The sequence below is a fragment of the Amia ocellicauda genome, chromosome 18, assembly GCF_036373705.1.
Source record: "Amia ocellicauda isolate fAmiCal2 chromosome 18, fAmiCal2.hap1, whole genome shotgun sequence".
In the NCBI taxonomy this organism is placed as follows: Eukaryota; Metazoa; Chordata; class Actinopteri; order Amiiformes; family Amiidae; genus Amia; species Amia ocellicauda.
This window is the reverse complement of record NC_089867.1, coordinates 14,436,863-14,507,756: the sequence shown is the minus strand read 5'-3', so window position 1 is coordinate 14,507,756 and position 70,894 is coordinate 14,436,863. Positions and strand designations below refer to the sequence as shown.

The following is a 70,894-nucleotide window of genomic DNA, read 5'->3' as shown; positions in this document are numbered from 1 at the left end:
ACACTGTCCCCCTGGGGGTGAAGAGGAGAGGCTAGGGCACACAGGGTGAGGGGGGGAACTCTGAGGGGGCGGAGGGAGGCAGTCAACAGGAGATCGTCTGCAGCCATTCGCGCTGCTCCTCAGTTCAGAGGTGATGAGACCACTGGGAGACTGAGCCCTGGGTGTATTGTCAGATGAGCCTGGATATATGTAGCTGACAAGCCCACGAGCAGGAGGGCAGCGGCTCGGGGCAACTCGCTGTGTTCAGCATGGGATGAGCAGCTGCCAACTGGCCGCCTGCCTGCTTTCCTTTAACACCATTCACACAGGGGAGTGAGTGCAGGATGTGGCTTTGTCGAAAATGATGTCACCTGAGGTGCAGAAAAAGAGCCCTCAGTCTTCACAGAAAACAACAACAAGAACAACAAACATATAAATAGAACCCCAAATACAATGAGTGAATATTCAGGCTGGGACAATACTATTCATTTTGAATTAATCTCTCTTTCATTTCAAATGTGCAGTATCACTGGAATTAATGGGATACATGCCTGCAAATCCAGAGAAACAACTGGGGATGGGAAAGCTTCAGTTTAATGTCATCTCCAAGGCTGTGAAAATCCTGCTGTTGAAAAAAAAACATCAGGGAAGTGACCTTGGTATCTTCAGTAATATTGTGTAATAGGAACCTGAAGGGGTACGTTTGGCATAACAACACCTTTGCTTCAGCACCTTAGTTTCATTCAAAAGAGGAATCGTGTAGAAAAACAAAAGCAGCAAAGACAGTGCCTTACCACACCTACAGTTTTAGATCCCTGCACATTAATCATCAAGACCAGAATGCTATCTCTGTTATCTCTCTGCTCATTGGTTTTCAGGTTTTCAATAGCCTTGAGAAACCATTGGGTGGTTAATTGTATCTACTGCGTATGATCCAACGGTAAAACTTATTTGGGAAGATGTGTGGCCCCAAAAACCCACAGATTGGGGACAGGGCTCACATTGACGTGAAGCCCTGGCTGTCCTGACGTCTTTGGTTGACAAAAAGTAAGAAAGAAAAGAATGTGAAAACCAGATGGATATTTTTTGGGCCAACTTTACGAACAGTTGTCACTCTCTCTCTCTCTCGCACCAGTGGAGTTCTGTTGCTTCGCTTAAGAGTATCTTAAGTATCTGTATCTGCCCCATGGGACGCCTCTTTCAGTTTCACAGCTCTCTCTGGGGGGGTCCAAGCCAGAACGTGACTTTTATCAGCCCATCTGTGCTGTACTGCACTGTACAGGGGACGAAAGCCCAGTTCAGGGATCTTCTCTAGTTTTTAATTTTTTGTTGTGGAAAATAACTAAGGTGTTTTTCTCTGTTGTACAGAGCGGATCAACTTTAGCACAGTGGAGATCACATGATTTTCCCCATATGCTCTGTCACTTATGTCCTGCACTGGTTTCCCTGGTGGTAGTGGTGACAGAGCATGGCCCCCTGTCTCTGAGGGTCTCCCCATGAAACCTGTGGAGGAATGTCTTCCTGCCACACCAGCTCTGATGCTCTGTTCTGCCTCACAGGGCACGGCCGGCTCTGTGTGGACAAGAGAACATTTAACTGAGCGTTGCAAGATCTGAAGAATGATTCAAACAGGATCAAACATTCATGAGATCCCCAGTGTGGTCCCTCAGCCCCCCAGGCCAGGCAGGTGTGGCCGTGTATTTGTGGCCATGTTCTTTATGTGTTTCAGCAAAACATATCTTTAGTCCTTCAACCACAGTGTATTTCATATTTCTTTGTATAAATATGCTTATACAAATATATAAAATTGATTGCATCACCAGGCATAGTTTATCACAAATCACAAACAAGGATTTCTTTTTCAAAAAATGCTTCCTTGCAGCCAGGATTTCAATACCCTGGACAGCTCTCTCAGGCATGGGAAGAGCATTCTCTGGTTTTCCTAACTGAACCCTTGAATGAACCAATAGTTTGATTAAATTGACATTTTCTTTTAGGTTTTTTTCAGATCCATCAGAAACGTCGCAGATGTTTCGTTGCCTGTGATAATTGCAGAAGGAACAGGTTTCCTCCAGCTGCTTAGGAGATTAAACACACTTTTAAAAGGTCTTGTAGAGCAAAATATGAATTCAGCCAAGGGTTCGAACTGGCCAATGGTCCTCCACCTTAAAAGAAACAAAGATCTGTGACCAGTTGCATAAACTTAAGTACTGAATAACTGAAAAAATTAGCGTCACAGCTCAGTGCAGTGATTTATCTTGCACCAGATATATTTTTAATCACCTCGGGAGGCTGTTCATTCCAACCACATGCACACTACAATGCTTTTTCTTTCTTCTACTTGGCAAATTGGCTCCGTTTTCCACATGAAGATACTCCCGCAAATCCAGAGGGAAGTCGGGGAGATGATGACTGGGCAGCTCTAAAGCTAGAAGGGGCAGGAGCTTTCTGTATGGAGGCATTGGTTTTTAACAGCCTCAGCTCCAGTTTGTACAGATTGTTCAGTTTCACACGGCTCTGTAGAACCAGCTCCTATAGCCACAAGTCATACACACAACCACCCATACCTTCACACACACACACAAACTAACCTTAAATTATATGATTACGGTATAGATCGGTTTCAGTGCATATCTCTTCACCACGAGAAACTATAATTCAATCTAGTTTGAATTGGCATGTCAAATCACTTTAAATGAATCCCAATAATTTAGTTGTATGTGCTTTGCATGCTCACACAGCTGGGTTTACATTTTAAGCTGGTTTGATTTGCCACAGGCTGTTCGATGTGATTCAGGATGAATCTAAATGAATGGATTTTTAAATTGCTGTGTTCAAGCATTTCAAGCTTGTATGAAGTTAAAGACTGTGATTTTTCTGACAATCAATTGATATCGTTATCATGCTCTATTGAACGCAAAAAACACTCAGAATTGAGGAAGCATAGAGACAAACATGTATATCCAGAAAACAGACGTGCATTTTTTACATTTGGGAGCTTCTAAATACAAAATAGTTACAAGATACAAGTTGTTATATTTTCTACTTGGTCATATCTCCTCACTCATGAAGCTGAAAGTCAGTGCAAGCTGAAATATATATTTGGCATTGTGAACTGCACTTGCCCAGGCTAAGGGGGGAAATTACAGGAAGAAGGAAAAGCAACATGTCTATTAATACGTAATTAAATGTATGCAAAACAGATCATTTCCACTGTTTACACTTAACAAAAGCAGCTCAATAATAGATGAGGAAGATGCTCAGTGAATATAAAATCACATTATTCCCTCTCTCCACATCTCTGTGTTGTTATAAATCATTCACAGGGACACATTTCAATGATAAAAATGGCAAGTCTGCAGTTCTTTGCCCCCTGTGTATGTTTTATGCAGGATCCTTGTGATTCCTATGCCCTACAGGGCCCAGGTAGCTATAACTGTCAGTGACGTTAGGTCAGACTGTTTCAGCAAATCTGCTTTGTTTCTTACTGAGGATCTGTGTTATCCACAAACAAATAAACAAACATTCAAACGTACAAAAAGGAGTGCAGTGTTGGGTTATTATTGTGTTTCTGAATACTTCTTCTTGGCCTGAGAGGTGAAGGTCTTGTAAAGAACGTGACTGTCTGTCACACTGTGCCAGGAAGGACTTTACTGAATGACAGGATATGATATGCAACAGAGTACATTACAGCAGATATGAATACAGTAAAATGCAAGTCATGATGAAAGCTGGAGTTGGGAATTAAATAATCATTGTTTAAAACCTATGAGTAAAACATAGAAAATCCGACCCCTCTCTCCTGCTGGCTGCATTGATCCAGAATGCCATTGTCTTCTGACAGTCTATTCTGGATTCAATAAAAGCCTGAAATTGGAGGAGCTGTAAAGTCCTGACAGTCACTGGAGTAACAAGTCTAGGTTTCTCCTTTCTTGTGAGAATATTAATGAAGAAAATCTATCGCATTCAACCTTTATCATATCAGCACACCTTGTTCTGGGCCCCGAGTTTCTATAGGGTAGGTATTTTAATTGGGCTGTGTGTTAATGTGACCCAGGCGCTGCCAGTCCACCTGCTGTAATGAGACCGTCTGAATGGAGGGGAAATGCTTTCATTACAGCATCGCTAGCCATGGTAGCCTCCCAGCCTTGCTGGACTCTGAAAAGACATCTGAAAGGAGATGGATTTTTCGATATCCAGACAAAATCGATGACTGAGATCTAACGTATATGCTTCCAATAAAAATAAAAACATCAATAATACACTTATAATACAGCTTATATGTATGATTGGCTGGATGTGGAGCAGACTGCAGTTTGGTTTGATACAAAACACTATTGATATTTTTGGTCTTGCGTTTTCTGTGGAGGCGCACTGGACTTTACTTACTTAGTTCACCCTCTACGAACCCAGCATTGCATCAGACCTCCACCACATCTCAGCAGCACACTTCTGTCCTGGACGTTTTCTCAGCGATGCCTTGCGTCTGTGTAAAAAAAAAAGGTAATTCCCAGCCTGGATTGGCAGGGGGGTTACACGCAATTAAAACTGTCAGGAGTATTGGAGAGAGAGCAAAGACAATAGTGTTCTGCGTTCTGAGCACCGCTGCAAAGATTGTTGGAGTTAAATCCTTTTTAATCAGATGAAGCCCCTAAGCCAGTTAACTGGAGAGGTCTTGATTGGTCTTGACTGACAATCCTTTGGGGCAAACATTTCAATAAACTGCAATCTGGAACCTAAACCCTGTAAGGATTCCTCAACTGGAAAAAGTTTATGATGATGATGATCTTATTTCCATAAATCATGTGCACCATTTTCTTGTAATTGTTTATTTAGTTATTTAGTTTAAGTATGCATTTGTTTCTGTTTCCCCATCGAGAGAAGTAAGTGAGGAAAAAAGACACTGCCTAGAGCCTACATTTCTTTTCATTTCCATGGCTGTCGTTGGTCATCTCGTTAACAGCCAGAGCCCCTGAGTGTGCCGGCCAATCAATGATGAGACTGTTCCATGTCAGTAAGTAGAATAACAAGGCTAAAGCTTTATTTCATTTGGCATCTCATATGTTCGCATTGGTCCCGCAGGGGCAGGGGGTGGGGGGGTTAGGGGGCAGGGAAGGCTGTGGGGTTGCTGTCACTGTTTCTCTGTTGTGGACCCCTTGGGATGCTTCTGCCCATTAGGACTCAGCACTGCAGGACAGCCAGCCATCAGCACACTGAGGAAATCAGATCATCACACACAGAGCACAGTGCACAGGAGATAATTAAGGCGAGAGAGAGAGAGAGCGGGGGAGGGGGGGCAGAGAGGAGGAGACCTAGAGGGAGAGAAGAATTGATTGAAAAACAATAAAGGAATAAAGGTGAGAGGGATAGAGGGAGAGGTGAGAAAGAGAGAGCAAGGCAAAGTTGCATTATCTGCTGAAAAAAGTTTATGTTGTTTATGGGATAGGAATATATGGTCTCCAAATTCCTAACTAAAATAAACATTAGGTTACAATGTAAAGATAGAGCTGTTTGTTTGTGTAACAAAACAGTCAACAGCTGGCAGAGGGAAAAAGGAGAAGGAAGGAGAATGAGAGTGAGAGAGTAAGGCAGGAGAAGGAGACAGAGAGAGGGAGGTAAGGAGACAGTGAGCTGTGTCTCAGGGAACCCCCCTGCCTGGGCAGAAAGGCACATTGACGTCAGAGAGGTGGAAAAGAAAACGGAGGAGGGTGACACCTCAGCCCCTGTCCTGCGCCGGCTCTGCGCTGCATAAGAGGGTGGCCCCCGAGAACACAGTGTCATTGTTCCTGCGCTGGTCCTCTTCACAACAAACCTACCAGGGTGGAAAGTACAGTAAATCCGCGGGTATCAGTCATCAGTCTGAGATAATACATCACACACACACACACACACACACACACACGATGAACTCACTTCTGCTTGGTCACTGGCTGGCATGGTCTGCTCCTGGTAGATGAAAGAAAGAAAGAAATAGACCAAAAAGAAAGGGAATAGACAATAAAAAAAGAAAGAAAGAAAGAAAACGTTTCAGAATGAATTGCCTGGAATTATTTTGAGTCAGGGATGGCAGATTCAAAGAAAATACTTTTCCTCTGAAGAGATAAGAAGTAAATGAATGAATGTGTATGTATGAGTGAATGCCTTCTGTGTGAAGATGCTCAGACCGAAAACGTGTCTTTGTACATTTCATCTGTGGCCCCCTTCCATGTGGCCCTTCTTCCATCCAGATTTTGTAATACTGGCGGTACGCAGTCCTGGTCCTGAAGGGTGACATCATGTGGTGTGTTCTGGTTTCCCGCTCTCAATTATGTATTTAAACCATTGATATACTAAATTGAACCAATTAAGAGTTGTCTCCAGGTTGGAAGCAGACAGGGCTTTAAACAGAGCTGGATCAGGAAAGCCCACCACAGCTGTACAATCCAGACAAGTCAGCATTGCTGGGACCTCCTGACTCGGTTCCAGATGGAGCATTATGTAACGGCAGACGACTATTTTGAGAGGGTGCGGCAGGCCGGCGTTGTGCCATTCCTCTCCTGTACGCTGTGTGATACTGTGCGAGGCTGTCTCTGGGCAGTCGTGCCAAGGACTATGGATGCACATGCTTCACACTCCTGACAGCGGCTGCTTCACAAGGAGTGGAAAAAAAAAACAGCCTCTAAAAATACCCCCGGTCACCTCAGCCATGTTCCCTGTGTGGGTTAAATGTGTGTGGGTGTGTGATTTCATATTAGAGAGCACAAGACTGAGAGCTGCTTGGACTCTTGGCTGGTGTTGCCCCCCCGCCCCTCCCTGCCATTTTTAGAGTGTTTGCAGCATCAAGCCAACTGTCCTGTTCTAATTCTCACAACCACATGGCCGCTTGAACAGTTTCCAAAGTGGCAGCAGGCCCCACGTCACCACACACTGTACACGCTGTCTCGGGGGCTGTGAGGGGGCCCGTGTGTGCTGACACGCTGCCATACACACTCGTGCCTCATGTGATCCCCCCTGTCCAAAATACACACAGTTGCTGCTCTGGACAGTCCCGAGGTGTGTGCCCAGCCCAGAGTTGTACAGTCTTTTTTTTCTTTCAGCTCTGATAAGAGCTCAGTGCTGGAGAAAACCAAACCATAAATAGCCCAGGCTGCCAGCAAAGAGAAGTTGAATAATTTGTTTTGTGTTGGTTCATCTCGTACTGTTAAGAACTAGCAGCTCGGAATTCAAACCTCATTTCAGTCACGCTTTTAAATGTATCCTTTCATCGTTTCAGAGCTTTCCTTATGACTTGAGGGAAATTTTGCTCATCGCCAGAGAAAATAAATACCCCTTAAACCATTATCCCCGACCACACTCTTATCCTGGCTGTAAGCCATGTCAAAATCCTGTCCTCAAACACAAACACTCATTTTCACAGAAAATCTAGTGCCTGATGCCAACCCTAACCCCAGGCCTAAACCTGACCCTAATTCTACTCTAGCCCCAACCTGAACCCTAACTTATAACCTCCATCACAAGCTCTGACACTAACAAACTCAGCCCTAACTCTAGTGATCACCCGAATTCACCCTAACCCTTAACCTTAAGAAATATGATATAAATCCCTGGCTTCCAACTGCTCTATGGACATCCATCGGCTCCATGCATTAAGAACAGCTCTAGCTCTGAATTAACCAGAAGGCCTAGACTGGATTAATCTTCATATGTTTTCTTCCCAACTTCTTCAATCCGTCGTTGCTCTCCTGTATCCCTCTGTGTGTGTGGGCCCGTGCAGCCACAGAGTTCTGGGTGAAAGACCAGAGTTAAATAGCCGGCCCCCTGAGCCGGTTCACAGAGTGTCCTTGTGTAAAAGCGCAGATGATTTCATTTGCTCCGGTTCCTGTTCGCACCCTCACGGGCAGGCAGCGAGCCTCCGTCAGGGTCGAAGCGTTTCACTGGACGGAGGCAAAATGATCTTTCCCGTCTGCCCGAGTTAGTGCGGCACGTTCATGTGTGGAGCAAGAAGACAGAGAGCATGCGGGAGAGAGAGGCTCTCAAATGCACATCAGACAGAAAAAAAAAATCTAGATGGGAAATAATTAACAGAGATAACTGGATGGATGCATAAAACGAAACAATTAACAAAGCGGCCCCCCACCCCTGAATTAACTCTTCTAAATGGAGTCATTATGGGTCTCCTTCAGGATATGTATTACTGTGCTTGTAAAGCGCAACATGACTTTCGGATTGTGAAAATAACCCATCTGTACAAATAGAGAGCCCTGGGAGAAAGGGACTGGAGGCTGCAGCCTTGGTATGTTTTAATGTTTAAAGCAACTAATGTGTTTGCCGGTCAAGTGACTCAAACACGATTTGAAAAACATATTTCAGGCTTAATTGCAGAATAACAAGAAAAAATTAAAGTTAAAAAATAAAAATTCCAAACAGCTTCAAAGCTCCAAACAGTTGTGCAAAGCCTGTGCAAGTAATGCATACTGCAGAAAACCCTATATATATTTATATATTTTTTTTTTCTCTAGGTGAATATTATATTACACCTTTATCTGTATCTACCTGCATTTAGCAGAGTTAACAAACGTCTAGGCAGTTTGGTTGCCACAGGAGCATCAGAGGCCTCAAAGTGGGGTTCCTAGGTTGGGAATGGTATCTGATGACATCACAGGCCTTGTGAGCTGACAGCTGAGGGTGGTGAAACCTTATAGGCTAGAGGCTCCTATCCTGCTTTCCCCTCATGCCAAGGCAGGTCTATAGAGGCAGTGGACCCACATCTGTAGGAATCTACTGAGCGTGCCGTACCTCTTCTACTCTGCAGATGTGTGTGCTCCACAATCAATGACAAATCAACAGCCTTAAAAAACATATTTTCATAACTCTCCTTGGATGGTGTTGATGGGGGAGGAATGTAAGACAGTGAGCTCAAGTGTCATTAAAACCAAAATGACGTAATGACACAATCACAGATGATGAAACCAGATCAGAGGATAACTCGGCAGTATAGACCTCATGTGAAGAATGCACTCAGCTCTACAGAGCACCGCTCACAGATGTGATATAGAACTGAGGAGTTCCCCACGAGCGACAGAGAAAGCAACGCTTCCTCTCTGGGCTGTGACACTGGCTGGCTGACTCAGGGCCTCGCTGACAGATGGGCTCTGGGACTCTGGCCAAGGTTTCCCAGGCTGATCCCGGAGCGCCACCCAGCTGCACAGGCGAAGCCTAGGCATTGAATCAGGCACTGAATACATTTTGCATTTTCCATCTGTTTCGGGACTTGTGATGTGATATTTTTTGTTTGTTTGTACTGTCCATTTTCTGCATTATATATGCCCTGCTGTTGGTTCAGCTTGTAGAGCCAATTGTTCGAGCCAGGAAATAGCTTCAGAAATGACTTCTCTAGGTGAGAGGGTAATAGGCACTAAGGAACTGTCCTGAGGATTAATAAAATCTAGTCATATTTCTGTAAATTCATTATTTTTCTGATAAATAATAATCATCCAGACCTGATCCTATTTGCTAAGAGATCATAGATCTATTCAGTGCAAGTAATTTGTTAACTAATCCTTCATTATTTTAATTAGGGTCAGTTTTGCACATTGTCTGCAACTCTACTGTACTCCCACCCCAGTTTACCTAGTCTACCTAGGCCTTTTGTTAACCATATACTTACACTAAAATGTACCCTAGGTTAAATAAGAAATTGAAGTAATGGTTGGACAGCTATGGCATGGACTTGGAGCAGCCAGGGCTGAGCCACTCTTGATTCTAGGAGTTCACCGACAGCAAAGTGCACTGTTAGGCTGGGTCAGGACGTCCGCTCTGTCCGCGCCTCAGTCTTTCCTGTGGCAGCTCTGTGACCTCAGCAGAGACAGACCAGCCTGCTGTCCCGCAGGACCAGGGAGCCACAGTGGCTGAGCGCAGGATCAATAGCACACGCCTCTCCATCCCGTGCTCTGCCAGCCGTGAGATCAGAGGAATCGCACTCTTCTGCCTGATGCCCCTGACATCATTGGTCTTCAACTCCCCGTCGCTGGATCGGCTGTGGATGAAGATAAAATACAAAGAAAGAAAGATAGATGTATAGATAGGTTGGCAGGGAGTACATTTTTACCACTTTTAATTATTTTACTGTAACTACTCCTGCACGTTTGCCTGCTCTATCCTTGGCACGCACCAGGGATAGAACTCTATTATGCATTTGCTTTCGCTAATTTGTACTAGAAAGTATGCTTATTGTACCCTGCACTTATTGGATTTACTGTACTATGTATGGCTTTGGAAAATGCTCAGGAGACTGTACAGAAATTCTGAGCAGAGTCAAAATCCATTCATTGACGTCCAATTCCCAAGCCTGCTGTTTTGCCAGGAGACAGTAAAGTCTTTCTCTGCCTTGGCCTGGACATGCTAAGACACTCCCCAGGCATGCGAGACTGGTTCACATGTCTCCTCTACACACACCTCCAGACAGACTGGCAGTTTAAGTGTAGCTGCTGCTTCACTGCACTGCACCCATTCTTCAGGGTATTGTCAATACCGTAAAGTACATTTTTTTTCCATTCAATGAATGGATGTGTTGATGGAGGTGGCGTGCTGCATCTGAACGGTGAAGTGTATGTGCCGTGCATGTGCTGTGAAAGCGCCTCCGATCCACATACCTGGAGCTGGGGTTGCGTCAGCCTGCCTGAACGCACAATGGCCCCTGCCTCTTGAGTCACCTGTGAGGGGCGGTCGGGTGCTTTCATGCTCGCGCTCGCCTTGTTAGTAGACTGGTTTGTCCAGCCCGCTGAACAGAGGAGCAGACGAAGGAGTGGGCTGCAGTGTTATCAGGGGCAATCAGGGTGTGGGAGACACCTTTCGACAGGTCTTTGTGGGCGGTCAAGACTTTAATTAATGCAAAGGTTATTAATGCAATGCATGTAAAACAGCTGGTTGCAGCATTTGAAAGGATGAATTAGGGATTTACTGGTTTACCTCTTCCAACAGCTTGACCCTGGAGTCACAGTCCAAAAACCTGGAATCATCATCTCAACGCGTTGCATTCTGACCGCACTATTGTGGGACACAGTTAAAGACTCGTTATCACTTACATCATTTTCCAGTTGATGCTTCTTCTAGGCTGTGTGTCAGCATGGACACAAATGTGAATCAGGTCTACAGAGGCCAAAAATCTAAGTGCAGAGAACAGGCACCCTCTGCTAGGTGTTATTAATCTGCATACTCACAGCTGAAAGAAGAAACCACCGGAGAAGGATTGCAAGGGACAAAAACAAGCCCATTTTTTATATTTTATTGTGCTGTAGTGAACTAATTTTCTTGTTCTGCATGGGATTTCTGGGAGCTTAACCGTAGTGTATGGTTTGGATCAGCACTGTGAGGAAGATTGAAAGAGAAAACACCGCACCTCCTTGCTGTAAACCGTGCGGCTCTTCTCCCCTGCAAACCTGAGCACAGTGCTGCCTTTCCGAGCCCCAGGGGAGCCGAGCACTGTGTGTCTGTATGCAGTGTGCTCAGAGCAACAGCCAGCTCGAGTATTGTGAATGTAACACAGCATGGAGTGGGGGGGGTGCATTCTTAGCACTCAGGCACAGAGTGCCTTCACGATGGCACTAGATGACAACAGGCATCTGGGTGTTTAAGATCAGAGCAATCGATTCCCAGGCATCTGGAAAGTGCAATGCTCTTGCTCTGAGTACCTCTGAGAATCCAGCGACTCCTCAGGTGACTGAGCAAAGCTGGTTCAACGCCCGGACCTCACCCCCTGCGTCAGTCAACGAGAGGACATTGAAACACTGCTTCATAATGCTGGGTTCATCTTATTGAATGACACTGAGCCAACAGACATTTAGCATTGCTCCAGATAACGACAGGTGTTTCCTGCAGCATTTCTCAAGTCCAGTCCTCGAGGGCCCACAGGGGTCCTCTTGTTTTAATTTAATGCATGCTCCTAATTAATTAATTGAAGACATTTTCACTTAATTGTGCCCATGTACAGGGTTTCCCAGGCCCAAAGCTGGAGTAAAGGTAGACCAAAAGGTCTGGAATTTTATTTCAATTTTGCATTGACTGATTTGTTTCTCAGTGTCTTTTAACCACACAGTCACTTTGTAAGTTATGGTTTGGAAACTAAAGACGTCCCCAGCCACGGTGCTGTAGGTGCAGTGCAGACGAGATGTCGTGCGGCGCAGTGCAGCCTGGCTCCTCCTCTCCTCCGGCCCGCCTGCATCGTGCGCGTTTTTCCACTGCTCTCAGAGGACACAGGCCTGCACGCCACCCCTCCTCTTCCTGCGCCACGTAAAACAGAAGCCGTTAACTCCAGTGGAAAGTGTTTCCAGTGGAAGGAGCCAGGTAGGTGAGCAGAGGCCCTGGACTGGGGTGGGCGGCAGGTTAGTGGGCCAGTGGTTTAGCTGTGCCAAGGACACTGCACAGCAACCACAGCTCTCTCCCACTGGCCACATCCTTCCCCTGCCAGCCTGGGGTTTCCACGACAGGCTCATAGACATCCGACGTCTTCATCCCCTCCACAGCACGCACACCCAGCCCCCGCCCCCACTGACACTGCAGGACCCGGCGCTGTGCAGCCTCTTTCCACTGTGACTCAATCTCCCTGAAGCCCTCTCTCTCTCTCTCTCTCTCTCTCTCTCTCTCACACACACACACACACACACACAAAACATTCTCTCACAACACAGGAATACACAAACACAGACTCACTCAGGCACACGTACCCCTTCAGACTCTCACAAACCCAGAGGTACAAACCCCTCTCTCTCTCTCACACATGTACACACACACACACTGACTAACACTGCTAAAGCCCAGTCTGAGTCCTGTACCTGATTCTAATTTAAAATACAATGCTCTACAGAGAGTGCATGGTATAACACTTTACTATATGTGCCTGATCATACTGATTCATGATGGACAAGGCAAGAAGCAGGACTTGTGAATGTGAAGCATATTATAAAGACCTCTTTACCTCATATGCATTCAACTTGAACTTAAAGGGCATTCCCTAGTTCACGGGTGATGTCATTTGAATGATGCATGCTTATTATTAAGTGTTACTTTTATATAACTGAGACTTTAAATACAAGTCCTGCCCCACGTGTAATCTTAACATGCAATAAAATATGAAATTTTAACTTATTCAAATATGACAAGTTCTTATCACAGTACAAAATGGCTTTACTCGGATGTCACGTACTTTCTGAAGATGTAGGATGCCACGGCGTATTCTTCCAGCACAAGAAATAACCCCTATGATTCAGAGTATTAAAAACCACCAAGATTATAATAATTAAAAATGTATTCTCAGTTTTTGTTTGCTGCCATTACTTATGAGCTTCCCAAGGTAAAAGACGGATGAGGACAAATATTCAGGTTGGTTAACAATAGGGGGTAAAATGCTGAGAACCCATACTATGTCAGTACCTTAAAATACATTACATTGATTTTTCTGGAAAGCCCTAATATTACACTAGTATCTAATTTTAATCGACCAGACACATATCTAAATTGTCGGTCTTTGCTCACTGGTAAAGGTGTTTTCCTGTCATGAGTCTTTATCTATGTGATTGTGTCCACGTAACGTCTTGCGGTATGCTGATGCTCTATAGGACGCACACTGCTTTGAATCAAGGTGCAGCTTCGCAAATGTTAGAGCTTCATTTACAGCAGGTTGCAGGCCTGTTCTGAAAGGGTGCGGCTGTGCGTCGGCACCCTAATTATACAGTTTCCCATGTTAGGCCCATACTTACAATTCAGACTTTCCATTCCGTCTCAGAGTCAGGCTTTACTGCACCGTGCTGCGCTTTTACTGTGGTATACCACTACATTGTGTGTGAACTAAAAAACCCTGAACTTCAGAAAGCCACGGGGGGTGCACAGTCTCATATCTAAGAACACGGAGCTCATGTCACTCGGAATGAGCCGGAATCCCGAGAACAGAAGAAAAAACAAAAAACACAAAACGTTCACAATACTAATGTTAACTGTCGCAGTCTTGATCAGTGCTTGCCTGTGTTTTAAGTGGGGGTGTCTGGCTTTTAACAAATGAGAGGAGGTCTACTTTATATACTCTATCTACAAACATTTTCAAAGGCTTTTTGAAAATGTGAAAAAGACATGCATGCAATCTGAGAAGCATGTTTAGCTCTGAGTGTCAAATGAGTTTACCTGTTTAGGTCTGCTTTCAAAATACCAAGAGGAAAGGGTTCTGGATAAGCCAATACTGTATACTGTGAGGAAGAATCAAATTTATAGCACATTTATAAAGTGATAAAATTTATTTGAAGATTAACTAAAGCATATATTAGACTATTGTGTTTTTAAGAGCCTTCATGCTTTATTTTATCTTTCAAATAACAAATGAATAAAGGAATCAAAGATGTCATCCCTGACAGGATGTTTTTAATTTCTTTATCTGTATTCACTGGGTTAAAAAAGTTAGATTTTTAACATAATTTTTGTCCCAACCAATTTGCCATATACTTCACATTAGATTATTGTTATTATTTTAAATATACAAGAATATAAAGATATTGTATTACAATTAAATCATACCAATATATCCAATATATTACAAATGTATGAAAGACATATTTCCAAAAACATAGTACAATAAAAATATTCTCAATTGCATTTGTACTTTTGTTACTCCTCAGTAGTCTTTTTTATTTAAATACATTCTGAAACATACATGAAACACTCAGTAATAATAGATCTGGCACCTAAGAAATAGGCATGACCCAGTATTGCGATGTTTGGCTTCAGCAGTGGAGGAAAATAGTTGCTGCTGGTCCCATCAAAACATTACCTGCAAAGGATGACATTCCTACATTCAGGGAAGCAACCACCAAAGAAAGGTAATAAAACCAAGTCACATCTCAATACAACTGGAAGCTGCTGGAGATATGAAAATACAGGCGGATGTTGGTAAACGGCTTATATTTCCACCACTAATCTTCGACCAGACATTGCCATGTGTTCTGAATCAGCACGCCTCGTTCACCCGGTAGACTTGGAGCCATGGAGGGATGCTGTTGCTGAGGCCTACGAGGGGAAGAGACTTCGGTTTGCTCAACTAGCTGCTGAAGTGGATCAACAAGTATGGACAGTCCGGGTTTACCCAGTGGAAGTGGTCTCCCTGAGATGTTGGATTCAGCGGTCCAGCATTTTGCCGCACAGTAGCAGAGGAGAGAGGGGCAGCAACCGGCTGTGGTATAAAGAACGTAAAACTGATATACAGGTAAGTAGGGCTGAGCTGATTGGGGGATGGAAAGGGTTCTGGGGTGCCAGAATCACTGCTGAGCCCTTGAGGTGTCGTGGGCTAGTTGACAAAACATCAAGGATGGAAGATGGCCACTTGAAGACCCCAGAGATGTACATACGTAGCTCAGTCCAGATGGTTGTTTGGTGATGCCCTGGGGAGAGCACACTATGGTTGATCCCTGGAGCCAGCATCGCATTATACCACAGACTGGAGATCCCATTGTGTTACAGTACATCATTAGCCCACCTGCCCAAATTTAAGGCCAAAGAACAGCCTGAACCGCAGCCCTATCCAAAAGCAAATATTCAAATTAGGCCCATGAAAATCGATTTCCAATTCAGTTCACTCAGTAGATAAGCAATCTTAATGAAAGCCTCTAACCCTAACCTCGACCAAAAAGTTAACCTAATTTGATTGCTAATTTAATGTATGCACATCATTTCAGTATATTACTCAAATGAATGCTCTCAAAAGAACTTCAAAGTAACTGTTAGACCACTTCCACCCTCTTCTGTATCTGTAAATAAAACTGAGCTTGACCAGATTTTTTGAAATATTACATTTTCCATGTTTTCTTATTTTGACATCCAAATCTCCAAGGGTCTTCCCAGAGGCCCAGGACAGTGCAGAGTGCTAGTTAGGGAGACTGGCGATGAGGTAATATACGTAGTAATCTGTAATCTAATGAACATGATTGATTTATTTTTTAAGTATTCAAGGACTTTAAAGTGAGTTCCTTGATAGTGTTTTGTTGACAAGAACCAGAGAAAAAAAAAAGTAACAGATCTGGAATCAAAAGCAACACTGTGGTATTTGACCTATTTAAAACACCGACTTCAAACACTCTCCTCACCTTGTGCCTCTGTGTGTGGGTGTGGGTGTGTGTGTGTGTGTGTGTGTGTGTGACATAAATTTGTCTGTGTTTGAGAGTATGTGTGTGACCATATGTCCATGTGCGAGTGTGAGTGTGCATGTGTATGTGCGCATGAGTGTATAGTGTCAATTCACAGGCCCCCGCTCCCTGGGGCTGTCCCCTCTCACTCACAGCGGTTTCAGCACAGGAAATGGTTACAGAAAAAAGAAAATAATAGAAAAGAGTTGCTGCATAGTGCTACATCGAGCAGCCAGAGAGCTGGTTCTGCCTAAAGTAATATTTCCAGGTACAAATTTCACCTGAACACTTTAAGAAGACACCGGCTCCACCCCATTGTAGTTTTCCCAAGCTTACACTACATTTGCGTTGTTGTTTGAGTTGTCAGTAGATATACTGTATTGCACATGCACCAGTACACAATGCAACGAGAAGAACTGCTTTGATGCTTTGGTTCAGTAACTTTCTGCGCACAAGTGTTGGATACAGCCTATGCACAAAAGATCCCGACCTGCCCTTGTAAGCCGTGCGACCTGCCTTTTCACAAATATGTACTCTAATGCACAAAGACTCACAGCCCTCCTGCCCTCTGGAGCTTTCAGATGCCTCCGTGTGTGGGTGGTGAATTCCAGTGCCCAGCCCAGCTCACAGTGAGTGTCACAGCGCTGTATTGTGACAAGGACATTGTTACCTGGCATCCTGACAGGGACGTTCAGCTCCCTTTGCTTTGTATGACTTCCTGACAACCAGCACGGCCACTCTTATCACACTAGCACCCCCGTATGGCCGCTGACATCACGTCATATAGCGGTGTCGCTCGCCCTGGCCAAAAATAGACAGCAGCCGCCCTCGGTATAAAAGAAACGTACACAAAATTAAAAAAAACAACACACAAAATGTTCTCAGTGTGCCGACAGTAGAACCGAGCAGGAAATATCCACTTCCGGGTGACATCCTCCTGCAGCTAATGACTCACAGCACGTCACCTGGATGAAGGGGAAATTTTAAGACGAAAATTACCCCTTATTACTACCCTGACTCTGTAACACTTTGTTGCATACCGCCCCCACTTCTGCCTTTTTTGCTTCCAATGCACAGCACAGCCATAGCCTTTCGAGACACACACACACACACACACACATAAACGTCAAAGGACATGTATAGTAACATGCTGTTAACCTGTGCTTCCCACCATGCAATGACTAATCTTTAATCAGGGATTCTCCAGAACTGTATTTGTCTTTAAATGGGAAGTTATGGCTCATCAGATGACGTTGCTGTAGAGTACAAGAGGGTTTGACACGCCCTGGTCCAGCTCTGTCCAGTCCCGGCATTCAGCTGAATATTAAATGCGCCTGTTCTATAAAAACCTTCAGATGTCTTCTTTCTGTGTCAATAAACACCTCTTTAATCTACTCACTCTTGTGGCCCCTGCTCGGGCCCTTTGTGGGGCATCAAGGCTAAAATAGAGAGAGCAGGAAAGTCAGTGATCAGAATTCACCTTCTTAATGTTCTGTGTTTGTTTTGTCCGTTAGTTTTATGTGCTTTCACAAAGACTGACGCAAACACAACATGCACCAGGCATGTGAAAGAATTTAAAGGGATCATAAGAAAAAAATCAACAACCACTCGCCTAGTTACCCCACCAGGTCTGAGGGCAACAGCTGGAATGAAAGATCACTGATTTTGCATAAACTCCTCCTAGTGCTGCTCAGACTCCACCAAGAGAAATCAGATCATGTCTGGGGCAGATGAAAAGTCACACAGAGGAGTGGTTTGAGTAACAGTTTCCCAGCACCCCGTGTTTCACTTGTGCTGAAGGAGTGTCAGTCACCTGGAGGGACCATGTCATTATACACTCACCTAAAGGATTATTAGGAACACCATACTAATACTGTGTTTGACCCCCTTTCGCCTTCAGAACTGCCTTAATTCTACGTGGCATTGATTCAACAAGGTGCTGAAAGCATTCTTTAGAAATGTTGGCCCATATTGATAGGATAGCATCTTGCAGTTGATGGAGATTTGTGGGATGCACATCCAGGGCACGAAGCTCCCGTTCCACCACATCCCAAAGATGCTCTATTGGGTTGAGATCTGGTGACTGTGGGGGCCAGTTTAGTACAGTGAACTCATTGTCATGTTCAAGAAACCAATTTGAAATGATTCGACCTTTGTGACATGGTGCATTATCCTGCTGGAAGTAGCCATCAGAGGATGGGTACATGGTGGTCATAAAGGTATGGACATGGTCAGAAACAATGCTCAGCTAGGCCGTGGCATTTAAACGATGCCCAATTGGCACTAAGGGGCCTAAAGTGTGCCAAGAAAACATCCCCCACACCATTACACCACCACCACCAGCCTGCACAGTGGTAACAAGGCATGATGGATCCATGTTCTCATTCTGTTTACGCCAAATTCTGACTCTACCATCTGAATGTCTCAACAGAAATCGAGACTCATCAGACCAGGCAACATTTTTCCAGTCTTCAACTGTCCAATTTTGGTGAGCTTGTGCAAATTGTAGCCTCTTTTTCCTATTTGTAGTGGAGATGAGTGGTACCCGGTGGGGTCTTCTGCTGTTGTAGCCCATCCGCCTCAAGGTTGTACGTGTTGTGGCTTCACAAATGCTTTGCTGCATACCTCGGTTGTAACGAGTGGTTATTTCAGTCAAAGTTGCTCTTCTATCAGCTTGAATCAGTCGGCCCATTCTCCTCTGACCTCTGGCATCAACAAGGCATTTTCGCCCACAGGACTGCCGCATACTGGATGTTTTTCCCTTTTCACACCATTCTTTGTAAACCCTAGAAATGGTTGTGCGTGAAAATCCCAGTAACTGAGCAGATTGTGAAATACTCAGACCGGCCCGTCTGGCACCAACAACCATGCCACGCTCAAAATTGCTTAAATCACCTTCCTTTCCCATTCGGACATTCAGTTTGGAGTTCAGGAGATTGTCTTGACCAGGACCACACCCCTAAATGCATTGAAGCAACTGCCATGTGATTGGTTGGTTAGATAATTACATTAATGAGAAATTGAACAGGTGTTCCTAATAATCCTTTAGGTGAGTGTAGTCCGCAACTGATCATGAAAGCGAAGTGAGTTTTGACGTCTGTTCCTCGGGCATAATTTCAAACACAATCATCTCACAACAAAAGTAGAAAATCTACCGCATCCTGCCAAAAGAGTGCTCAATTACATTACCCAATACATAAATAAATAAATAAATAAACCATGTATGTACATCAATTGAAAAAATATTGAAAGCCCATGTTTTTTTCAGTGCTTGATAAAATATGAATAGATTTAGATGTAAAAAACAAACTCTCAAGTGCTTTATTTGCAATGACGGCCTAAAATTAAACAATATAAACAATTCAGCCTTTTCCAGCAGATGAACAAGCACGATACATTTTTAATTGTGGCCGCTGAATTATTCTGCTATGGAGAATCTCAGTGGCTGAAGAGTGCCGTACCTGGCCCAGGCCCTTACAGCATGAATAATACACCGCAGCAACACAGCAAATAAACAACCTGGGTCACCCCGGGGGGGCATTGTGTGTACCTGCTGGCCCCAGATACATTGTCTGAGGCTGGGGATCATTTTGAGGGACCCCATAAAACATAATTTAAAAAAAAAAGAATAAGTAAATAAGCATGTCTGCTGTGCTGAAACAGTTCTTTACATGCATGAGCGCTGTGTGAGGCAGATTTGAAAAAAAGCAGTCTGGAGCACCTCCTATAGGACATATAAAGAAAAGCCAACTTATATTATTATTTTATTCATTGCTTTTGCCCAGGCATGAATTATTAATATCCTCCCGTGTATAAAGGATGTTTGGAGTCCAGTGCATGTGTACACAGTTTGCTTTTTAGATCACATTTTTTTAAGCACAACAACACAATAAAAACATTTCTAGAGAAACTGCGGTCGTCCGAGGGAGCGATGCTGTAAAATCACTGAGCGGCTCCGTCTTCACTGCCATTGACTCAAGTCAGATGGGTAATGCACGACGTAAAAGACTCTGAGGCTCCGAATGGAAGCTTGAACTTTCCCAGCTAACAATGGGGAGTTCCCCCTTTTGGGAAATTTCACACGCAAAGGGACGTGGCCTGCCTGTGGTTTTCATCAGTGAAATATTTCTGTACACCTACACCCAACCACCAGACACATCTCCTCTGAGAAAGACAGAGGAAGAGAGAGATAGAGATAGAGATAGAGAGAGAGAGAGAGTGTGTGCATGTCAGACTTCAGGCTTAAAGGAAATTCTTGATCAAGACTAAAATGAAAAGGATGAATGGAACCTTCACATAATTAAAAAAAATACAGTGAGCATATTTTTCACAATGTTTTTCTGTTTTGTTGATTGATTTTATTAATGTATTTATTTAATCTCATTTTATAAGGAAGTTTCTATTCTCATATAAAATGAACTAATGAAGGGAGAATTCAAAGGACAAAAACTGCATTATCAAAGATGAATTCATTATAATTAATTGTATTTCTGCCATTCCTGAGACATAGTGACATTTTGACCATAAGCTCACTATGCCTTTGTTCTTGATGTCTACAAGAACCCCGTATTGATCGCAACTGACATTTACTCATTGAACTGGACTATGTAGCACCATTTATGTTACTTTTTTTTTTTTTTTTTTTTTTACGAAATAGTTTTAATTTTCTGAAGTAGTGTAAATAATTAGCCAAAGGTTGGGTGTTAACATTAAACTACCTCACCACACTGACTAACTGTATTCCTTAAAACAATGACTTGAGTAGGTCTCTGGATCAATAGCACGCCTACAATCAAACAAACAAGAAGGGTTGCCTGGGTCTTGCCTCAATGTGTGTGTGAGCCAGTAATGGCTACACCACTCCCTTAAGCTTTGAAGAGTGCTAATACACGTTGTCTGGGCCCGGCCTGCTGGCATTGTGGCTTTGCCTCTTGTTTTGCTTTCGTCTGAGGTCTCAGGTGATCAGATGGTGGCTTAAATCCGACTGTGTCAGATACACATGCCCACTCGGTTAGACTGCCCATGTTTGTCATTGTTCTAAGTTCCTGCAGCGTCATTCTGAACATAATAAGTCTAGATATGTGGGCCGAGCATGTGCAGAACAATCTAATGGGTGGTTGTGTTTCCTTCATTCAAAAAGCTCCCTGGGAAAGACACTCATACAGTCTGGACCGCTGCCGCAGTGGGGCTCCTGTGAAAGATGGTGTTTGGACTCACGGTATAAAGAGTTAAACACATCCAGCTGAGTGTTGACTGATTGGTAGATTCATGGAGAAGCTGCAGGGGAGGGAGCTTGATTTCAGGCAGTGCAAAGGTCAGTAAGATACCTAGCAATGTCATCTCCTGTGACTCTTTCTCTAGTACGCAGGGTAGTCATTCAAATACATTGTTCACCTATTTAATTGAATTCTAAGTGATCTATTTGAATAATGAAGTATTTGGCACCAGCATGGTGTTGCTGTGCTCTAACATGTGTCTCAGTGCCCAATAGAGCAGTGAGGTGGAACACTGGGCTCTCTGAGAAACACACACCAACACAATGTTTACCTGGGGTGTGTGCTTTATAGTGTCTGACTGAGCAATAACAGGTAGGTCTGGCTCCATAGCTCAGGGGTTAGAGCACTGGTCTTGTAAACCAGGGGTCGTGAGTTCAAATCTCACTGGGGCCTAATTGTTTTTCTTTCCTTTATTACGGCAGAGAGACCTGCAGTGCCTTTCAGGTTACCAGAGCTGCTCCAATAGATTGACGATACCATGCCAAGAGAAGCTCAATTTAGAAAGGTACACAAGAAAGGATGTACTGTAGTTCTGGAGTTATCGAGGGGTTCATATTGTATAACTCGACTGTAAATAGTTCCAGTACCCTAGAACTAACAAAGTTCCCGAACCAAATTTCCCGAATTTGGGTTTCTGGACTGTGGAGGGAAGAGTATATTGGGCACGTGGGCCTTTGCTGAATAATGCTGGGAATCCCTGGACTATACAACACTGAACTACACATCTAATGGGAAAGTTTGCACAATTCTTTTGGTGGACAAGGACGTACTGTATGGTGAGCACGACAGTCTACATGATTTTGCCTAACAAAATAAACTTTAAAATGAGTACCTTAATAATAAGCTGCATAACCTCCAAACAATAGCCACATATGCCGAGCTGCAGCACTAGCAGTTTGGTAGTGCATACGTTGAATCACCCTTCAAAGTAAAAGGTTCATGAGGGGATGGAGAGAGCTGCCTGCACTGGGTTTTCCCGATTGGATCATCACCCTAAATAAAGAGAAAGACTGTAGGGCGATGGACAGAAAAAGCAAACCTAACTGTAGAAGCACGGAATCGTGAATGGTAACCTTAAGTAAAAGGAACGTCAGACAGCAGTGTCCGCGTGTTGGAACACACATGTCCATGACAATTCCTGAATACCGCAGATACAAATGTCTTAACCTCCATCTTCTTCTTCGTTGAAGATGGTGATTGAAATGTCTGATAGCCACGAGTTGATTTCCGTCCGTTCACTGACTCTGACATGCAGAGAAGACAAAAGACATTTTGGCCCACATGAAGTTCCGAGTAATGCAGAAGATCTCAAGGCACTTCAAATATCCCATGTCTCAAGAGTCACCAATAAGTTAATTGTGATACAACTGAATAATAAAGTATCTGGTACCAACAGTGCTGCAGTGGACAGGACAGGTAAGGCAGCCAGTCTGAAGCCTGCGCTGCGACACTTGACTGTATCTCAGTGCCATTGAGAGCAGTGATGTGGAGCACTAAGCTCCCTGGGAGGCACACCCTCACCTGGGGAGAGTGTTCTTTATATACAGACAAAAAGACAGTACTTGTACAACAGGCTCCATAGCTCAGTGGTTAGAGCACTGGTCTTGTAAACCAGGGGTCGTGAGTTCAAGTCTCACTGGGGCCTAATTATTTGTATTTTTAATGGCTGTGTGAGGTAGGAATATCTTGATATAGTCCTCTACATCCAGCCACATCTGAGGAACAAATGCAGACACTAGTATTAAGGATTAGGCCTTGTGTTGTAAGGTAGCGGTTATTACATTTTTGAGCAGATGTCGTCATCCAGGGAGACTTATAATTGTTTTGTTTTTTTCAATAATATTACTAATCACCTGAGCCAGATAGAATACTGGAATACTGTGGACAGTTCTGGGCTCCTCACTTCAAGAAAGATATCGCTGCTCAGAGTTCAGAGGAGAGCAACCAGACTTATTCCAGGTCTGAAGGGAATGTCCTACTGAGAGACTGAGGACCTGAACCTTTTCACCCTGGAACAGAGGAGATTATGTGGGGACTTGAATCAAGTCTTCAAAATCATGAAAGGCATCGACCACATCAAACCAGAGGAGCTTTTCCAGATCAGCAGGGACACACGCACCCGGGGACACAAATGGAAATTGGGCTTCAAGGCATTCAAGACAAAAAACAGGAGACACTTCTTCACACAGAGGGGCGTCACAATCTGAACAAACTCCGCAGCGATGTGGTTGAAACTACAATTTGGGAACATTCAAAAACAGACTGGATAGGATCCTTAGATCACTTAGTTATTAATGATTCCCAAACGAGCACGATGGGTGGAGTGGCCTCCTCACGTTTGTAAACTTTCTGTTTCAATATGTTATATTGATGGTGTTCCACACAAACATTACAACTGACCTCAAAAACTGGAATGTATCCCAACATTGCCAACCTGCTTTGGAAAAACAAGTCTTGTGCATCTGTAAACCAAGTACCATTTCCAGGTACACACAATTCAGCTCTGCCATGAGCTAGAGTTCATTTTGGACACAAAGTATTGGTTACACTGCCCACGACTGAAAAAAATTAGATTTTGTAGAAACGTTTTTTATTGTAATACATTGTTTGTACAAATGAGGTTCACAAAAACTGAAATCTAGTTTGGACTGAAAACAGAAGCATTAAATCAAGATGGGATGTAGAGGAAAACGAGAACAAATTAAAATGATAAAAATCAGAGGGGGGATTAAATAATCTATAAACTTCTTTCATGAAATATTCAAAAACAGCGAGGTTTGGGATGGTAGTGTTCAATTTCCCGGTCTGAAGTCAAGCAGAGGGCAGAGTTACAGTGTGGATGTCCTGTTTTCAGGGGGTTCAAAATCTTCCGCAGAGTTTGGTCCAAGTCCAATGAGTTAAGAAGCCAGTTGGGGAGGGAAGGCGGGGGTGCATGCGTGCGTGTTCATGAGCGGGTGTATTTCCCCCAGATGTGCAGCATGAACACGGACGCAATGAAGAGAAGACTCATGACCAGCACAGGAACTGGGCCCCTGCAACAGAGCAAAAAAAACAAACCCGGATCAGGGCACACGCTTTGCAGACAGAAATCAGAGCAGACACTGTTGGCCAGAACGAGCCCAGCCAATTTATTAAGAGGTCACAGAAGCAAACCAGTATTTTTGAGGTTGTGGTTATACATGCCCTCGCCGCAACACATCTTTGTTGCAAAAGGACTGGTAGCAGAAGTAGGTTGCAAAGAGTGAGGCATTAGTGCAAACTGGAGACCCCTCATCAACACACAGCCTTCAAGACCGAGAGGCCAATCCTGCACTGGATCAGTTTTCATATCTAGGGTGCGGACCAGTGTTCTTTCAAAGCAAGTCTTCAAAGGACAGTCCAGCTGTTGTTCACAGGTCTCTTGAACCCTAAGCAACCCAGAGAAACCAAGGGTGGCAGACCACCTTATAGGAGACTTCAAGCAAGAGCACCAACAATAAGTCAGACATCTCTAGAATTCAAAGCGGGAGCTAGGGTTTCAGCACAGGTCTTTTACATACACTGAACACAACAAGGTGCCTACTGTACCCATTTTACAGCATCCTACACAAGCACAGCACATCAGATAATCCATCAGAGGATACAACAAGTGCTTGGCAAGAGTATCTGTAGCGTTTACGCTGAGCACAAGTGTACACAATCGATGTTCCACACTATTATGAGCCCTCGACATCCTGTTCATGTAACATACATGACCTAGTTATCCTAAACTGAACAGACAAGTAAAGAATCATGGGGACATCTAGTGGTAATTATAAAGACACTGGTCCATAAAGAGAGTCTCCAAAGGTTTGTATAAACACAGAGGGGTGGGGGGGGGGGGGGGGGAACTGAAATCGATAGGGCAAACTAGTAAAAGAAACCAGCTGTACAGGGATTTTAGTGAGGATCACGGCACTTGGAAAATACAAATGCTAAGGATATCAATTCGAGTGCTTTAGCATTAGTTAAAATTATAGTGTTAAATTTTAATTTATTTGAATGAAGTCCACCGGGGGGAGCACCCATTCCAACACAGTTACAGGTCACCTATATGCACTGTTTTGCACCAGTGTACTGTAGTGCAATTTCGATTGAAGTTGTTCAAAAGACCTGCCGTCTGAGAACACGCGAGGACCTTCAACACGCAGGGCCGAGGTCACATCCAAAAGCAAGCCAAGCAGAAGCACTTTAACTGCAATTCTTCAGCTCTGTTTCGCACGGGCTGCCCAGCCAACCAGACAAGAAATACACCAGGGAGAGGATTATTGACGAGACCAATGGGACAGGGCAGGAGAAAAAGGCAGGTGGTAAACATGCACAAGAATAAAAAATAAAATAAAGATGATCAGAGGATGCAGCAACAGCCATCTCTCTTCCCAGTTTAAAATTAAATTCTCTAAACCATTATCCAACAATCTGTTGTGTGTCTTCTGTAAACGGTGTCCTGTCCAAACAGAGATAAGTAGTTTGGTATGTCTCTGGCATGGTTCTCTAGTGTGCTTTTATTTAATATCCACACTGTTCTTTAATCAGGAAAGTGAGATTGGTGTGAAAACAAAACCACAGCAGGCAATATCGCACAATCCTGCACTGTTTATTAAACACAAGCTCATATTTTAACACCAAGTACTGCTATAAAAGAAAAACATCTCATGAGGGTCACAGCTTATCAAATATGCTTATTGATTAAACCAAAGCCCTAACTGAATCAATTTCAGGAACTTTTTATTATTCACGACCAGTCCATAAAGCCCTTGCCCGAGGTGTGACCCTGAAGACCAGCCTGATTGCACAGCAAAACACAAGCAAATGCATAATTTGTATTCAGCCATGCAATAAGTCGTGAACCGCAAGGGGAGGACAAAACTTGTTTGCAGAAAAGCAGGATAAAGTAATGGGTGCCAGACTAATTAGCTTAATTATTAAAGGAATAACTCGCTGTCCCCTGGAAGACATGGTGCAGACCTGGTCACTAAGCACACAGTTAGTCTTACAATTCCCCAGACTTTGTTGCAAGACTTTAATTGAGGTGACCTTTATAATATGTTGGTCCAATTAAGCTCTCCGATTGCAGCATGCTAGTGAAGTAAGAGTGCACACCACTAATGCATAGCTCTTCGCTGCAGTGTTTAAGACATTAATAATCTGAAGTCCAGTGGACATTTAACAGCCACATCGCTGGGTTATGCATAAACTTGCAAACTCTTAAGTTAGACACTTCCTACCAAAAGAGAAAATGTAAATATTCACATTTAAGAATTTCTCTGCTTTTAATAACCTACTCAGGGACTCATTAGGCTAGCTTGAGGCATCTTAAAACAGCAAAAATACTGTTGTTTTTATGGAGGGAAACAATCTCATTAGGTTTTAATGGATTTTTTCCCTAATCAGTGATCTGTCAGAGACTAAGAGATGTGAAGTGAAAATTCAATACCAGTCAGGGAGAGGATAACCTTGCTATGTTTCTCCAAAATCCAATAACCATTGGACATATGGCATATGCAAGTAATGAAATAAGGAATAAAGGGTGGGGTGCCTTAGCAGCCATCTTTTGGCATAAGATTTAAATATTAAATATTAGTTACTGAACTTGTTTTGCACTGCTATGTATTGATCGGTCAGTCTGTAGTTTGTTAGACTTCAAAATAATCCTTGACAAAGGTTCATATTGTTATGATAACGAGTTTATTAACGTTTTTTAAGATGTAGCTGTATCATAATTATGGAGAAAATTTTATAATTGGTAGCCAAAATCCACCAAAATGCTAATGCAGTTGTTGACTCCTGTTGAAACAAAGTCAAAGTAGAATCCACAGCTTAATCAAGACATGAATGTAAAGCCAAAGCTTCAATTGGATCATTAACTACTTTTTCCCCAAGGGTTTAATTAGAGAAATAGAATCAGCTCACGATACAGTTAAAGGAATGTCAAGTGGTGAAAGAAAACTAAACACAAACCGAGTCCTCACTATAACCATTCCCACTTCTGTGCTGCAGACCACGACACCAACCAGGTCCAACGCATTCATTGCGAACGAATCTGCTGGTCAAGGAGGCAGCGTGCAAATCTGCTGCTGCGAATGTTTTCATCCACCCCCGCCTTGCGCCATGGCGGCTCACTCCTGGGGGGACGATACTCACACTTTGAGCCCGGGCGAGTCCTCAGTGTAGAAGCGCCACATGCCCCCAGTACCTGCGGAGGCTGCCCCTCGGCCCGCACTCCTCGTCCCACTGCTGGTGGCCTTCCTACAAGGGGTGGAAAAAACACAATTTCAGAGATTAAAAAAAAATATGCTCTGCTGTAAAAATCCATATAGTGCGGTCATAACGACATCCAAGGTTACCTCTGTCTGACGGTGGAGCCCGCAGCTCGGGGGGCCACTGCTTTGCTGGGGGAGCGGCTCGAGGCGCCCACATTGGTAGCACTTGCAGCTGGACCAGGCTAGAAAAATGAAAGTGACAAATAAGCCAAACACATAAAATACCCATCTCCTGTTGAGACCCCCACCCCGGTTTTGCATTAAGAACTTGAACAGCATTGACACCAATATCCCAGTTCAGTAAGAAGCGGTTGTAAGTGTTCACTACTTTTAATGCAACTGGTTTCTAGTCATTTTAGGTCAAATCAAAACACCCCAACTCTGAAGATTGTGTATTGTATTCTCCAAAGGAAGATAAACAGAAATGGGTTTAAAAGACAAACATAATCAATATAGTCTGCCTGTGAATTCACTGAAGTGGAGACTGTGAAAAACTGATAACGTTACTGGCATTAGGACTGCCACCTCACCCCCATCATCATCACAATCAAATAATGTTACCTATCCAAAAAGCATCCCCACATAGGACATTCCTGGTGTCTGGCTGCCCTACAATGAATGCAAAACCTAAACTACTGTATTCACAAGCCTGCACTTGGGTTCAGAAAATCAAACCCAACAAGTTTTAAACTATTCCTTGATTGCATGGTTTTGTTCTACATATTTGACCATTTATAAACTGATGCGTTACTATGAGATCAAACTACCTCACAACACTGAACCACTACCAATGTGATTAAACCCATTTCATTAAACAGTAGGATCTTCCCACTGATCGTATCAAACTGGTTGACTCCACACTGAGTGACTCCAGTTGGCTGCAATGGGGAGAGACAGCCACGTCTGCACATTCAAACTGGAACAAATCTCGCAGCCAAGGGAGACTCGCACTTAATCAGTGGTTAAAATAATAGCTTTCTTAAAATGCCATTACAGCACAAATTGACAATACCGTCATTTTAAAGTCACATTTTCAGTAACTAATGTCACCGACGTCAATGGGTGTTTTTTTTAGACGGAACCACTTCTGTGTATCCTTTATATAAACATAAATGGCACTTATACACGACTTCTCACCATGTTTATGAGTTCTCGGAAGGGTTACAGATGATAGTCGGTGGTGATCGTGCTGTCCCTCGGTATGTCGTCCGTTCCCAGCCCGGTTAATGGTCTTCTCTCCTGCCTGCAAACACCAAACGAAGAGGAGCTCTCGGAAGGATGACGATCCGCTAAACAGGCCACGACAGCACCGCCAAGGACCTTTGACGTTGTCTTCCGCGGCGCCTGAATTATTACTACTGTTTATACGTAACTGTTTTCTACCTAAAGGAAGAAAAATGTTCAAATTTAGTTTTTTTTAATATATGAATTATTAAAATTGTTTTTTAAAATATTTTTCATATTTGAAATGCAATATAGAGGTTCTAATTCGACAGGCAAAAGCAAAGGCTGGTACCCGGAATAAGATGATGTGTCCCTCAGTGCAAGACAATGAAACTGGCACCATTTTGGATCTAACCAGCACTTTCTGTTATATTTCAACCTATAGAGAAATTGAGCCGCCATGGCGTCTAAACACGAGCAGTGTCTCATTTTCATGTTCTCTATGACCATCACGGCTAGTTGTTAAGAGGATGATTTCTGAAAGTTGTTTTGTGTTTAACGATAGTCTTCGTCTTATCCGGTATAGATGTTACATTTAAAGGAGTAAATAATACAAAGAAAGGTACGTTCTCACGAATGATTAAATACATATATATGAGTGAAATCTGTATGTTCTTCAGTTTGATATGTACAGTATTATCTAGCTTGATGAAACGATACAGCCAAGTTACAGGTACACCTGCAATCTAAATGTGTTTATATTGTAAGGTGATATTACTTTACAATTGCCCTGTTCACTGCTGTTTCTTCTGTATTCTTCATGGTATGAAATCAAGAAGGAAAAGGGAAATAATAATAAGCATTTGGCTATGTGTTTCTACTACTTCAAAATGTATATTATTAATGATAACTGACTGACAAAACTGCCCTGACATTCAACAAAGAACTTTTAAAATATTTGAGAGGAATAATAAAATATAACATTCATAATAACTGGTTTGCATTGTAATGTTTAGTAAAGCATGGTGTTGCATTGCTTTGAATCATTGCATTATAGTGTATTGTATTATTATGTGTTATATTGCAATGTAATGTACTGTGTATGGTGTTGTGTTTTAACTGTGTGGTGCAGGATGGTGAACGTGGTGTTCCTGCACCCGGACCTGGGCATTGGGGGTGCCGAGAGGCTGGTGGTGGACGCGGCGCTCGCTCTGCGCTCCAGGGGCTGCGCAGTGCAGCTGTGGACGGCGCACTATGACCCCCAGCACTGCTTCTCCGAGACCAGGGAGTTGCCTGTGGTCTGTGTGGGGGACTGGCTGCCCACCAGCATCTGCGGGTACTTCCATGCCCTCTGTGCCTACCTGCGCATGGTGTACGTGGCACTGTACCTGGTGTTCCTCAGTGGAGTGGAGTTTGATGTGGTTTTCTGTGACCAGGTGAGTCTGCCAATCCTGGTGTCTGTGATTTGTTTGTTTGTTTATTTGTTATTAATTCGTTTGTGGCTTTGGTTTCTCCGTGTGTGTGTAAATTTGACCCCTGTGCTCTCCCGTCAGGTATCTGCCTGTATCCCTGTTCTGCGTTTGACTCGGCGCCAGAAGAAGGTCCTGTTCTACTGCCACTTCCCGGACCAGCTCCTGACTCAGCGCCGCTCAGCCCTCAAGCGGCTGTACCGGGCGCCCATCGACCGCCTCGAAGAGTTCACCACCGGCATGGCGGACCGCGTGGTGGTCAACAGCCGCTTCACCGCCAGCGTCTTCCACAGCACCTTCCGCAGCCTGTCTGGCCTGCAGCCCGACATCCTCTATCCCTCGCTCAACACGGCCGTCTTCGACACAGACCCCGAGCCGCTGAGCGGGATGGTCCCGGAGGACAGGAGCTGGCTGTTCCTGTCCATCAACCGCTACGAGCGCAAGAAGAACCTGCCCCTGGCGCTGGAGGCCCTGCAGGAGCTGCGCGGCAGGCTGGCGGAGGGGCAGTGGCAGCGGGTGCAGCTGGTGATAGCCGGAGGCTATGATGAAAGGGTGCAGGAGAACGTGGAGCACTACGGGGAGCTGAAGGCCCAGTGTGCCAGACTTGAGCTCCAGGACCACGTCACCTTCCTGCGCTCCTTCTCCGACCACCAGAAGATCTCACTGCTGCACCATAGCGCCTGTGTCCTGTACACGCCCAGCAATGAGCACTTCGGCATCGTGCCAGTGGAGGCCATGTACCTGCGCTGCCCCGTGGTGGCCGTGCGCTCGGGGGGCCCGCTGGAGTCCGTGGCGGAGGGGGAGACTGGCTTCCTTTGCGAGCCTAGCGCTGCTGCTTTTGCCGACGCCATGGAGAGATTTGTGAGGGAGCCCAGCCTGCGGCAGGAAATGGGCGAGGCTGGGAGGCAGCGTGTCCTCCAGAAATTCTCCCTGGAGGCCTTTGCAGACCAGCTCTACACATACATACTTGCACTCACCCAATGAGACACTGGAGGACCAGTCCATGCACTCTTCAACTATTATAGCAGGGTAATGGACCAATATGGCTAGTCTAGTGTTATCAGACCATTCCTCCACTTCAAAGGTCCTGATGCAGGGTGTGTACCAGGAGCAGCTGCAGTTTTGCACACTTTGGACTGCATCCTCTCTGCAGACGGGTAGATATATTGAAATTCTCAATTGATCATGTCAGACATTGCTGTTTATCTGCTGCTCAGGCTAAAACACTGCACTCTAGATAGCATCTGTGAAAGGTTACAATCGGTTCCTGCTAGGAGAAGAGTACAGGAACTGTGCTGTGAACGGCAAAGATTAAACTGATTTACTGCTATCTACCGGAAGAATGTGAGGAATTGATTTTTAATATGTCTCCTGCTTTGAGTGGCACACTTCCATGTAATTGCAGGAATACAGATATTACTCCTGATCTGACATGAATTAAACTGTCTGTTTAAAGAACCAGTTTTTATTTTCCCCACAGAAAAAAATAATTCTGGGCAAGGGTCCTGTGATAAAAACCTGAACTGACTCTGGTGGCCAGGTCGTCATTCTCTGCTGTCTATTTTATTTTGATCTGATCGGAAATTAGTTTCCACTGTATGCTAGATAGACTTGCACCCTAAACGGCAACCTGGATTTAATCGAAGCATCCCCACTCACCTAATTACAAATAAGGTACTTGATTGTAGCTTTCTTGTTTACCAGAGGTTTCTTTTCCTCCCAGTGGAATCCCTACTGTCTAGGTCTGGGTTTTTAATATGGGATTAAACACAGTTTTGATTTAATGAAGACTTCCCTCAGTTTTCTGTATAATCGCTGACTATATTATTTCCCGTCCATGTGCTGAAGAAAATGGATCATTCTTGCAATGCTCACCTTTTTTCCTTTTAAAAATTGAATTAATACCTCAGAGACGAACACACTCTAGTGTAACTGGAGTATAATACATTATTTAATTTAACGTTACATTTTCCTCTCTGCCTGCCGATGGAAAACAATAACCGGTGATCAGTTTTAAAGAACCGCACAGCCTGACCCTGTGAAAACACACATTCCCAAGCCACCCTATTGTTCATTACACACACACACACACACACACACACACACACACACACTCTCCCAATGCAACTGCAGCGCAGCCGTGAAGACCAGAACACACTTCCCAGGGTATGGTTAACAAGGAAATTAATAGACTATCATAAGCCAGTGTTTATCAGTGCTCTGGTTCCCTCGCTGTGGGTGATTTAGAAGTGTAGCGAGCCGGGCTGGGATAATAAAGTGCCTCCCTGCCTGGGATGGCCCCTCCAGGAGACAGCCATGCCTGCGGTGCATTCAGCATCACAGCTCATTTCCCAGAGGGTGAATATCAGCCCATAAAACAGGGAAATAATTTGTGACTCATGCAGATAAGGCGTCCCAGGTCCAATTTGTTTATAGACTAGGCGACCGCCACCGTTCTGTTTTAGCGGCCTTTCCCTCAATTATTTTCCAGAGCCTATCCATTAAAAGTGAGCGTGATGCTAGCCTGACAGTGAGATATGTATTAAAATCAGACAGATGTGCTGGTAAGGCCCGATAAGGGTGGTAATAGCTGCCAATAGACTATCAACATCCCCCAGAATTCCCCCTTTCCATGATCCTGTGGAGCTACAAAAGGAGCACTCAAGTGTTTTTTAATTGTTTAATTAAGAATTGATTCGTCCTTGTCTTCTGTGAATTGGGCGGTCCTACAGACTGGGACGATTGAGTGCAGAACACAGGACCTGCTGACTAATACAATGGCTGAGAGATGATAACGGGGGAAAATACTGTTGACGGGTAAAAGCTGTCCCTAACGGACACTCTACTTTGGAAAAGTATCTCTGAACCAAAGACTTATTCAATAGGACAGGACAGGACAGAGTATTAAAAACTATTTTGATAGATACTTATGAAACTTTTAGCTCTCTGCAAAAACAAAAATGATCAAAATAGTTAAGAGTTTACTGTCATTTTGTATATATATTGACCCGATATCCACCACTCTCTCCAGACGACACATCCCAATAGGTACAGCTGCACATTTCAACGTTATATTTATTTATTTATTTATTTATTTATCAACGACAAATGACATATCATCTTTACACAAAGAGGCTCTGCATTGGTATTCATAGCTGGGCTTTTAGTGCTTTCTTACCCCAGAATACGTTAACAAATTATGGATTTCAAATTTTACAGCTCCTATAAAATATTCAAATATATTAGCATATATCTCGTAACAGTTAACAAAGCTGTGTAGTCAAAGAAGGGGGAAAAATGACGTGATTTACATCAGGGTAATAAAACAATCTCCTTGGGATTTTTTAATAAAGCAATCAATAATATCACCGAGAAGTGTGTGATTACCAGATTGATGTCCCCAATAAAATAGAATGTATTTATTGCTGGGGGGGAGAATGAAATATACTTTGATACATTTTGGTTATTCAAGGTCTTTTTTACTTCCAAATAGAGGGAAGTTTTTGAAAACCAACAGACAGGCACAAGCGCAATACCTCCTCTCCTGTTTACTCACCATGGTGATTCAAAATGAAAGACATCGACCACATCAACCCAGAGGAGCTTTTCCAGATCAGCAGGGACACACGTACCTGGGGACACAAATGGAAATTGGGCTTCAAGGCATTCGAGACAGAAAACAGGAGACACTTCTTCACACAGAGAGGCGTCACAACCTGGAACAAAGTCCCCAGCGATGTGGTAGAAGAGACAATTTGGGAACATTTAAAAACAGACAAACTGGATAGGATCCTTGGATCTATGTAGTTATTAATGCACACCAAACGAGCACGATGGGTCAAATGGCCTCCTCTCGTTTGTATACTTTCTAATGTTTTTATGTTTACCTGTGCTTCCCCGTTTACTGTGGTGTGATAGTAGGGTCCTGCCATCACATCTTCTATTAAATGAAAACACTTGGTAAGGTGTGCATTCTGTATTATTATTATTAATTTCCCATACTTTGAGTAGTTCATAAGAGCTGTAGGTGTGTGGGGGGTCTTCAGCTCACCTTCTCCCCCTGTCTCTCACTCTCTTCCTCTCCATCCCTCTGCGGTGGCTGATCTGCCAGGTCTCCCTGTGAATCTGGCCGGGGTCCAACCTTCAATCACCCTGCAATCAGCGTCTTGTCAGTGAGCCCGTGGAGTGACACGCTTGGCGCCCAGAGCTCCGTGAATATGCAGCCCGCATCTGTGGCACCTAGATTAGACATTAGCAATTCAAATCCCCCCCACACCTCCACCCCACCGCCATGCCCACCCGTACACTGGTGAGGCAACCCTTGTATTGGGCCTGCCATTTTGTTTTTTGTGTTTTTCCAGGGGACTCAGTTGTGTGTGTGTGTGTGCGTGTGTGCACCACATAATGCTCGGGTGCAATCTGGGAGAACAATCAGCCCGCCGGTGAGAAGGTGCCTGCCGGAGAGAGTGCTCGTGGCCCCGGCGGCTCCACAACAAAGGCAGCACGGCGGAGCGGTCTCAGCTGGAGTCGGAGCCCTCACCTGATTAGCAGCCGAGGTTCACGTCAATCACCGTGCCGCGCACCATTGTCCCCCAGTCGCCAACACCATTTATTTACAGGGGGAAACAATGACTTCTCTTGATATGAATGCTGCCCAGAGATTGCGGGATAGATTGAGCTGTCAGCCGGCAATGCAGGAGATGAAGATTAATGGGCCGTGCAAACAATAACTGTAAAGCAATGATCATAAATATGCTAATGGCTGTTATCAATATAGAAGATAATTGTTGGGAGAAATTAAAAGGGTGTTGTAAAGATGAGGGGCTAAGAGGTGACGGATTATCGCAGTCCCCCCCCAGACTGAGGGTGAAATAAATCAGCGCAGGCCTTCCCTCGGTGCTCCCACTAGGCGCTGATTGTTTGGAGGGAGCTTGTGTTCCTGTGTACGCTTTGATTCTCTCTTTCAATGGAGAGGGAGATTGGCGGCAGAAAGAAAGATGTTCGTGAAGAGGTTTTAATTACGGACCCGACCAACAGGTTCAAAGATCTCAAATGGTGACTGTTACTGCGGCAGGAAAAGAGAGACCGAGACAGAGGGAGAGGAAGGGAGGGGAAGTGGAGTTATCTGCTACCTGCATAAATCAACATCTCTCCTTATGGGCCGGTTATGCACCGTTTAAAAATTTCACCTGGTATAGCAAAGACGAGAAAGGATGAGGTGCTAAAGGTCCAGATGACTAATTAAAAACCAGCCTTAAAGAGGGGATTGCCCACCACAATTTTCTTTTAACCTGATATCTTACTATTGTCATATTGTATTGTAGACCCCTCCACCAAAAAAAAAAAAACCTGGGCAATTTGACTGTTTAGTGTGAAGGCTGGTGGTTAGACTGCAGCTAGTTTGTATTTTCAAAACAACTATATTGCAGAGGCGTCCGTTCGGCAGCACGCCCCTCTGTAATGTGGAAAAAGAACTGCCTGAACTCACACTCACCACCCAACAACACATTGCAAACCAAAGTACTCAGACTCGAATGACTGCTCTGCCAGGCTTCAGCTTTGTGGTTCAGTTAAGTATTGGTCTAAAGACCTCCTGAATCCAAGAGCTCAAACATGGAGGCACGGGAACAAGAAAGGGAATCATCGATGGGAGGGTGAGGGAAGGAACACCCCATCCCAATAAGGACACCTGGCCATTAGGACTGGAAAGAGAGTGATCCTAACGTGATGTGCAAAAATCCCCACCTCCCCCAGCCGGATGACCCCGTTTAGTCATGCTTTGATCCATGCCTGTGTGTTCTCCTGCCTCCACTGCTGCTCCATCTTAGTTTTTGTTTGTCTTATACCTCGTTTGTCTGTTAAGCAATTTGCATAGCAGTATCTCCCTCTTCATTTTCTGCTAGATCGCTGTGAAAGTGGCAGAAAGGCAAGTTTGCTTGGACCGTGGCGATAATGCTGTCCTTTAACGTGCTGATACCGCCCTTTCCATTCACCGTCGCCGTCTCATCTTTTTCCCTTTTTCCCTGCTGTGCCTGACGGGATGTAATGATCTCACAGGGGAGCTGCCTGTTTAGTATCTCTCTCATGCAGGTCTAATGGTGACAAAAGACTGCATCTAATAAGTTCTCTATCGTTTTCTAAAATGGTGTCCCACACAGTCGGGGGACAGGGGGCTCTGGTCCTGGGAGACGGCACGCTTCCGGCCAGAGCTGCCCCCCCGTGTTCACAGCCTCATTAGCACAGGCTGCTGGTAATTAGATAGCCCCGTGGAAAGACAAGGCCAAGAGCACCCTATGCTAATTCAAAATGGGGGTGCTAATAATGTTATTTTCCCCCCGCAAGCCTGTTATTTAACCAGGTGGAACAGATAGAAGGAAATGATTTACTCCAAAATAAGGAGACCCAGACTCAAAGACTGCAGCGCAAGAGAGATGCTAGATGCTCCAGTAGCAGCTTGGTGTTGTGAAAGCCTCTAAAACACAATGTCACCCACTGGAATCCCTATAAGATAGTTAATGAATAATCTAAAATGGCTCACTCTGGGCCCAGCCTGATATATACATTCCTAACTGCAACGGAAGCAGATGCAGGGATGCCGGGAGTGGAGTTAACGTGTGCTCCACATTTCTCACAGTGTCCACACACAGCCCTCTGGTATTTAATATGGATTTGTCATTAATCTGGATTGGGACATTTTTCCTTAAGGAATGTATTTTAACCCTCAATATTCCAGTCAAATACAACACTAGCTATCTTGCCCTCTGTAAAGCCCTTTATACCGGGCAGCATAATATACACTGTAGATACTGTGGACAGTTCTGGGCTCCACACTTCAAGAAAGATATCGCTGCTCTAGAGGCAGTTCAGAGGAGAGCAACCAGACTTATTCCAGGTCTGAAGGGAATGTCCTACTGAGAGACTGAGGAACTGAACCTTTTCACCCTGGAACAGAGGAGACTACGTGGGGACTTGATCCAAGTCTTCAAAATCATGAAAGGCATCGACCACATCAAACCAGAGGAGCTTTTCCAGATCAGCAGGGACACACGCAATCGGGGACACAAATGGAAATTGGGCTTCAAGGCATTCAAGACAGAAAACAGGAGACACTTCTTCACACAGAGAGGCGTCACAACCTGGAACAAACTCCCCAGCGATGTGGCTGAAGTGACAATTTGGGAACTGGATAGAATCCTTGGATCACTTCGTTATTAATAGACACCAAACAAGTACAATGGGTCGAATAGCCTCCCCGTTTGTAAACTTTCTTAAGTTGCCAGTCTGTCCCCTCCGCCTTGTACTACAGGTCTATCTGGGGCTTTGCTGTGAACATCTCTAGTATCTTGCATTACCTGGAAATATCCAGGAAACATACAACAGCAAGCATAAGAACAAGAACAGCACAGTTCTGACCTCCCTTCATTCTTCATTGCTGTTCATGTGTGGGATCCTATCCACTGAGGAGAAACTGGGGAGACCATCCCGGCCCCTTCCTCCCTCCCACTGTCGGAGTTCCCAGGCCTGCACTCTCCTGCGTGCCGACTTCCCTCATTAACATGCACTGCGCGTGACTGACAGTTGCTCTGTTTGACTGACTTGCTCCTGGCAGGAGATTAAGCCCAGTGCTGTAATTTTGATTATTGACACTGGTGAAGGGGGTTGGAGGGCTGGGGAGGGGAGGCTGAGGACCTCACTGCTGCGGGTGGACCGGCGTCTCGGACAAACAGCTCATAAACCCAATCTCCCGAGGTGTGCGCTGGAGCTCGGGGGCGATTTCGGTAGCTTAACCTGCAGCCAGGCTGTAATTAACTGGGACTAATTATTGGCAGGCGGGGGGTTAGAGCGCTGACAGAGGTCCCATGGCTGTCTGCACTGATAATCACAGCTTAAGGGTACAGTCAGGTGGATCTGACCAGGCAGGATACTGGGGTGCCCTCTGCTGGTCACCTCGGTGGACTGCCATGGTTTTGCAGGTTTGAGTGTCTCCTTGGGCTTTATTATTTCCTGTAGAGTTGTGTTGTTGTTGTAAACCCCAATACCCCAACAGTTTTAGTATTAGTCAACTTTTCTCATCAGACTTGCATTGACCTGGTTTAAAATAGTGCTCAAGAATGAGTGTGGGTCTGTACGGAGGATGAGAGGTCAAAGTTTATCTCTATTTACAAATGAAAGATTCCACTGCGCAGATTTACTGTTGCCTTCAACCAGAAGTAACATAAAAAATGGGAACTTTTGTATTTTGCATTCATGTCCGTTACAAGGTTTGACATTTCATGTTGTGAATTTTAAATGAAAACAGATATTCAAATTCAAATAAAGGTCACAATAAAATAAAGATATGTTTGGAATAATTATCTTGGTAAGATTCAGACGTATGAATATGGGTCTGGTGTGCAGCGAGGGATGATATGCTACAGAAGAGAGCACTCTATCTCTATCTCTAAAGCTTTTTCTATTCATCCTGAAAAAGAAAAAACAAACACTAATTCTTACACAGCTTAAATAAATGCATGAATTACTTAACTTGTTAAAATCCACAGTAGTATAGTTAGTTTTGAAACACAGTTTTATCCATATTTCCGGAGCTATCACAAGGCAAAGACATTTCAATTAAATATAAAAATAAACACTAGTTTCTTGATGTATTCCTCTCCACCACCACCCCTCCCCCTCGGCTGCTGGAGATGCGTTGTTAATTCAATCTGCTCCCCGTCTCCTCTGATGAAAAGAGCCCCAATCACAGGGTGTCACACGAAAGGACACCGCACTGGGGAAATCATATCTGTGCCACGGAACGTGTGCTGCAAACGAGCCATTCAAGCTGTCAGAAAGTTGCATGACTGAAATAAGACGTGCGCTTTGTTCTGTGCCGGGCTGCTGCAGGCGGGCAGGTGGGGGAGTTGGTGGTGTGTGTGTGTGTGTGTGTGTGTGTGTGTGGGGTGGGGGGGTGTTCATGTCTCTGCATGGTCAGCATGTTATTGAGAGCTGAAAGGCTGTTCTGCCGGGGTAATAGTGACAAGATCAGCGGGGAGACAAAAGAGCCAGTCTCCCTGAGTAGAGCAGGTCAGCCAAGGCTCGACTTGCCATACGGAGAGCTTGCTTCCACTCTCCCTCCTGCTGAGGTTCACCGGGATCTTCATCCTCCTCTGCTCTCACAAAGTGGCCCAGCATTGAACCTGACCAGACCTTCTGCTTTGTGGGTTCAATTTTTCTTTTGCAAATTGCCAATTATTCATAGAGGCAATATAACCCATCTTCTGAGGGAGGTTCTGTTCATATTTGTAGGGTGACCACAGACAACAACAGGCCATCCATCAGCAGAGGGTCCTGGCCAGAGTGTGTGTGTAGGGGGGACAGGGCATTTGTCAGCACTGACGGCTTCATATACTGATGCAGAGCTGGCAATGATAGGAAAGGCAGTTATAAAGTGGTATAATAATAATTATGTTAATATTTATCCAATCATGGCCAGTTTGAGTTCCGGTTTATCGCTTTGGTCCCTATGTTGCCGGGACCCATGGACTCTGCGAGGAACTGGTGGCTGGTGGCGGTGGGGGGAGAGGAGCGAGAGATTGGCAGAGCCATGGGGCATGTCTTAGACGTGTTGGAGAGCCGGAGCAGAGAGCCGCGATCGATACCCATCCACATCTCCATTGACAGGCTAATCTCCTCTGCAAACATTTCATCAGTGCCTGCCATTAGTAAACACTCCAGCTGGGACAGGGTTTACTTAAGCTGTGCCTCATGAGCTCTGGGGCGCGTTGCAATTAAAGGTGTATGTGTGTGTGTGTGGGTTGGCTTTAATTGGCCCTAACCTGCAGAGTGACGGATGATGACTCTATCAGGAGAGGAGTGGGTTGACAGACGCAGCCTGGAAGGGAGACGCAGCGGTGCCCGCGTGAGATTCTGTTTCTAGTATTGCACTGACTGCTGCCGAGGTGGCTGCTGTCCTTGGGCATGGGCTGCCCTGCTCTACGGGATGGTACGATCGCATGCCAGCTACCACCACGTCTGGGTCTGGGTCGGCATTCACATTCAGATGGATCTTTCCAAAACGTGGCGATTAAGCCATGTGAGGAGACTGAGGCACGTTAATAAACATATGTCCTACCCTAACTCATTAGTAAACTGGAAAATCAGGCCCCAGATGTAATAGAAAACAAAACAGCTGACCCACTGTGACCCCACATCGAGGCTGTCCAGCTCACAGACTTGAGAGAAGACCTCCAGAAAGGTTTAATAAACACAAGCGCATTGATCACAGGAAGCTACAACTCTGAAAATCCAGACGAGAGGAAAAAACAGGCTTCTGGCCCACGAAAATACCATAAACCTCAGAAGGCAAATCGGTTAAACCGCTAAACAGCCCGGATCAAAATTCAATCTGCCTGCACCCGCCAGGCAGGGCAGCGCTGTGATTAGACTCTCAATGAGAGACTCAGAGAACGAGGGAGGAAGATCAGACCTCCTTACAGCTGGATATGAGTGAAGAGTCCGAGCTCTGGGGCCTTCAGCTCTCGCCGCAGGAGGCGCCTCGTCTGCGCTCTGTCCATCCCCAGCTGAACACCTTCTCGATCTCAGTTTAAAACTCAAATTAACAACTTCTCTCTCAGACAGAGCTGGCATTATCTGATACCCCCCCGGTCAGTCATCACCACCCCAGCCCCAGGAAGATTATGACAGGGATGCAACAGGACACTGCATCCTCGGGATTAATGGATTGAGTGTAACCCCCTCCAATATCACGCAGGCTGATGGTCTTAAGAGAGAAGATGGACTGGAATCAGGGAGATTGCCCCCGAGCACAGGAGCCTGCTGGCGAGAGAACATCAAGCCTGCAAACCGACTTGTCTTTAAAAAAAGGGGGTGTAGTTTCTCTTTCTGCTACGTTTCCTAGGACGGCACACATCCCAGAGTTTGGGGAGTTTGTGACAAGGAGAACAGGTGCGTCTGAATTCTGGGTCAAGCCCACAGCTGACAGGAAGGAAGATATTACAGAATTGTTTGGCTACCAGTGGGATGCCTCCAGTTTCTATTATAATTATCATATCAAGTGGCCAGGCAGTGCAGTCCAGAGAGTAATTCCACCCAAAGTGGAGCCAATCCTTGCATTTCAAGCAGTGGTGCTGGCACGTCTTTAAGAGTGGATCTGTGTGTAATAAACCCCAGACATATGAGCAGCAGAGTCCACGGACCTGCCCAGCCATGGCACCCCGCTGCGCCTCAGAGAGCAGACGAGCAACACAGCTGACATTTAACAATTTCAGCTAGTTTTTTTTTTTTATTTTGCCATGAGATCTTCTCCTTGTTAATTAATGGTCCCCTTTGAGGTTATTAAGTTAAGGCTGGTGCGCCCAAGGTCCTTCATTACACCGCGGTGCAATTACAGGGGACTCGGGTCGAGCAGCACGCCGGCTTCTAGTAATTGGTAAAGGCGATTAGAGTGGCCTAAGTAAGGAGCAAATAATAGCCCTGATAAATGCAAGCTAATTGCCAGGAACTGGGACAAGTGTTGGGGATTGATCGTGTTGATTAATGGCCTCAGAGGAGGCTTAAGAAATCAGCTGGAAGGGTGGAAAGGTCACCTGTTCTGGTGTCTAACCCGCCTACCATTAATGATGCAGATGTGGTGCATTAAAACCACCTAACTGCAGTCATTCGCTCTGTACCACACCCCTGCCTCAGCCCGCTGCATTTATTTACTTTAAAAATACATATATTTTACTGGAGCGATGCATCTTCTGCGCTGTTCAAACACACTTTATTACGCCTTCCCACGAGACTACGCTGTCACACAGGAGACGAGGGGAGTCCTCTCATTGGGCACCTCTTAAGTAATGAACTGCAAATAAAAAAAAGAGTTTCTATGGGCTGTGTTTAAGTGTACTGGTTTTGTGGCTTCCAAGAGAGTGTTAAATTTATATCGCCATTGTCAGAGTGCCTCTCTCTCTCTCTCTCTCTCTCTCTCTCTCTCTCTCTCTCTCTCTCTCTCTCTCTCTCTCTCTCTCTCTCTCTCTCTCTCTCTCTCTCTTCTTGTGAAATCAGATCCTCAGCACACTGTCACAGAGCAGTACAACCAAACCATTTTCTTAATATCACCACTAACAGCGATGTTTAGGAAACGGCAGCACGGAGGATGCCATTCACACTGATGTTTTTTTCAATAAAATAAATTAAAATAAAAAAAGTCTGAAGTTTAACTTTGTAGCTCACTTAAAACCAGCTCAGTAATCTTGAATCACAGCTTTCAAAGTAAGAACTTGTTAGTGAGCTGCAGATATTGAAGGCCTGAGGCGGTCAGTCTTGGTGCCAAATGCTTCTTTTATTGTGATAATTTCAGAAACTGAAAAGGCATAGGAGGTAAGAACACCCCTGAAGCACTAGTTTTAATTGGGAAGGTTTACTGGTTTATAATTCCTTAATGACTAAGATCCTTTTAAATTAAATGACAAAATTTCATTAATCCAATTTATTTAGCAAGCATAATACAATGAAATTAAATTAAAAGACAAAGGTATTGAAAATGTAGGCATACTCATTTTAAACCCCCCTGTGAAACAGTGCATGCCAGGAAAACATCCCTGTCTCTCAGTGTGACACCTCTGTATAAATCTAGCATCATTGTAGTAAGATGATCAAAGGGCTGCTTTCTCTGCTGCCCTCTGCTTGCACCTGTTCAGGGTCAAATTAAACCTGTTGGTATCTGAAGCTGCTTGGAAAACAGCACCTGAGACTTGAGCCCCATCTCTGTCTGCAGCGGAGGAGAAGTGAGACACGGGGAGACAAAAACACTGCTGTCTTTTAAGGGGCGCACACTAATTTATGACAGAAGAGACACACACACACAACATACTAAAAAATGCCTACCCAATTATTAAACAGCCACCTGTCAGGGTGTCCATTTCCATGTTAAGATTCAAAAGCAATATAATAGCAAGGGTTTAGTTTTCATTTTTAGTTTGTGCACCACAGGGGTAACATTTAAAAACATAACAGGCAGCCTAGTGGTTTTGTTAACCATAATCAAAATTAAGCTTGTGTAGGTGGCTGTGGTTGCTCTCTTGTCCCAAATTTTCTCCACCTTCGTTTTCAGTTTCAACTCGTGGCCTGCTTGCTTTGCTTTTGAGTCAAGGAAGACACGGGCCCTTTCTTAGCTTGCAATTGAGGAGACAGGGAGGCACTGAAAACCACTGAAAACTGCTGCTTTGAATGCATGGTGTGTAAAACTATTTGACTGAATTGCCTCTTAATGTGTTTATTTGCTCATTAATGCATCTGATTATTTTTAAGTGAGATTCTGGGGGTAGAAGAGGGAATATGGTCATTCCAGAGATATAATACAAACAAACATCAACTAAAAATAAGAATACAATTAACTGACATAGCAGTATGACACTTCATATAACCATACACATATATCTGTCCAATATATAGAACTAAATATTCAGAAAGGTGGATGGCTCCTCAGCTCAAGATTTCTGGGGAAAGTTAAAGAAGTAAAAAGAAAAAGAAAAGAAAAAAAGCAGTTTTTCTCACCTCAGCTGTTGTTGTTGAGTTTGGCATGTCTGTTTGGTCTCACTGTAGTTCCAGAGATGCAGCAGCTGTATTCATCAGGTTTTAATTGCGGTCTTGTTGCCCCTTATTATCGGTGCTTGCTCCTTTTGTCACCGGAAAATCAACATTGCCATCTAGTGGATAAAACAGAGAGTGACAACCCCCGTCCCGATAAAGCACGCAAACGGGATGTGTGTGTTCTGTGTCATTGGATATTGGAACTTGCAATCGATATCGGGCCAGGTCTTGTGTGCAGCCAACTCTTTAATCATATAATTGAATTCATTATCAAGTCATTAAACAATCCAAGAGCTGGCTGGGCCAAAATCCTATAGTGAATGGATTTGAAGATCCATCCAGTATCCTTGGTCTGTGTAATCCCCCTCCCTCGATTTCTCTGCTCTCTTTCTCTCTCTCTTACTCTGCGTGTATCTGTCTGTGCTGTCAGTCTTTCTCCCATAGAAAAGTCACCATTGATATACCTTGCAAAAGCCCTCTAGAAAATAAAAGCTGATGTTGCATCACAACACAAAACACAGGCATCTTGGTCCAGCTGTGTGTCAGTTGACAAGCATGTTCCCTGTGTTATATCCTTCCCCATCTCATCAGACCAGGTGGTATGAAGCCCCATGGGGTCCCCTAAATCAGTGGTTCCCAACCCTGGTCCTGGAGGGCCCCGTACCCAGCTGTTTTTTGTTCCAACCGATATCTTAATTACTTAATTGAGAAATACTTAATTGTGAAATAAAAGAGTTGGTTCTTAAACAAGTTCTTTACTTAAATCAATACTTATAAAATGAATGTTATACGCCTTAACCCCCTACCGTTCACACTAATACAAATTGATTTAGGAAATTATTAATTCAATTAAGGGTTCAATTAGGTAATTGAGTAATTTAATTAAGTAATTGAACCCTTGTTTGGAACAAAAACCAGCAGGATAGGGGGTCCTCCAGGACCAGGGTTGGGAACCACTGCCCCACACCATCAACACAAACGCTAAGAATCCCGCTTGACCTCCCCGCGCTGTTCTGTAGAAGCTGACTGCTGATGGAGCTACAGAGACCACCCGAGTTGAGCCTCCCTAGCCTGTTTTGGACAGCGTTTTGGCTGGACTCTGACCAGGCATGAAGGGACTGGGGGACCCTCACTGGGGGTCAGTCACTCCCTCTCTCTCACAAGAGACAGGTGAGATGAACAGCCTCCAAGTCAACAGCAGCAGAGAGAACCAGCACATCTGTGTAATAACAAACGCACAACAACCCCCCCGTCTCAGTTACATTCAAATGTCTGGATTCAGAACTAGTCATAAAAATCATATGAATCAAGCTTTCACATATAAAGAGAGAGAAATAGATTGACAGAGAGGCATTTACTCTCACTCACTCACACACACACACACACACACACACAAATACAGACCCTGGAGGAATAAGCAGCAGTTTCTCTATCAGCTCAAGGCCACAGAGAGGCAGTGTTGTCAAATCTGGAGCGCAGCGGTTTCGTCCTGCCCTGCACAGCATGCTGGGACACCTCTCCTCCAACCTCCAATCATCAGTCAGAGTAATTCAATACATCATTCATAATGAATACATATAAAATACAGATGGAGGACTCAACAAACATGACTGTCACAGGAAACGGCTGATTTCACTCATTTACTTATTTTCAGCCAAGCAGTCATCTAACCCTGACTGCAGGAAGCGGTGTGTTCAGACTCCAAGTGCTGGCAGCTCAGTGATCCGACAAGAGGCAGGAAGAATCAAAGCCAAGGCCCTAATTCAGACATTAACAGTGTGACACCAATGCAGTCCCTCCAGCTGTCTGTACTGGGCACTGCACCTTCCAAGGCACACAGTAATGAGGAACCAGGACCCAGCAGAAGGGGCTGCGGGGGGCTCAGAGGGGAAAGGACACACACACACACTCCAGCTGTAGACAAAATTCAATTTATTCAACAAGGTCCATTTTTACAATGAAAAAAACAATGTATAAAAAAAACTTTTTCTTCAGTACAAAACTGTCTGCATATTCATTTGTACTTCAGTGGTTTGTTTACACTAAGTAGAGTATGTTGAGGCTACAACCAGGACCACTAAACAGACAGCTGCAAAAAAAATCACATGTATCTATGTATGAATATATATATATATATATATATATATATATATATATATATATATATATATATATATATATATAAAATTAAAAGCATGGATGTTACTTTTTAATGCTTGTAGATACAGTAATGTTAGCACAAATTCGAGTTACAGAACACTTCGTTTTAATGTCTCTGTAAAGACTTATAGCTAATCAAGAGTAATTCTCACAAGCCTGAGGTACATAAACAGACACACACGTGCAAAATAAAATTATATTTAACAAAACCCACTGTAGTACTCAAACAGTGTCCTGTGGCAACTTAATACTGATAAACAGAGTGAAAACATATCTTGATCTGGCGTCGGCGCCCCAGGTACAGTCGCGGGTGACATTAAACGAGAGATAAAAGGATCTCTCTGTGGCAGGACAGTCACACATCAGACCTCATGTACTCCACTGACACAGCCTCTCCAGAGTCCCCTGGTGTACCAGTAACGCCAAAGAACAGGTGCATCCCAGCCATAGTGGCAAACATTAGGATCTTCATCTTAGTGGTGAAAATGTAAACCCGTTTCTCAAGGAAAGTAAAAGACACAGTAACAGGTGGAGTTCTTTGTAAGTCTTGTAAGTAAAAATCTGTGGAATATTATACAAGGTGTGCCCCCCCCCCCACTTCCCTCTTATGTATCTATACTCAAGTTTAGATTTTTGTTTGCGGTAAGTTTGCGAGTCTCCCAATTTGTACACAATGTTATACTGCACTGTATTATACTACACTACAGTGGTGGCCAACCCTGTTCCTGGAGGCCCACAGTCCTGCAGGTTTTATAGATCTCTCTACAGCTTCAGTCACTGAATAGCCTTAGTCACAGGGGTCATTTTGACAAATTAAGCCCAATATTTGAAAGGATGAAGTTGTTAACCTTCTGGATAAAACACAAACGAGAGGACACTGTGGCTCTCCACGACCAAGGTTGGCCAGCCGCATTAAACTAAACTGTCATTTGTTTTGTTTAGTTTTCCACTTGTCCGTTATCTGTGGCTCCCCCCCCCCCCCGGTGCATGGAGGCACGTGTCATTTCCTGGGAGGCAGGACATTCTCCTCGAACTGGCCTTGGTTGACGATGTTGCCGGCAGGGGTATATCGTGCCACAACGAAGGTGGAGCCATCGCTGGCAGTGGCCTTGCCAACACCCAGCTTCCTGCTGCTCTTCCACACCATGGCAGTAAAGTGGCCTGAGAGAGAGAAAAGGGGGAGGAGCAGGAGAAAGGATAGGAAGGGATGCGGGGAAGAAAAGGTGGGGGAGCAGAGCAGGCAGGATGAAGGAGAGGGGGATGGAGAAAGAAGGTGGGAGAGGGTTGAAGAGAGGAAAAGGAGGAAAGGGAGAAAATGAGAGGGGGCAGCAGTGGGATGGAAAGAGAAAGAAACGAATTGATTTATTGGACTATCAGATTGCACAGGGAGTCAGAGAGGAGAAAAACATATAAAGAAGTGCAAGAACACAATAAAATGCGGTGTAGATCTTTGGGTATGTTAATAATATGTTAATAGGAGGAATGCACCAGCTAGTCCATTAGCCAATGCAAAGTTTGCATTCATGGAAGATATAAAACTGATTACAGGGGAAATTGCAGGTATTAGTCAATGTCTTGGCTGCAAATTACATCCTCTTTCCATTTATATTTTAGGCTTGTGCTGGGAAACAGTCAATTAGGGACGTAGCCAGACTGCGGCATGGGCTATTACACACTAATCCTCAGCTCGCCAGTGCCAATCATATCCATTGTCTTGCAAATTGGCTCTGTGAAGGTTCAATTGAAATTGTCTAAGAGGTTGCTTAATGTTATGACACACACACAGAAGAAAATTATTATTATTCATCCTCTGCAGGGGGATTGTGTAACACTAAGTCTGTTGTGGACTGTGCAACACAAAGCACTTAAGACTTAAGAAGTCACTCCCTGGATTGGCAGAACAGCAGCCTGAGTCAGTAAACTAGAGCTTCAACAAACATGATTTGCTCTAAAAATGGCACATATATGATCACGTACTATAGTGACTAGCTACGGACTCTAACTAGTGCATTGCTCTGCATCACCTGGCAGTAGTCTGGAGAGAGCGTCCTTTAACTGGAAAGGAATTATTAGTTACAGCACGATTCCTCATCCAATATGTGTGCAAATGAGTTGAGAAACAGACATAGATTAACAAATCTCTCTCGAAGAAAGCAGAAAATCTGTGCCCCACCCAAACACGACAAAAGCAAGTCTGCTTCAGACAGTAATCTCCCGGAAATGAGCATAGCATATAAAATGCAACTTCACATTGCAAAACACGAGTTTCATGGCCCTGTCACTGATGTAAACCACACTGCCTCTCTTATACCCAAGCACTTGATTATGAAATAAATATTTAGAAATAGAGAACTTTGTCTTGGACTGCGTGAGTCACAGGCTTGTTCCTCGCAGCCTCTCTGGAAGACACCCTTGCCTATCTGGTGCATGTTAAGAACTCAGAAGGTGACCAAAACACAACACTGACGCTTCCAGAATTAACAATGCATGGCGCCACTGATAAGAAAATAGTCTAATATAAACAAACTAACCACATTGCTCAAAATAAAGATTTGATTCATGCCAGCCTATTTTATTCTTTTAATGTATTTTCCAATGGTGTCTCTAGACCAACACAGACCACAGCAGGAATGTATAGAGACAATTCCTGACATCTGTGGAAGTGTAGTGGTTAGGCCTTTGGATTCATGGCTGAAGGGTTGTAAGTTAATATGCCATATGCCAGTGCTGATACTGTACACCTGAGCAAATATACTTTACCCAGAATGCTCCATGAAAACCCCAACTGCATAAAGGGGTTCAGGGACTGCTGATGTATATATAATTTAAAACAAGCTAAATTAATACATTTAGAGTCAACAAGCTGCTCTTAGGCATCTGCTCTGTTTGTATAATTGAAAAATATACTGTCAAACACACTTTTGCAGCAGACATGACATTTCTTCAATAAAGTGACAGAGCTGGATCTATCTAGCACCGGCTCCTATAAGAAGTATCAATGCCCTTCACTATAGGAGTCATTTTTATTAAGTGAAAACAGTATTGAGGTGCTGCTCCACTGATTAGTCTAGCCATCAGTGAGTAAGATACTTTGGTATTCGCATTTCCCAGCACTGTAACATATGGCAAAAACCCACTGGGGATTATTAATAAACATTACAGACACCGCCTTTAAAACGCCATGTATAAAAATACCCCTCATGGATAATCAGTTACTGGACATGGGTCCCACCTACTGGGCCCTTCAGTTTTATTAAGAAGCTACATATACCCACACCAAAAATCGAATTAATTCATTCAAATCCCCCGAATTCTGAAACGGAATACAAAATATATACATACATATTTAGAGAGAGAGAGATTTTTGTCATTTTTGTTTGTTTCAAAGCCCAAAGTAGTTTGTCAGCTAATCAGTCCCGATCCACTCAGACCTTGACTTGAGTTTTATATTAGGTAAATGTGACTGACAGATCCGGCCTGGGTGTGACTTCCTCATACTCTCCCATCACTTCCCATCAAGCAAAGCATATTTAGCCTGATGTGTCAGCAGGACAGTGTGGTGAAACAGGAAATTAGCAGTGCAAACAGGGAGGCAGAGATTATAGAACGGGAAGCAAGCGATAGCTGTGGGGCAGGGGCTTATCGTAGGAAAATGAAAGGAAATTGGCAGGCTGGTCAAAGTTTGGGTTTAATTCAGGGTCTGAAGTGTGCAGGCTGGCTGGAAGACTCATGAAACCTGCCGGCAAGGAGAAGGGTGAGAGAGAGCAGGGAAACAGAGTAGGGGCGCAGCTCACCTGTGCCAGAGGAAAATCCAGGGGAGTTAAAGTTATAGTTCTTGATCTCACTGTACCACCGGTCAGCTACCTCTTTTCCTGAAAGAAAAATAATGATAAATAATAATAATAAGGTTTCACTGAAGTTAACTGAATTTCACTTAGATATTGAACACCTGCTTATATGATGTGCTTATTTCTTGTGTGTAGGTCACAACACAGTGAATGATTCCCACATTCGTCTTCCCAAGGGGGACAGTCACATGGAGAGAGAGCTGGTGGAATCGCCCACTCCACAGATACAGCTCAGGGCAACACAGACAACTCGAACACAACAGACACCCACCTGGCTGGTCATAGGAGGCCCAGGCCAGGTTCTCCCCACAGGCGCCCCGACTTGATTTCTCACTGTGCTTCAGGATGCGAGTGCTGGCCAAGCTCTCCGCATACCTGCAACACAGCAGCACAGTTCAAAATGACACACATCTGCCCAACGCACTTCACTTCACAACTGGCAACACTCTTCACTCGCATGCAGTAACTCAAGGACAATACACACACTGCCCAGCCAGACATCCATGTATATCTGGAACACATTACAAAACCCGCATGCACACACACATTACTCGTCAATACAATGCCTGCACCAGTTGCACAGTGTGACAACAATCATGCAGCATTGTGTGCCATTACAGACTGTGCCAAAGACACAAACTTGTGTGACTTTTGACCCATGCAGCTAATCCACTCATCAAGTGATCCTCCAATCACTTTTGACAATCAATTAATCAATTACTTTGTCTGCTGATGCCACTGCAGATAGATACGGTCTGCTACACTGGCAACTTGTTAGCTTGCGGCCATGGGGTGCAAAATCAGAAGGTGGAAAAATAAGTCAAAGAAAGAAAGAAAGAAAGAAAGAAAGAAAGAGAGAGAGAGAGAGAGAGAGAGACAAAGGCCCACAGTGAACTCCACCAGGATCACTCACTGTTTGGCCTCACTGCTGAGCTTGCTGCTGAGTTTCATGGCTGGGACTTGATGTTGTTTCCTGTAATCATTGTGACTTCTTAACACCTCTTCTGCAAACTGTTTGGAAGCTGCAGAGGACAAATGGCAGAATTTGTATGTGTGGAGGAATTCACAGTATAGTCATTTTAGGTATGCGGAGAAAAGCACGACCTGTGTGGAGACAGTGGAAGAACCCGCAACGGAACAGACAGACGCAGAGTACAGACTCACTCCAGCGGTCCTGTTGCTCTCTTTAGACCCTGCAGTCTCAGTGGTGTGTGGGCTCTCCTATGAGCAGCAGAGTGCAGCCATGGCTCCAGTGTGGACCTCTCCCGGCACCGAGGCCCTCCACTCACACAGGAAGGGCCACGTGCGCTGCCAACACACTTTGACATCATCATCCTGCACGCCTGCCACTCCCGATTAGTCTCTGCACAGCGTTTCATTTTTTAATACATTATTTGAAAACAGGGGGAAGGGGGGACCGTCACTTGCTTTCCCTCGCCATGTTCAACAGTGAGGTGAAATTGACCAGTTAATTGGCTGGCAAACGCACTGAGAAAAACTGTCTTAGCGCTAGAGTCATTTTCCTGGTAGAAATGAGTTCCAGAATTTCCATTTTGATAACAGAGACATTCCGGAGCGTGAAATTGTCAGCTCCACTTCAAAGAGCAACGTAATAAACAAGAGAAATTCATATAGTGCTTTTTTATCCCCTTTCTGTCTTTCTGGTTATTTGCTCTCCCCCTTGCCGGTGATTGTCTACATTTCTCTTGGCGTCTCAAAGCTACGGTCTTGAGTCATTAAAACAAATAAATAAACAGTGGTTTCAATTTCCCGGGGTGATAAATTCTCTCTCACTGCATTCACATATTCAGGGCAGCCTCTGACTGCCACAAAACAGGATAAAACCAGCCTCACACACTCACATCCTTACGGGGGTCTGTCTACAATTAAGAGCCACCCCCGAGGGACATTATCGGCAGTGCAGAGCTATCAGCAGGGCACTGACTGTTGCTAGTTGACCGTTTATCATCCCCAGACAGAAGTCACACTACAGACCTCTGTGCTCCGGCTCCGAAGACACTACACTCGGACTAAACAGGAAATTCCTCATCGGCAGGTCTGTGTTGTGTGCCTGTACTGTATGTGCCGCAACCAGCAGCTCCCCTCTCAGTCACACTGGGGGTGTGGGCCCATGTGGTGTGAGCGTCCTAGGCCTGACCGAATTCTCCACACTGCTGCCCACTCTGCTCAAGCCAGAGACAGACCTGGTACCTGGGAGATCCCCGAGAAATCAGCAGCAACTGGACAACAAATGATCCAATACTGTCCAACACTGAAGAGACAGTAAATTATAGTATTATCATAGTCTGGTGCAGTGTGCAGTACTGTAGTATAGGAGGGTGCAGTTAAAGCAATGACTTATTTATTCATGGTGTCAATACAGCACAGAACAAAGAGAAACTGAAGGGCAATTGGTGGTAACAATACAGAGGGAAGAAAAAGTTAGGAACTACCACGCAAATTCTTTGTAAAACATTTATAAGAGTAGGCTAAGCATCACACGCAGACTCATTTATTTATGTAATGTGTAAATGATCGAGGCCCCCACATTTCAGACAGGAGATGAGTCAAGCTTTTTATGGCCTTGCAGATAAGCGGTCCTTGTTTTCTTATATTATAAACTGAGCCAGAGAAATATTCAATGTTAACAAATAACACATAGATGTTGTCACAGAGGCTTAATGGGCGTAATTCCTTTATTGTGCTTTCATTTAAATTTGAATAAATATACACACAAGGCAACTTCAGGACTGCAGAAATAGCTGGATGAAATGTTGTCCTCTATAATTAGCTTGAAAGCATGGAGGAAAAAAATAGTCTGGGACTTTCCAGCCAATCTTCCAAACATTCAGGAGCATGAAATTGGAAGCTGAAGCAATCAGCAAAAAAATAAGATAAAAAAATTAAGCAACATTCAATGATAAGTTAAAATCTATAGGCTTTATTTATTTAAGATTGCAATAATGAATTACTGGGGCCAAAAAGCAGATTGTATGATACAGTGCACAAATTATCAGTGACTTCTAGAAAAAAGCATCTGTGTATGTTAACAAATGAATAAAATAAATCACTGAAAAAGGTACAGGCTGGTCCCAGCTCGGTTGGAACAATGTATATAAACTTCAGTGCTATAGTCTGGCCTGAGACAGCTGCCTACACAAAAACCAGACAGAGTTGAAGTGTTCAGTATTTGAAGTACTGGATTCCCATTCCGAACTGTCAAATACTGGCATTACATTCACAGCTCTGCTCAAAGTGAACATATTGGAAAAACCGGTCCAGCAGCCCACCGAGCTTTGTTTGTAAACTCACAATGAACTATTCTGCTCCACAGTGTGCTCAAACTGAAACCAATACTGCACAGTCATTGATAACATGACAGCAGAGGGTAGGCCCTCCAAAAGCATCCTTACCTGACTTGCCCATGTTGTGTTAATAATTAGCTTGCTCCTTCAGGGTGTGGGATTCCCTCAGTTTGTTCTGTGCAGCACTAAAACTTGCTCGCTCTCTCTCTCTCTCTCTCTCTCTCTCTCTCTCCACTCAGTCATAGAGAGGAGGAACCGCCCAGACATGCAGACAGCTGGAATGAGAGACCCACAGCACACAGATCATTACATCACTGCCTTGAGCCGCACGGCCTTATAAGGGATTGAGATTTTCTCTTTCTCTGGAAACTCTGAGTTGGACAGCAGTGAGTGTTGCTGCTCCCATGAGCCACTGGGTAGTAGCCAATGTGGGGAAACCCTGGTCTTAAAGCTGCAGACCCCCACTGACATGTTAAGCTGAGTATCCACATAGCAGTGCATTGAGCAAAATAAATACACTAATGCCAGTTTGATCTGTTTCAGACTCTGGCAGACAGGGCAGTGATGAAGGGTGATGTGTTTCACATTCTTTAAGACCAACTTTCCACAAGTCTTGCTTTGCAAAATGACCCAATTGAAGTTAACAAACCAGAGATAGGCAGCACCAAAAAAACTTGAGGAGGAGAGAGAGAAGATAGTTTATCTAAAACCTTTTTCATATTGTTTGCCCATCCCCTTGCTTTCCCATGAAAAGAAGGAAAAGGTTCAGATAAACACAATACTGCAGTGAGGAGTGTTTTGGGTTTGAAACACCACTCCCATTGTCAGGCTAATTGACAATCATGTTAATAGGTAAAATGGCCTCCCCTCCCCCCTCAACAACAGGTTATGTTAAATACTCATTTATAAGGATGTGAGTGAACTGCAGCCTGTAACCACCGCCCCCTGGCTGATGGACAATAGAAACACTTCCCAAGAATATATATTTTAACATCCACAATGGCATGACGCTGCAACTGATTTTGAACAGTGTGGCAGCCCTCCAAGACTTAATCAACAGAGGAACTCTTCCTGCTGCTGCTCTTTGACATCAAGGCAAAGCTTTTCACTCAGTATCTCGCAATTATTTAAATAAAAGATTGAATAATTAATAACAATAGTTTAGTTAGTTGTTAACAGTTATCTCCATTTGATACAGACAATTATTGTAACAAAAGGAAAAGGTTGTTGTTTTTTAATTCAAAGCTTTAAATGCAGAATATTTGAACTTTGTGTCATTGACAAAAACAGTTCGGCAGCCCACAACTAGAGACACACAGCTTTGTTTGTAAATGCACTATTCAGCTCTGCTGTGTCCTCAAACTGAGAGCCATACAGCACAGTCATTAAAAACACAAAAACACAGTTGTGTTAAATAGCTGTAGGATCCCTGAGCAAGAAATGCAATGCTACAGACAATGTGTGCTGTTGGTTGATAAATGTAAGTTATTGTGTTTTGTCAGCTGGTTGTCAGCTGTTTTTCCCCCGCTGTCTTCAGACTGTGGCAGCAGCTCGAACGATTCAGTTCTCAGCTTTCACAAATACACACTTACTCCATTTTAATAGCATGTAAACGTTTATTGAAAATTAAACAGAAACTGAGTCACAGCAAATTGGCTTCACTCCACTTACAGAAATACTGTGGCAAACTGACAAATGTACATTTTTATTTTTAAAGCCACTTGATAACAAGTTGGAGAAATGATCCAAAACCTGTTTTTCCTGTGTACAGAGGCAGAAATCATATAGAACTGCAATGTAGTTTATTTTTTTTTAATTCTCAGGATACACCAATGAAGAAGAAACATGTTAATTAAAAACAAAGAAAACAGGTTCACCTGGAGCTCTCCTCTCTGTGAAGAGAAGAACTAAGGATGTGAGTTGGAGAAGCGACATCTTGAGACTGACAATATCGTATCTGTCAGAGGTCACTACATCTTGTTAAAATACAGTTGTACAAAATAGATTGAATGTTGAATGCAGTGTTGAATGGTGCTGGACACCATTCTTCAGGCAGCAGATGCTTATCAAAGACATTGTTTTAAGTCCTCAACCAAATACCTGTGCCTCAAAACACACATTTATACTGTCTTAGCTGATTGTATATAGTAAAGACAGGAGCCGATTGAACTAACCTAAAGACAATAGCTGTAATACAACTCGAATAAACTAATAAGTAAAGTAGACCCCAGACAGGAGTAAATACAAGCTAATTATTGTTTATAGACAAAACAGAATTAGCAACATGAAACCATTAACAATATAAAGAGTATATATAAAATAATAAAAGTACATTTTCCAACTACAGCATCATAAAAATGCCATCTATCAAAATCTCATTTAATTTCTTATTTGAGAGCTTTTATGGCAGCAACTTTTTGTGCTGCTTCATCATAACGAACAAATTCCCACGGCTTATTTATCTTTATCTTCCCTGCCTCACAAGCACTAAGACTGCAGCCCAGCCTCTCTCTGTCAAAAGACAGTATTTGCCCTGGCTTCACATGAAACGCAAGCGCCACATGATCCCAAACATAAAACTGATGGGTCGTCATATTTACAGCTTTGACAGTGTTTCTATCACTCTGATCCAAATAATACCAATGGGTCTCACTCATTGCCTCTGGGCGCCAGATGATTTTTCCATCTTGATAACCACATATAGCATGTTCATTCTTCTCCAGCGGTGGATAGTCGTCAAAGTCGTGCACCCCAGGACTGTGGACGACCACGGCGTAGACAATCTCTTGTTTAAAACAGACTGTTTCGTACACCCTCAAGACAGGCTCCTCCCCATTGCAGATCTGAGTCTTGTACTCCTGAAGAAGGTCTTGCAGAGGAAAGGTGAAGCGGAAGTTTCCATAGCGAGATGACTGCAGGAAGGCAAGAGATGTGGTGAATTTGTGCAGGAAAGGCTCCTGTCTCTCAGCCTGCTCGGGGGTTCTGTCAGGGAACAGAGACTCAAGAAAACGCTGTTCAGCTGCATCTCTGTCTTCTTTGGTAATCTCGAGGCTCCACCACAAGAAGGTTCTGTTGCCACTTCCTGATGTTTTTTTAAATCCACCATCATGTAGGACACCATCTAGTCCACTTCTGCCAGTGACATGACTGAGGCTAGTGATGTGAAACTCCACAGCTTTCGGGAACTCAGGGATGTCTGTTTTCCATATGTAATCGTTTTGAAAATTGGGTGTAGCCTTAAGAACTCCAATACCAGCATGTTTTCCCTTACATTTCCCTGTTTCAATATACCCTCGTTCCCTCGTTGTTATCAGGTTTCCCTCAGCTGCGTCTGAGATGTCTGTAATGTACTTTCACCTCACAGTTAATGAGTAATATGTTAAAGAGATTGAAAGTGAAAGCACTGTAGATGTGGTCTGTGGATGGGGAATCTTATTTGTTTACACATGGGTGACAACATGCAACTATTGCATTATTTTACACGTCTCTCAAAGTGCTGGCTGAGAGAAAGCCTTACAAAAGGAGGGGGTCCACATTCATACAAATTCTTCTTAAACAACATAAATTCTAACTCAGTCGAGATTTTAGACCCAATTAAAAATCCATCTAAACTTTTATCAATCTTAAACATTTTTTTTTTTCATTTCTTATCATAGAGAGAAGACTTAATCTCCCCTTTATTACAGTTAGTTCATCTTGGTTCATCAACTCAATAGATTTAACCTTAAAATGCCCATTAAAACTGTGCTTACTTTAAACACTGTTTAAACATTCATCTATCTATCTGTAACCCCCTACTAAGTATGGTATTTTTTTCTTCCTTCACAAAATAAAGGGGTTAAAATGGTTAGAAAATTGTTTTATTGCTGTTTGAAAGTTAAATGAAAACGTAAAACGTTTTTTAATGTCGGCAGATTTAAGTTGTTTTGGTAATACCCCTTTAAAAGCATTTAACAAGAGGCTCCTGCAGATGTGAAGCAGAGCTAAGAAGGTTGCTGTAACATCTGGAGATTTTTTTGCTTTATGTTAGCAATTTTAGCAAAGTTAACGAGGGTCTGCAGGTATTTTCTTTAGTTCTCCACGTTGATTGTTAGGATTGGGTTCCCTGGTCTCTCCTTGCTGTAATTTTCAGAGGACGGACAGACTCGGTTATTCAGTTTGGAAACAGATGAGTGCTACTGAAAAGAAAAATACAAGAGCTTGCCTTTATTGTTTTACACACGTGTTGTTTATCAGTGGTACCACTAAAGGGACTGAGTTATATTTTTTTCCATCTATGGCCATAGAGTTATATTCTCTGTAACACTGACATTTACTGTACATTTACTGTTCCATCTGATTGGCTAGAAAAGCAATAGGAAGCATTAAAACACACAGTATTACAGAAAGAGAACACCAGCTACATAATTGTCTTTATGAACCCCTTACATATCCACCCATGCAATTTGTACAGCATTCAGTACAAAATTGTGGTGTAGTTTAAAAGCACACTTCGTTTCTTTCTTTCTTAAGTTTGATAGAACACACAATTTATGGAGAGAGTATTTAACCCTGTCACACATGATTACCAGACAAGAATACAGTTTGCATAAACACAGTTGTGTGTTACTGTATGAGGCTGCTTGTCTAATTTGTAGAGAGATGAGAATGCTGGGTGTGTAACTACAATACTGTAAATACAAGTGTTCTCACAATACAAATGTGTACGTATGGGTGTGAGTCATGTGTATTATCATGTACATTGTACGGGGGACTCAGTGCCCTCACATCAGTGCTCTGATTGAGAGGGACCAGGTCGAGGCCTAATATGTCAGGCAAAATTGACATGGTTATATTAATGATGAAAATAAAATTGAAATAAGTTCACATTCCATATTAGGCCTGAGGTTAATGTCAGACCATTGAATCTGCATTTTATTTTCCTTCATATGTCCCCATTTGGACAAACTGGGATGAAACTGCATTCCTAAGAAGGTTAATGGCTTCACAGTCCGAAGTTTACACACCCCTTCTTGCCTCAGTTCAATCCGCTGGAATCTGAACAGTTTTATCTCCGGACTGAACCAGTCTACAAATTCTATCAATTCTACAAATTCTGAAAAGAGGTCTTTGGTAAACAAGTATGGTTTACTGAAAGGTACTTATTAAACTGAATGCATAACATGAACATTGTGATTAAATGAAGGGTGTAGATATTTTCAGCTGCAACTGGATAGTGATTAATTTGTTAGGATGTAATGTAATTCATAGGAGAAGAGTACATGGAAAGCACAAAAAGCGCAAAATTCACATTGATAATAGATAACATTGGAATAATGTTATTTATTTAGGAATAAATAAAGTATTAAATAAAATAGCCAGGCCCCAGTGAGATTTGAACTCACGACCCCTGGTTTACAAGACCAGTGCTCTAACCCCTGAGCTATGGAGCCTCTGCCATTACTAGCTCAACTGTACGCATATTTAAGGTGACAGAGGTGACGCCCTGCCTATTTCCATTGTGAATGTTTAGTCAAGAACCTGATGAGTCACCCAGGTGTGCCAAGCCAGGAACAGGGATCCCACAGCATCACGCCAAAGCGCAGCTCCAGCACTGCTTCTGAAACGTACAAGCAGCCTTGAGCTTTACTGGATGAAGGACAGACATTGCAACCCTTCTAAGGCAGCTCTCATGGTCAGCCCCTTCAGGAGAACGTTCCTCTGTCACATATGTAGCAGGACTCACTGTGCACGGGCCTGTTATGAGTGGCCTCAGTGACTTGGAGCATTTCAGAGGACATCCTACAGTTCAGAACAAACCAGCACTGTAGGGTGATGCTGCCTGTATTGATTTACAGATCCTTCTTTGGCACAAGCTTGCAAAGATGAGGGTTGATGGAAAGCTAATCAAAGGGTAGCAAGATCCCACACAATGATAAACTGCTGGACTCGGGCTCCCGCACACAATGGTGATTAGTCTGCATTTCTGAATATGCAGAGTCTTGTTCTCTGGCCAGATCTTTATTATCAATATTATTCTTCGGTTTGGATGAACAATATCTCCTCCTACAGTTCTTGCGCCACACATACCAAACTTCACACGATGATTCACCATGATACTGCATACTTTGTGTATGGATATAATCAATATTTATTTATTTATTATTGATTGAAAACACCAAAAAAGCCATAGAAAACAATGGTGGAACATTCAAAATCCCACTCTTCGTGTATCACAACCCACCACCCTCTCAGAGCTTGGCAGTGGGTCATTTGGGATGGATTTTAATTCAGACAAATCTCTCTGTGCTCCTGCATTTCCCCTGGAGCCATCCTGTCTGTGAAAAGGTGATAACCCCCTGTGACCAACCCTTCTTGATTTCATTAAGTATCAGCTAATATCAAGGAGGTGAGAGCCTGTCTAGGCAGGCCAGGACACTTCATCTCAGCAGGAGTCCTTTCCAAATGGTTTTGGTAAAGGAGTGTGACAGATTAACAATGTGGAAACATGCAGATCAGAGCAGTGTGGAGATCTGGTTAGGACTCGGGATTCTGGAGCGGAGGGTCATGGGTACCCTTGAGCAAGACACTTTACCTAGGTTGTTACAGTAAAAACCCAGCTGTATCAATGGGTAATTGTATTAAAAAACTGTGTGATATATTGTAACGATTGTAAGTCACCCTAGATAAGGGTGTCTGTTAAGAAATATAATAATAATAATAATAATAATAATAATAATAATAATAATATCCCATTGTTAGACATCTGACCAATCATCAATGGTGGGCTTTCCTCTGACTGGAAATGCAAATGAGGAACCATAACATGACTTCACTGCCCATGATTTTGAACTGTCTGATCCCCCGGGACAGAGAAAGTGTGAAAAGCAGCTTTCATCTTCACTTTGAAGAGTTGTGAATTGAAGAAGGTCACAAAGGAAGACAAAGGGAACAAGTTGCAAAAAGGTGAAGGCAAATCTTTCTGAAAAAATTCCGAGGCCACACAGGATCGCAGATTCACGAGCACAAAGACCCAACAGGCTGCAGACAGGATCTGAAGAGATAGAAGTTTGTCAGATTTGCTCCTAATCAATCTTTGGCCTCTAACTCCACTCTTCCTCTGTGCACTGCACTCTGCATCAACAAGAAAGGCCCAGGGGAGTCGAACCACATGGGAAACTGCTAGAATGATCTCAATCCAGAAACAGAGACAAGCCAGCAGCCGGCCTCCAGTTATGGCAAACACATGAATAATTTGTATCAAGTTATTTTGAACAAAGAACTTAAACTGCAACATATTCTTCAAACTGAGTTTCATCCGATTGACAGACATCCAACAGTTTGATCCGCTCAAACTCTTTCACCACCACTGACAGAAACAGAAGACATCTGCAGTTTCACCTGAAGAACAAACTGGGAGCTGCACCATTTAGCAGGGGCAAACTGATCAGTATTGAGCACTAGATATTCTTCATTTTATGAACTCAAGTACTAACCACAAATGTGTTAATTTCATGTTCAAGTTTAATGTCATTTTGTATAATTTAAATTAATTATCAGATTTTCAGATTTCCCCTTATCTTAAATCAAAATGTATCAGGAGTTGAGTGAATTGATATAAAGTGAAAGCAAACAATTCTGTCTCACATCTTCACTACACCGTACATCAGTTCACCACCAGAGGTCGTCATCCCCTGCATTTTAGACCTGTCACTGACATTTCCATTAGTGAAAATCCATGTGCACGTGCTCCATCCTCCTCCTCCTCCCATTGGTCCAACATTCACAACCCCTGTTACCTGCCTCCCTCTGCCCAGTATATATACCACTCTGTTCCTCAGACACTTTGTGAAGTCTTGTCTTCTCTTGATGGTCATTGCTGAGCATTAGTTCCATCTTTTCAGTGCCCTGTGTTTTGACCGTTTCCTTCTTGTTCCTGACTACCTATCTTTGATTTCCCTGTCTAGCCTGCTTGCCCAATCGACTGACCCTTGGACTGTACTTGTTTTTTGCCTTTTGGATTCCCCCATTTTGGATTGCTTGCCTTTCTCTCATCTAAATAGTGAGCCTGCAATTGGATCCACCATCCCGTCCCCCCACATTCTGATTTTAGAATTAGCAAGATTACAAAGCCACTGTGAATGCCCATGTCACCTACAAACACTCCTGTCCCTTACGATCAGCCCGTCCTCTACAATACACTATATACACTATATATTAAATACAGGTGAATCATATTCATATTAATTAAATTATAAACAAAATCCTGGACTTTAGGGACTGTGGCAGGGAGGGGGTTAATGAAACCTCCCTGCCTGCTCATAGACTGCAGGTGGTTGGGGTTGATTGATGGGTGGGGAGGGTAGGAGAGCCTCTGACTCTGAGCCTCCATTCCTGGCCATCCTGCCATTGGGATATTTCTTTCTCCATGAGAGCCTGTGTGTGCCAACAGCCTGCAGTTAAACCTACCATGGGCAGAGGAGAGGGGCCCATGGTAAAGCATCGTCTCACCACACATGGAGCTCATGGTATACAGGTCTCTCAATATGAATTGGGTGACACTGTGGACTTACAAACTGAACAAAGGAATGAAGAACAACAACAGAGAAGGGCAGCAGGAAGACGAGAGAGAGACGCACCAGGCTGCTCGCTGCTGACCAGACTGAGCACAACTGCTCGCTGTGAGGAGCAGTGAGAGAGAGTGGGTATTATGTTTCTTTCCTGTAACTCAACACAAGCTTAATATTTGTTTTAGAAATATAATCAGATTTTTATATTGTTTTATATGAATTCTGTCACAAATGATTATTGCACACCTGTGACTTGACCATGTCTACCCTCTAAAAAGAGCTTATAGAGGTAATAATTGACTATGAGTTTGTTAAACTGTTATTGATTGGCTGAAAACCCAGCATAGAAATCAAGTCCTCTTACAAACCTTTTCATTGTCATTAGGTTGTATTCAATATGAGACTTGTGGCCACTGAAAACCACCTGTACCTGAAATTCACACCAGTCCATCTCTTTTAACCTGAATCACACATGAGATGCCACAGACAAAATCACTTTCCACTCCTGACACATAGTACCCTTATACATTTAGCACCTGTCATTTTTCTGCCAACAGCTGGTTATTTATAAATGCAGAATAAATGCTCTTATTGGATGTTGAGCTACTGATGGAACATGATTTTGGGACACCACGATCTCATAAACAAATTCGTTGTAATTATTGCATAACACTGTAAACATTCTCAACCAAATTTGTATGAAATTGACCCTATATTTGTGTGGTTATATGCATCTTATCATATATCATGAGCAAATGTGTGTTTAAAAACACCAGTGTTTCAAATTCAACTTGGGGAAAAGATTGTAAGTTATCTAAACATTTTATTTAGTTATCAATGAATGTTAAATAAGTCTAAATTATGTTTATGATGAAGACAGACAATGAATCTGAGAAAAAAAAGGATAACTCAGTCATTTAATAAAATGCACCTTTCTTAACTGATTCACTTGCAGGATAAAAGAGAAAACAAAAGTGAAAAATTACAAATCAAGCATAAAACAAACGACAGTTTCAAAATTTCAGAAGAGCAGGTCAAATACAGTTAATATAAAATACAAGTTCTCCAGAGCTAGGAGCTAAAGGGAAGGGGGCAGAAAGGAGATCACAATAACTCAAGATCACTACAACACAATACAGTACAATACATGTCATGAGAGCTGCCATTGAAGCTTGTTTATTATTTGCTTATTTTTGGTTTTCACTGTTTGATTGTTCTCAATGATCTTGTGTTGGTTTTTCACTGGATTTCTTACTTAATGGCCTAATTATTAAATTATCTTAGATTTTTCACTAATTGTTTGATGGTCCACGAATGTTTTCTTATTGGCGCTCTCCTCCACACCCAAAAACATCTGCAACAGAAGATAAATGATTGTATATATACAATCAATCAAGCAACTAAATCATCTTTAATATCCTACAAGGGAAATTAATATGGACCAAAATAGCATCCACTTATATTTTTAAATTGATTTAATATTATATATTAAAACCAGACATTCGAACATAGAACATAACAAAGACACATCATTACACATCATTACCAGGTGCAATCCACATAGATGAAATACGACTTCTATTCCACTTACCTTCCAGTGCTGGTGGAGATGAGGTCCCTCTGAGAAAGCGGTGTCCTGGAGTTGGGATGGGGCTGCCTGGGGAGAGACACACAGTAAACAAGGGTGAGAAACCACCGAGAGCATGTGAAAGACACTCATCACTGTATGGTTTTAGAGAGTCCTATCACCCAGTCTAATTAAAGGCGATTTGAATAGCCCCTTAGTTCCACTGAAGGGAAATGTTAACACTACAGCATACAATTAATTTGTGCTTTCAACTTTGTGGAAACAGACTTTGGTCAGTACTAGTTTTCAGACTTCCCAATGTTAGTTGGTCTAGACTCTAGGGTTTTCCAAGACCAGTGCTAATGTAGGTGATCCATTTTAAAGTGTGCTAGAAGGCAGCTTAAGAGTGTATCAGAGCAACAAGCAATGTCATAAGAGAAAATATGACAAATATGAGGCTTTGACACTTTTGTCTCCTATGGAAATGGCAAAACAAAACAAACGGTGTGTGAGTATGTGACACAGTGTCTCTGTCTCTCCATGGGGATTTTGGAAACACAGGAAAGTCAGTGTTGAGCTCCTGTGTGTGTTTTCCTCCTCAATGGTGAGTGGCTCCGTCTCTTTCCATTGATACAGGCTGGACTATGTGAGAGAGAAGCAGGGGATGGAAACCCATCACCGCTTTGAGAAAAAAAAAGCAAAGGAGCAAACGAGAAAACAACAACCAAATGAACACAAAACTCAGGCTGTGCACTGTGGAAGCTCTGCGTTTCTTTTTTCCCACGGTGCTTAAAGTGCGCCGTTAAAGCAGGCAGCATCTGTTCCTAATCCCCCTAATTTCCGTGCTTTGGTTTTGCCTCTGCTCATCCCTACGTATGCCTTGGCCCTTACCCCTGCCCTTCTGCACAATCGCATAAACACACAATTATCACTAATTCAACCTCTCTGAAATGGACTCCAGCCTGCAGTGGGATCGTCTCTGGCCCATGGCATGATGCTTCTGTACGGAGACCCGCAGAGGGGTTCGTGTTGTGGCGGATTCAGTGCTTCCTAGTGTTTGTCGGTGGACTCGGGTTTCTCTCGGCTTCAATCCGGGCTCCGGTGTCATGTTGTCCGCGTTGAAGCTGCTGCCGCCGCTGCTCCTCCTGCTCTACCCGCACTGCCGGCGGGGTGTCGTCTCCAGCCCCGCCGAGGACAGCGCAGCGAGGACGGGCCGCGGGGAGCACGGAGACCCGGGCCACGAAGAGACGCACCAGGACTCGTACAGCACCTTCGCGTCCGAGTTCTTCGAGTCGCGGTACCTGACCGATGGGGAAGGTGAGCAAATCCCATCTCTTTTCACTTCATGTTTCCATATGAGAGCCTACATCCAGATAATAATCCCTTCGGTTGTTTTGCTAATGTATGCATGCATGCATGCATGTATGTATGTTTGTATGCATGTATGTATATGTATGGATTTATTTTTAGATGTTGCTTTATACTCAAATCATCAAATCGACACTTTCTTAAATTATCCGGAATAACATGATTCAGTACCTCCATATGACAGGCCCGGTTCGGTGCGCTGTTTTCTTTCTTGTGTCAAACAAATGCGTCGTCCATTTTTTCTCAAGCAATATTGACACGAAAAGTAAATGTATAACATGTACCGTATATAGAAATGGTCATTAATTTGAAATAGATATTGACTTAGTGTAATTTATTATATATATATATATATATATATATATATATATATATATATAATAATACATATTTATGCAGCACAATATAAGTAGTGATTAAAACTACCAGACCGTGTCCTTTGCTGTTTCTTTTTCTTTCTTTTCTATTTTTCTGTGAACAACCTTCCCTTGTTCAGCACGCTGGTCAGCGGCCGGTGACGCGTCACTCAAACTCCAGAGTGAAACCTGTGCGCATCTCCTCACTGCTCTGATGTGAATAATGAAAGGGCACATTAGGCATCATTATCATTGAAGTGAGAAAAATTACACTGTTTAAATAGTGTACCATCACCCCCTCACACCAGAAGATCACTCGTTTGTATTTTCTTTACGCCATCTACATTATTGTAATACAGAATATATGCAGAAATGAAATTCCTATTTTCAGTATCATACAGTTTACTGGCGTTTTTTTAATCCAACCCATACCTGCAACCCATGTAATTTGACTGCTGTCTAATATATTGCCCCAAGACTGTAGTGTAGCAATTTTCTCTAGGGATCCCTAAAATTCAGATTTTCCTCTATTTTTCCTCTGTTTTGTACGTTTGATATTTTAATCTTGTCAGGTTTGCTCAAGTGGAAAACACCTGCCATAGGTCGTTTTGACACAAGACACGCAGCTTACCCAAAATATGTGTACACCGCATTACTCATGATAGCCTCTCTTATATTATTAGCCGACGCATTTACTTACTTCTGCAACTACTACAGAACCACAGTGCCAGGTGCAAGACAGAGCTAATGTACCCTTTGTCTGAGATATCTTGTGTCTTTTTGACCCTGTACACAAAATGCAGAAGTCACAATGAATGATATCATCTTACCTGTCCAATACTGCTTGGTCTATACAGGTCCATATATGATATTGTTGTCCACTAAATCTGCTGAAACTGTGGATAAATGTCTGTCAAATCATGGTCTCAACTCAGAGTTAGTTTGGCATGCTTGAGACTTGCTCTTGTTTCCTGACTCCGGATTTCCAACTTCATTTGTGTCTGAAAATAGTTCTGCAGCTGTCAGCTTGGTGTTCACCGTGACTTTGCTCTGCTCACGTTTAGTGTTCTGGCCATGGTCAGTAGCATTTGTATGGATCTCCGTTATTTAACACATCCATTTAACACCGTTAGGATCCTGTGTGTTCATTTTGTAAAGCTGCCCTGGAGTTACAGTGAGCGTTAGACTACAACACTTATTCTGTTAACAGGTATTTCCTTGTCTGCATCGCCAGGTTACCCCTTTCCTACTGCCCCACCAGTAGACCCATTCGCCAAAATCAAAGTGAATGACTGTGGGGTTACCAAGGGATGCTTCAGGTAGGATTATCTCTCTCTAAATGTTCCCTCTTCATCTCATGTTTGATAGGTGTGTGACATCTATGTGGGCACTCATATTTGCCTGTGGAAACTTGTTGAACATGTTTGATCATAAGCATGATACATCTTTTGTGTTTTTGTGTTCAGTAGTCTCATAAGAAAACACATTTTAGCAGCAGTGATGAAATGTGGAGGGTCGGGGTGTCATGTCACTATCTCTGGACAGTAGAATAGGCAGTTTTGTGTTTTGTTACCCTTTTGTGCAAATGAGAAAGAGATAGAGCTGTTGTTGTCTCTATCACCTGCAGGTACGGGAAGCCGGGCTGCGACGCAGAAACCTGTGATTATTTTCTCAGCTATCGCCGGATCGGTGCGGATGTTGAGTTTGAGCTGAGTGCCGATACTGATGGCTGGGTAGCTGTGGGCTTCTCGTCAGACAAGAAGATGGTAAAAAACATTTACAAAACAACCTTGCAGCAGAAAAACTATAACCTCACCGAACTGGTGACTTCAGGTGTGGCTGTTCTGTTCCTCCAACAGGGTGGGGATGATGTCATGGGCTGCGTCCACGACGACAATGGCCGGGTTCGGATCCACCACTTCTACAATGTGGGCCAGTGGGCCAAGGAGATTAAGCGCAATCCGGCTCGCGATGAGGAGGGCATCTTCGAGAACAACAGGGTGACATGCCGCTTCAAGAGGCCAGTCTACGTGCCCCGTGAGGAGACGCTGGTAGACCTGCACCTCAGCTGGTACTACCTGTTTGCCTGGGGTCCCGCCATCCAAGGTGAGACCTTTTGTAAGACCTTGGTAGTGCCTTTGCTGTAGCTAAATGACCCCCTCACTCCCATCCTTCCCTCCCTTGCTCTGTCTCTCACCACAGGCTCCATCACTCGACATGACATCGACTCGCCCCCCGTGTCCGATCACATGGTCAGCATCAACAACTACGAGGATGTCTTCATGCCCTCGGCCGCCTACCAGACTTTCTCCTCCCCGTTCTGTCTGCTCCTCATCGTTGCGCTCACCTTCTACCTGCTCATGGGGACGCCGTAAAGCGGCCACGGACAGGGGAGAGGGCAAGCAATAAATCCACAAGACTGGGAATTACTGTGTGCCACTGTCAAGGAACGGATCTGAGGTGTGCCATAGTATGTGCGTGTGTGTTTGTGATGTATATATACAGACAAACACACACACACACACACACACACACACACACACTGTACCTGAGAAGAAGAAGACAAAGTAGTAGATGAAGCTCTCAGATTATTAAGCAAATGATTGTAGTTTCACCATCGTCTAACCAAAACAGTGACTTGAATAAGCACAATGACTTCATCTGATGCTGGGCCATTCTCTTAGGCAGGTAATAACGTTTACATTGATGTTGAAGTTAGTGTCCTCTGCCTTACTCTGCGGTGATTTGCAGTTCTGTTTCTTTGGTGTTTACAATTATTATTATTATTATTATTATTATTATTATTATTATAAATCCAGAGATGCCAGAGTTGCATGTGCCAAGTATTCCCACCCCCTTTACATGTTCATCTCTTGTTCCACTGGTGTTACTCAAGCAGCCCATCATCACAGCCGAGCAAAAACGCAGGGCAATGAGACCGGGCTCATTTCGCATGCATTGCAAGCCGGTAAAAAAATCTGTTTTTCTTCAGGCATTTTTGTTCCTTGCTTTTCCAATGCCAACGAATTTGCATTCACCCTGTATGCAAAGCAGTAAGTGCCAGCTTTGCCTTGGCCATCTGAAGACCGCATGCTGCTGCCTATCTCTAATTAACCTGTAATGTCAGCATCCGTATACACGACTGCTGCCTTTTATGACACCCTGAGAAATCCACTCCAACACCAATTGTTTCCACTGAGTAGTACAGTCCTTGTGAGATTGAAAAGATTTAAAAATCCAAAGTTTTTCTAAGGCATTTTTACAATTTTTTTGTAAGCTAAAGACCATAATCTGAAAGGAACAAAATGATAATAATAAAAATACAATATTTGTATAGTTTTAGTGAAATACTTAAAATCTGTTTCATTTACCAGTATTTTTAAACGTATCCTGTAAAGGTCAGTCAAATTAAAGTTTGTTTGCAGTGTGCTTGGAAGACAATTCACTTTTTTACTCAATATCAGGAAATTGGGATGAAAACCCTTTTTTTCTTCGTGGTCTTGATCCAGGCTTTAATCAGTAGACGTCTCGAATACATTGCATATTTATATATTAAACAGGGCGTGTCGATTCGACATTCTATACTTTGTTCATGGAATTAGCCTGATCAGAGATGTGTTATCAGACCAATGGATTACAGGCAGATAATACTGTAAACTTATTAGATAAACAACACACCAGTCCTGGGAAAAATGTTGTGGTTGCGGTTAATGTTAAAATTATTGTAAACTCAACCATGTTTAATGTATTCCTGTTTGTACTGGCAAAATATGCAACCTTTTCATTGTGCATTTCACCTGTGTTACTCTTGAGGTATAACCTTTGAATAGCCATATGTGAGGCAGAGTGCGAGTGATGTCCTTATATGAAGTGCCCAGCTACATAGAAGGAGACATAGCGAGTCATTACTGATGTTTTAAAAGCAGGTATTAGTGCTGATACGGGGGTACTATTGAAAACTTCCCTTTAAGAAAACAATAGTTGAAATAGAAATCACTGTCCCTTCTGTTGACACATGCTCAGTCTGATACAGGACCCTGCTTCCGGATGTTTTCACTGTGCAGCGGTTTGCTGTGATGTGAAGGAGCTTCATTGATGTTTAACATAAACCTACCTGTTGTATTAATTAACCCCTTTCTCAACAATACACCAGCTAAGCCAATATACTAATGTATGTGCAAGTGTGTGTGTGTGTGCGTGCGTGTGTGTGTGTGTGTGTTTGTGGGCGGGTTTGTTATGACTATGACTGTGAATGCTTGTGAGGGTGAAGGGGTGACAAGTAAAAGGCTACGCAATACATGCCTTCAGGTCTGAGGAACAAAACTGTGGATGCATGAAGTAATACAGAGCAGAGAGAAAATCCGACAGTTGTAGGGGAGAGAGTTGTGCAGTGGGAAAAACACAGTGGCTATTGAAGCATTTGCATTCATCGATCAACATGAAGTGGCTTCCCTCCTGGACACAAATCAGCAGGACTCTTGAGCAAACAGACACCCGTGATATTTGTTGGCATGACATCATCAGTAAGATGTAATTGACAGTAAGCCGCCTGACTTTAATTTAGGGCTATAGGTATGTTGTGGTATGGATGTGTATTAACAGGTAGAGGGGCCCAGTGATGGGCAGTGATGAGAGTGAGGCTGTCTGTGTGGTTGGTGCCAATGTGTGTTTGACTCATACTGCTCCCCCTTTACAGTGATATTATTTACCAAGTCAGTATTTGTTCCTAATAAATCAATGTTAAAAAAAGCATTACGTTTTGTCCTGTGATTTTTCATATTTGTCTCATTTAAAATAATTTTACACTTCTTCAATATAGATTGAATCAAAATATAGGCTAGACAAATATAAACACAGTTTACAAATGACAAGCCTGAGCCTAAAAGGACCTACTGATTACACAAGCCATAGCAACACATCTGTATCATACAATTACAAGTAAACGACAAAAATGACGCCCGTTACTAGCAGATCCAGTAGATGTGGGAGCGATCTTAATAAGGCAAGCTTTTCGGCGAGAAAGAATTCGAGTTGCCAAGATCATTTACATCATACAGATGATTATTTGTGTGTTCAGCCGGCAAGGCATGATTTATCTAGTTTATTTATTAGGACCGAACATCACTAATGCCACCCACCGCAGTCTTGCATTGACTGTGCAGCAGACCCTCTGTGTGGCTGCACCACTTTGCTAATGGTATGTTCCTCTAAGAGCAGAGCTGTCCAAACACAATCCTTGAGGGCTCCTCTCCAACAGGTTTTGTAACCTTTAATTATCAATTTCTTAACACCTGGAACCATTTCACTGTAATCAATTAAGCAGGTGATTTGCCAAAGAAGAGATTTGGTATAAAGAAAATGAACTACCCTTTTCTGCCCTCAATGACCAGAATTCCCTTAATTAAACAAGTGAATTGCTTAATTGCTTAATTGCTCAATAACTTCCATGTGGTCCCAGTCTGTTGAAATTAGTGATTTAGGGTGACTGATAATATGTACTGGATAGGGGCCCTCCAAAACTGAGTTTGGGCACCATTGCCCTTATAGCAATGAATCATAGGGAAATACCACCACGAAAAGCATCAGAAAGACTTCTTTCTGGGAAAGCCCTCTTCCCAAGTAGCAAACAGTAACTGCTGGATATAGATTCTGTCATACCTCCATTTAGCCTGAATTTGTTAAACCACATACAAAGAACGGACCCATAGCTCTGAAGTCTCACGCACTGAGGCTCCATCTCACGCCATGTTGCAAAAATATCACACATTTCGATCAAACTATGCTATGCACATACAACTGCAGTGGGTAACTCATTTTAGAGGTAGTCGACCCGTTGAAACAAACGTTAGGCCTCAGACTTG

The 70,894-nt window shown here is 43.5% G+C and overlaps 5 protein-coding genes and 3 non-coding genes across 9 annotated transcripts; 4 read left to right on the top strand and 4 right to left on the bottom strand.

Moving 5' to 3' along the window:
- Positions 1-21,714: 21,714 nt before the first annotated feature.
- On the top strand, positions 21,715-21,787 carry trnat-ugu (transfer RNA threonine (anticodon UGU)). Its single transcript has one exon. It is a non-coding gene; the product is annotated as a tRNA-Thr (tRNA).
- A 1,179-nt stretch (positions 21,788-22,966) lies between these two features.
- Positions 22,967-23,039, top strand: trnat-ugu (transfer RNA threonine (anticodon UGU)). Its single transcript has one exon. It is a non-coding gene; the product is annotated as a tRNA-Thr (tRNA).
- A 923-nt stretch (positions 23,040-23,962) lies between these two features.
- Positions 23,963-28,982, bottom strand: sec61b (SEC61 translocon subunit beta). The gene is made up of 4 exons (XM_066690553.1): positions 28,813-28,982; positions 27,760-27,857; positions 27,557-27,661; positions 23,963-24,426 (listed from the first exon to the last, which is right to left on the bottom strand). Exons 1-4 carry the CDS (start codon positions 28,813-28,815, stop codon positions 24,339-24,341), a joined length of 294 nt encoding a protein of 97 aa, XP_066546650.1. The 5' UTR covers positions 28,816-28,982; the 3' UTR covers positions 23,963-24,338.
- Positions 28,983-29,252: 270 nt separating this feature from the next.
- On the top strand, positions 29,253-32,092 carry alg2 (ALG2 alpha-1,3/1,6-mannosyltransferase). The gene is made up of 3 exons (XM_066690552.1): positions 29,253-29,461; positions 29,972-30,275; positions 30,393-32,092. The coding sequence occupies exons 2-3, from the start codon at positions 29,973-29,975 to the stop codon at positions 31,290-31,292; spliced, it is 1,203 nt and encodes a 400-aa protein (XP_066546649.1). The 5' UTR covers positions 29,253-29,461; position 29,972; the 3' UTR covers positions 31,293-32,092.
- Positions 32,093-45,795: 13,703 nt separating this feature from the next.
- Positions 45,796-53,564, bottom strand: glipr2l (GLI pathogenesis-related 2, like). The gene is made up of 5 exons (XM_066690973.1): positions 53,302-53,564; positions 50,802-50,910; positions 50,160-50,263; positions 49,835-49,912; positions 45,796-47,201 (listed from the first exon to the last, which is right to left on the bottom strand). Exons 1-5 carry the CDS (start codon positions 53,312-53,314, stop codon positions 47,041-47,043), a joined length of 465 nt encoding a protein of 154 aa, XP_066547070.1. The 5' UTR covers positions 53,315-53,564; the 3' UTR covers positions 45,796-47,040.
- A 1,245-nt stretch (positions 53,565-54,809) lies between these two features.
- LOC136714101 (uncharacterized) lies at positions 54,810-61,665 on the bottom strand. Its single transcript, XM_066691412.1, has 2 exons — positions 61,642-61,665; positions 54,810-56,543 (listed from the first exon to the last, which is right to left on the bottom strand). The coding sequence occupies exons 1-2, from the start codon at positions 61,663-61,665 to the stop codon at positions 55,581-55,583; spliced, it is 987 nt and encodes a 328-aa protein (XP_066547509.1). The 3' UTR covers positions 54,810-55,580.
- On the bottom strand, positions 58,553-58,625 carry trnat-ugu (transfer RNA threonine (anticodon UGU)). Its single transcript has one exon. It is a non-coding gene; the product is annotated as a tRNA-Thr (tRNA).
- Positions 61,666-64,160: 2,495 nt separating the features above from the next.
- frrs1l (ferric-chelate reductase 1-like) lies at positions 64,161-69,785 on the top strand. Of its 2 annotated transcripts, none has more exons than XM_066691150.1 (5): positions 64,161-64,626; positions 66,244-66,352; positions 66,661-66,799; positions 66,893-67,139; positions 67,236-69,785. In XM_066691150.1, the coding sequence occupies exons 1-5, from the start codon at positions 64,416-64,418 to the stop codon at positions 67,406-67,408; spliced, it is 879 nt and encodes a 292-aa protein (XP_066547247.1). In that variant the 5' UTR covers positions 64,161-64,415; the 3' UTR covers positions 67,409-69,785. The 2 variants fall into 2 exon arrangements, with proteins under 2 accessions (XP_066547247.1, XP_066547248.1); XM_066691151.1 differs by having other exon boundaries at positions 64,162-64,626; positions 66,268-66,352.
- The last annotated feature ends 1,109 nt before the right edge of the window (positions 69,786-70,894 follow it).

Excerpts from the sequence above, each read along its gene's own strand:
- sec61b (XM_066690553.1), bottom strand. Across the intron at positions 27,662-27,759 it reads GGCTCCACCGTCAGACAGAG|GAAGGCCACCAGCAGTGGGA; the intron begins GTAACCTTGGAT and ends CACCCCTTGTAG. Across the intron at positions 24,427-27,556 it reads GACTCGCCCGGGCTCAAAGT|GGGCCCAGTTCCTGTGCTGG; the intron begins GTGAGTATCGTC and ends GCTCTGTTGCAG.
- glipr2l (XM_066690973.1), bottom strand. Across the intron at positions 50,264-50,801 it reads CTCAGCAGTGAGGCCAAACA|GTATGCGGAGAGCTTGGCCA; the intron begins GTGAGTGATCCT and ends GCTGTGTTGCAG. Across the intron at positions 47,202-49,834 it reads TGGATTTTCCTCTGGCACAG|GCCACTTTACTGCCATGGTG; the intron begins GTGAGCTGCGCC and ends TCTCTCTCTCAG.
- frrs1l (XM_066691150.1), top strand. The coding sequence starts at position 64,416 with ATGTTGTCCGCGTTGAAGCTGCTGCCGCCGCTGCTCCTCCTGCTCTAC. Across the intron at positions 64,627-66,243 it reads GTACCTGACCGATGGGGAAG|GTATTTCCTTGTCTGCATCG; the intron begins GTGAGCAAATCC and ends TTCTGTTAACAG. Across the intron at positions 66,353-66,660 it reads GTTACCAAGGGATGCTTCAG|GTACGGGAAGCCGGGCTGCG; the intron begins GTAGGATTATCT and ends TATCACCTGCAG.
- alg2 (XM_066690552.1), top strand. The coding sequence starts at position 29,973 with ATGGTGAACGTGGTGTTCCTGCACCCGGACCTGGGCATTGGGGGTGCC. Across the intron at positions 30,276-30,392 it reads ATGTGGTTTTCTGTGACCAG|GTATCTGCCTGTATCCCTGT; the intron begins GTGAGTCTGCCA and ends CTCTCCCGTCAG.
- LOC136714101 (XM_066691412.1), bottom strand. The coding sequence starts at position 61,665 with ATGGGCCCCTCTCCTCTGCCCATG. Across the intron at positions 56,544-61,641 it reads GCCCCTCTCCTCTGCCCATG|TACATTACAGACATCTCAGA; the intron begins GTAGGTTTAACT and ends GTGAGGTGAAAG.